Here is a 53154-nt window from a genome sequence, read left to right on the forward strand (position 1 = left end):
ATTTATGAGCAACTATTGGCTTTCCTTAGTCTGCAGCTGTATAACTCCAACCTCTGTCTTTGTCATCACATGGCATGCTCCCTGTGTGCCTCTGTGTCTCCACATGGCCAACTTCTAAGAACACCAGTTATTGGATTTGGAGCCCACCCTACTCCAGGAGGAGCTCATCTCAACTAAACTCTATCTATAACGACTCAATTTTCTGAGGTACTGGAGGTTAGGACTTCAACATACTTCTTTTCGGTTGTGGGGAGTGGATACACGATTCATCCAAAACTCCTAGTACGATTGGCCCTTGATCATTGCAGGGGTTAGGGGCGCTGTCCCCCTATGCAGTTGGGAATCGTTATATAACTTTTCACGCCCCCAAAACTTAACTACTAATAGCTTTCTATTGATTGGAAGCCTTACCAATAACAAACAGTCGATTAACACATATTTTATATGTTATATGTATTATATACTGTATTCTTACAATGAAGCTAGAGAAAAGAAAATGTTATTAAGAAAGTCATATAAGGGGGAATTCCCTGGCGGTCCAGTGGTTAGGACTCTGTGCTTTCGTTGCCGTGGGCCCAGGTTCAGTCCCTGGTCAGGGAACTAAGATCCTGCAAGCCACACAGCACGGCCAGAAAGCAAAGGCGTAGGGAAGAGAACATGCGTTTAAAGTACTACACTGTATTTATCAATACCATAAGTTTACATCATCTGTTTACAAGCTGAATCATCTGTCAGTACCTACATCAATATTATATGATACAAAACACTGTAGATGTCTCATGTATTACTGACACTAAGCGTCAAAAATGAAAAAGTAATGTGAAAAAAACCATTGATTTACAGGTATAACAACTCATACGTTGATAACGAAGAAGCAGCAATAATACTTTATCGTCTTGGGCACACTCTGTCCAACTGTGTTTTCCCTCACCTGTTATTTATCCTAGTGTTCATAGGCACACTTTCTTTTTTTTTTTTTGGTGGGGCGTATATCTAGGAGTGGATTTGTTGGGCCATAGAGTGATTTTTAAGACTTTAAAGTGGAAAATGTAAAAATATGCAAGAGTAGAAAGCTTCAAAAATTTTAAACCTTTTGTTGATTTCACTGCTTGCCTTTCCTCCCCCCCCAGGAATATCTTTAATCAAATGTCATATAGTATAATTTCCTCCTTAAATACTTTAATATGTATCTGTAACAGATAAGGATTTTAAAAAGACTATAGTCACCATTATACTCAACAAAATAGACAGTATTTCTTGAATATATTCGGGTTCTCCAGCAGTGTGTGTGTGTGTGTGTGTGTGTGTGTGTGTGTGTGATTTATTTTAAGGTATTGGCTCACATGATTATGGAAGCTGAGAGTTTGGAGGTGGAAAGGGTGAGGAAGACTTCTTTCTGAGAGATTAGTAATTCTGTTAACTGTTCCTGAGAAACTCACCTCATCGAAAGAACAAAATATTGACAGCTTAACTTGCCCACATCTGCCAATTCAAGACCAGAGTAGCCCCAGAGGGCCTTGAACAAGATATTGGGGACAACAGCCTTTCTGTCAAAGTTTATTTTGCTTGAAGAAGACCATTTGTTCTTGGGTGTGGTCTATAAAGATGTTTCTGTGTTTGCAAGACCTACCATTAATTCTTATTCTATTGTAAAGAGAACATTTATTCAACTGCTAATAATCGGAGGAATCTTGTTGCGTATTACAATTCCCAGGGAGTTTTGTGAATATATACATGTTCCTGGGACTTCCTTGGTGGCGCAGTGGTTAAGAATCTGCCTGCCAATGCAGGGGACACGGGTTCGAGCCCTGGTCTGGGAAGATCCCACATGCCGCGGAGCAACTAAGCCCGTGAGCCACAACGACTGAGCCTGTGCTCTAGAGCCTGCGAGCCACAACTACTGAGCCCGTGTGCCACAACTACTGAAGCCCGGGCGCCAAGAGCTCGTGCTCCACAACAAGAGAAGCCACCGCAATGAGAAGCCCGTGCACCACAGCGAAGAGTAGCCCCCGCTCGCCACAACCCGCCTACAGCAATGAAGAGCCAACACAGCCAAAAATAAAATAAATTTAAAAGAAAAATATAGGACTTCCCTGGTGGCACAGTGGTTAAAAATCCTCCTGCCAATGCAGGGGACACAGGTTCAAGACCTGGTCTGGGAAGATCCCACATGCCGCGGAGCAACTAAGCCTGTGTGCCACAACTACTGGGCCTGCACTCTAAAGCCCGCGAGCCACAACTATTGAAGCCTGTGCACCTAGAGCCCGTGCTCCGCAACAAGAGAAGCCACCGCAATAAGCCCGCTCACCGCAGCGAAGAGTAGCCCCCCGCTCGCCTCAACTAGAGAAAAAGCCCTCGCGCAGCAACGAAGACCCAACGCAGCCAAAAATAAATAAATTTATTTTAAAAAAACCAAACAAGTTCCTACATTAAGCACCAGACTTTATTAATCAGATGCCTTGATGCTGCAGTGACCTAACCCATACTTTATTTTATTTTTAATTGTTTAATTTAATTTTTTTATTGGAGGATAGTTGATTTACAATATTGTGGTCTAACCCATATTTTTAAAAAAATACCTCCCCAAGCGATTCTGTTGGAACAGTATCAGTTGTAGATCCAACATTTGGGAAACAGTTATCTAGATGGTATTTGGAGCTGGGAGAGGCATGAGATGGGAATGTGAGGGGAAAAACACAGTTGAGCAATCCGCAGCGTCCCAAGATTATGAAACATTTACACAGATTTTCTTTTATCTTGTAGCAGTGGTAACTCTTAGGGTGGGATGAAATACAGGAGAGATCTCCAGTCTCTGAAATGTATGTTGTGGAATGAAGGGGACTTCCTGGATTAAAAACAAAACAAAAAGCTTCCTTGGATAAAAACATCAAGGTCCTACTGGGACACACAGGGAGCTGTATTCAATATTCTGTGATTAAACCATAAAGGAAAAGAAAAAAAAGTTCCTCATTCAGATGGTCTTAGAAATTCGCTCTAGACGCTCCCAGGGAAAATAATCTAACTCTCCCAAAAGTCCTCTCCCAATGAGGGTCAGAGCTGAGGATGAGGCGACTCCCATTTCCTTGCTTTCTGTTTTAGGCAGCCGCGAGGTGGAGCTCGATTTCATTAGTTTTTCATTAGCAGTTGGGACAAACTGAACGATACCAAAGCCAGTCATGCCAGGATTGTTTACTGCTGCTGCTTTTTGACCCCTCGGCTCTGTCCTAATTATGTACTGATGCGATACGACCAGTTGCCTCTCATTGCTTAGAACTTACTCGCATCTAGCTGGAGGGATGGCTGCCAAAAGCATTGTTTTAGGCGGATGAATTTCCACTCACTTCTGGCCATGAAGGAGAGGAGTGCATATCGAGTAGGAAGCTGGAAGTTTCTACCACATCCTACTCATTTGTCTACACAGCATCCCTGTATACTCTTCTCCCCAAACAGAACTAGCCCTATCCTTCCCAAGGGAGACAGCTCCAAAGTTTTATTTTGGAGTTTTAGACTCAATCAGGTCTAGAAATATTTGTGGCGAGCAGTCCATAAACTTTAAAAGACTCCTCAGCGACCCAATATACAATAGAGCAATGCAAATGGTCATCCACAATGAAAACTTCCAGTGAAGAACAGAAAACTGGGGAGGTTATAGCAGGCACTATTCTATTGCAACCAAGGCCAATGGGCAGGAATAGTAAGAGTTCTCTGTCCTGGCAGTCAATCTGGAAGCACTCGTTCTCCTATCTAGAGGATGTACACCATCCTTCATGACTCCTGGCTTTGCCCTCTTGTCTTTATTAGTTGTTCCTTATTTTCTATGGTCACACTTTAGCTGGGCATTGAAGAGTATACCTTTCTTGGGAATTAAAAAGCATTTCTAGGAGTCAAGAATGCAAATGAGATGGGTAAACTTCTTTGCATTAAAAATGCAAAAAACCTTAGGGGAAGGGAGAAAAAAGGATGACTGAGTAAAAACAGTGGAGTGGGTGAAGGACTTCTGATAACAAGACCAGCTAATATTCATTTTGAGTTCTGTCTTTTGCCAACTCATCTGGAGTGGGTTATATGAGGAAGGGCAATTTGTGAGTGATTATTTGCAGAAAGCAAGGGAAAGGCTGAGTGCTATCGTAAACTGATTTATTTCAAAACAAAGTCATCAGGCAACAAGGGTACTTTACTTGAAGCTGAGATTTAAAACCAGAGGTGTTCATAAAAAGGTAAAGCACGTGGAAATTTGTATTTTGCTTTTTTAAAACTTTTTATTTTATTATATTTTTATTTTTGGCCGCACCACGCAGCATGTGAGATCTTAGTTCCTGGACCAGGGATCAGACCCACACCCCCTGCAATGCAAGTGCAGAGTCTTAACCACTGGACTGCCAGGGAGGTCCCTGGGAATTTGTAAAAATTGGTTGCCAAGGGGAGGGGTTTGGGGCGGGGGAGGGAAGGATTGGGAGCTTGGGGTTAGCAGATGCAAACTAGTATATATGGAATGGATAAACCACAAGGTCCTACTGTATAGCACAGGGAACTATATTCAATATCCTGTGATAAACCAGAATGGAAAAGAATATGAAAAAGAATATATATGTGTATAACTGAGTCACTTTTGTGTACAGAAATTAACACAACATTGTAAATCAACTATACTTTAATAAAAAAGTAAAATAAAATAAATGTGGTTTTGATGATATTATTCAGACATTATTTAGACTAACCTAGTACTAACCTAACCCATCTCCAGAATGCTTGTAAAGTAAACCACAAATGCTGTCTTGGTTTAAGCCATTGTTAGGTGTAATTGTAAATTGCAAATTACTGATAATTGAAAGCACCCTAATTGATACAAGACCTTGGGAATAATGTTTTTAGGAGGACTGCCCTTACCTCTGTCTCTATTTTCCCATATTCCCCCATATCACCGTGATACCCTTGGATGATACTTTCTTAAAATTTCAGAAAGACTGCCATGTCTTTAGTCTAGAAGCCTACTAATGAGCTTCCACAGGAGCAGAGGATTATGGCATTAATCTTGGTAGTGGTGAGTGCATGGGGACTGTTCTGTCTTGTCCCACTGTCAGCTTCTCTGCCTCCCACCTGTGAGAGCACTCTGTGTTTCTGGTTCTTGTCTCTCTCATCTTCATCTCTGCCTTTCATTATTATCTCTGATTCTTCTCACCTCAGTCCTTGCCTCTCTCTTTATCCCAATTCCTTGAGAGAGAAGGGACCTGGCTACCCAGATTCTTTGACTCTTGATGTTGAGAGGGTTGAATTCTGCATCCCACAGAGGATGGAGCTTGAGAAAAAGAGTCAGGTGTTTGAGTCTCTAAAAGGACCCAGTCTACTCCCCAAATGCTCTTAAAACAAGTACTGTATTGGTGTATTCTCGGGCCCATTGAGAAGCAGAAAGAGCCCTAGTTTTCTCTTACCCAACTGGTTTCAGTTCCCTTTCCCTGTTCCTTTGGTGTATCATTTTTTTTTGGAGGGTGGGGGTTCACCACACATGGCTTGCAGGATCTTTCCCAACCAGGGATTGATCGAGCCCGGGGCCCCTGCTGTGAAAGCGCTGAGTCCTAACCATTGGACCAACAGGGAATTCCCTGGTGTATCTTGTATGAAGACCTTTAGAACCAGAGTCACTCTCCTCAGCAGACCAGGGCTTAGAACTGTCCAGAGCAAGGACCACAGTTGGTGCAAAGTCCAGGTGAAAAAACCTATCCCTGGGGGCCGTGGAGCTAGACAAGGGCACGCTCAGTAGAATGGTGGGGACAAAAGACTCTTTGGAGAGAGTCATAGACAACTCTGAGGTGAAGAAATGAATACTGCAAACATACACAACTCTTTTGGGATGTTTGGCTGTGGAGAAGGAGAGCCAAGGAACTGGTTGGAAACTAAGGAAGAATGTGGAGTGGAAGGGTAAACTTGAAGAAAAAAAAAAAGAGGTTCTAGACCTTATTGGGTGCTGTTGGGAATGATGGAAGGGAAGGGAAAGATTTGATGCTGCAGGAGAGAGAGCAGATAAGTGAGGGAGGGAAGTTCTTGAGAAAATGAGATGAGTGGGATTCAGAGGACAAGTAGGACAGGTCTTGGGCAGGGATACTTGTTTTCAGATCGCGGAGGTGAAGACAGAGAACAGTGGTGCAGTGGTGCAGTGGTGCATCTTGTTTCTCCATTCATCCACTGATGGACCTTTGGTTGTTTCCACCTTCTGGCTATTGTAAGGAGTGATACTATGAACATCTGTGCACACGTTTTCGTTGGAGTGCCTGTTTTTTCTACGCACCGTTTGCCCAGTATGTCCTCTTGGAGGACAAGAAATTTATCTTCTTCAGCTAAGTAATCTGCCTGGGAGGTGTCTTGCCTATTAGCAATTGTGGGAGCTTCTGTGATACTGTAATGACAGTAAGGAATATATATTTGGTCCTCATCCCTGTTCCTGGCACAGAGCTCCCCAAGCCCTTGGAATTCCCCGTGAGGAGAGCAATAAGGGTGCCTTTTTGTTATGTTAATGAGGAGGCTTCTGAAGATCACCTAAGGATGGGGAGATGGTCACCAGAGGAACCAACCATATGAGTAGAGGGTTGGAACTTTCAGCCCCACCCCTGGACCTGTGAGTGGCTGGAGAATGAGTTCCATCAATCCCGATCAATGGCCAATGATTTAATCAATCTTGCCTATGTAATGAAGCTTCCATAAAAACTCAAAAGGACGGGGTTTGGAGAGCTTCCAGGTTGGGGAAAACCCAGAAGGCTTCCACGTGCCACCATGGCGAGCCCTAAACTCCACGGGTACTGTTAAAAAGGAGACAGTTGGGGCTTCCCTGGTGGCACAGTCGTTAAGAATCCGCTTGCCAGTGCAGGGGACACGGGTTCGAGCCCTGGTCGGGGAAGATCCCACATGCCACGGAGCAACTAAGCCAGTGTGCCACAACTACTGAGCCCGCGTGCCACAACTACTGAAGCCCGTGAGCCTAGAGCCTGTGCTCCACAACAAGAGAAACCACCGCAATGAGAAGCCCACGCACCCCAACGAAGAGTAGCCCCTGCTCGCCGCAAGTAAAGAAAGCCCGCGTACAGCAACGAAGACCCAACACAGCCAAAATAAATAAATAAAATAAATAAATTTAGTAAAGAAAAAGAAAGGAGACAGCTGGCCCCAAATGGAGTCACTTGTGCCAGCAAACCAAGACTTAATACCTAACCTAACTGCAGTTTCAACCCTCCCCCTTCCCCTCCCCCACCCCTCCCCCACCCCCTCCCCCTTCCCCTCCCCCACCCCCCTTCCCACAGAATGTGACCTTTAACCAGCCAACCTGGAATTTCCTGCCTAGTACCAGGAGGTAATCCACTGATAGACCCCTTTCTTTCCCCTTATGGGGGTTGACCTTGCCTGAAACAATGCATTCGCTGTTAATAATCCCCACCTTTCACCCCTACCTCTACCTTTACAAACCTTTCCTTTTCTTCAGCTCAATGAAGTTCCTTCCCATTTGCTTGATGGGATGCTGCCTGGTTCATGAATTGTTCAATAAAGCCAAGTTGATCTTTAAATTCATAGCCTTTAACATCCTTTGTAATAACCCAGTAATGCAGTGAGCAAATGGGTTTCCTGAGTTCTGTGAGCCACTCTAGCAAATTAATCACACCCAAAAAGGGGATGTCACAGGAACCTCTGATGGTCAGTCAGAAGCCCAGATGACAGCCTGGACTTGTGATTGGCATCTGAGTTGGAGGAGAGAGCAGTCTTGTGAGACTGAGCCCTTAACCTGTGGGATCTGATGTGATCTCTGGGTAGAGTGTCAGAATTGAATTGCAGTGATGCCCAAAACTTGACCTCTGTTGCACGGGTGACGAATTGAATCTTGGAGACAAAGTTTTGGGTGAAGTAGAAAAGGATAGCTTGGGACTTCCTTGGTGGTGCAGTGGTTAAGACTCTGCACTTCCAGTGCAGGGGGCACAGGTCTGATCCCTGGTTGGGGAACTTCTGCATGCCACGGGGTGTGGCCAAAAAAAAAAAAAAAAAACTATTTAAAAAAAAGAGAAAAGAACAGCTTTATTGCTTTGCCAGGCAAAGGGGGACACAGTGGGCTTGTGCCCTGAAAAACTGTGGGACCCAACCTGGGGGGATTCGGGGGGGAGTTTTATAGCAATGGTTCAAGGGCAGGGTTGCTGATAAAAATCAGGCCTCCACTCCTTTAATCTGGACTCAGGAACTCAGGGAAGGTCACGGAGGCTGGAGTCTATTCCCTACAAACAAGAAACGGGGTACACAGAAAGGCTTCCATGTCCAGGAGCCCCACAGGGTCCTGCTTGGTTTCACTAGGACACCCAGCTGGTGTTGGGGAATTGCTTGCTTTGGGAAGAAATCCATATATTGGAATTAGGATCAGAATCAGACCATCACACCTCCCAAAAGCCCCTTCCCACTTTCTTCCTCGTTGACCGAACTCTTTTTCATGGCAGCCATGCATCCCTCCCAGAGTCTAAATCTCCAGTGGAGGAACTAGATTATACATTTAATTTAATTTTAATCCATTTACGTCTAATAGCTGCATGTAGCTAGTGGCCACGGGCTTGGCCAGTGTGACTGAGGGCTGCCCGCTCTCCTCTCCCATCACGTCTGAGCTGATTAAGGCTGTTCTGGGTCCAGTTTGCCTGCGTGTTCTGGCCAGAGAGCTGGCTCACAGGCCCCAGGGAACATGAGGGAATAAGCACCCCTCACACTCTCCTGTTTGTCTTCGTATTCCCAGGTTTCTCTCTGCTTTCGACAACTGTGTTTGTGATACAGCCACTAACATTTCCTGATCACCTTTAAAACCTCCAAGAGGGACATCCCTGGTGGTCCAGTGGTTAGGACTCCTAGCTTCCACTGCATGGGGTGCAGGTTTGACCCCTGGTCGGGGAACTAAGGTCCCGCATTCTGTGTGTGTGGTGTGACCAAAAAAAAAAAAAAAAAAAAAAATCAGGGGTCAGCAATTTAAAAAAAAAAAAAAAAAACCTCCAAGAGACCTGTATGTCCTCAGCCCAGAAGTGCAGAGGGTCACAGGGCATCAGGAACATGGAGGTAAGTGAATTGGATGTTTAAATTCCAAGGAGGTTCCAGCGCACCCCCAAAAGGCATTAACACAGGCATTGTGACAGCATATCCTTAGCTGTTTGGGAACCAGGAGTGATCCCTCCCAGATCCTGTTACTCAGGCAGCCCCAGATCTACCTCCCCTTCTGGTCCCTCAGCTCTGCTCCTTCGGAAGTCGCTAAAGCTTGGGAAACTTTGCCCAGGTCAGAAAATAATCCATGAGGGGTAAAGAACTGAGAACTTCAGCTCTCAGGTGACTAAGAGGGAGTCCTGGGGACCCAGACTCCCAGCACTGAGGGCTTCCTCTCTTTGAGCCTCTGTCTTCTCACTTGTAAATTGGGTCTATTAACAATCCTTCCTGTGCAAGATTGTCCGCACAACGAAAAGAGACATTGTGTATTCGCACCACGAAATTCTCCTCCATGGGAATGCACAACTGTGGCTGAATCTCATGGACATAACATAGCGGGAAAGAAGCCAGGCACAAAAGATTCCATTTACATGACGTAGAGTGAGGACGCTGTTTATCCCCGAGTGTGTGTGTAGGATGTCTGGAAGAGGGGACATTCTGCTTCTTGATCCAGGTGCTTGTTATTCAGGTGTCTTAACATTGTGAATATTGGTTGGTGGGACATTTATGATATGTGCAATGGTTTGGGTGTATATTACGTTCCAGTGAAAATTTTACTGAGAGAGAAAAAGGAGGGAGGGATAGAGAGAGGTGAGCGATGGAGAGACAAGAGAAGGAGGGAGGGAGAGGAGATGGAGGGAAGGAGAAAGGAAGAGAGAGAAAAAAAAGGAAGGAGAGATCAGAGGGATGGAGAAACAAGGAAGGCAGGAAGGAACACTTTCCTGGAACAGCGAAGGTAAAGAAAGGGTGCGTCTTAGAATCTTCTGTAGCTGAACGGATGACGTGGGGTGAGCTGATACAGGGTTCAGTAGAGTCAGTGGAAATCATTTCTTATCCTTCCCCACCCCCCACCCCCGTCCCCACATCTGGAGGCTGGGAGAAACAGCAGCACCACAGACAGAAATAGCCTGGTTCCAAGCATAGTCGTCAGTGACCTGAAGCAGCTGGACAGTGCCTGAGCCAGAGAGGCCGCCATTGACAAGTGCCCTCTCTGGTCAATACTATTTCTGTGGGCTGGAGCTGGCCTCGGTCTCCCAAGCCTCAGAGTAGCCAGGGCCCGTGATTCCTGGGACCCTGACATGATGGAGGCCCCACGTCTGTCCCACCCAACCCCAACCCGTATATCAGAGGGTGTTGAGACGGCTCGTGCTAGCTCACAGAAATCTGTTAACATTTCAGGAATTTTTTGTTTATTGAAGGATAGTTGATTATAATACTTGCCTCAAATGGTTTTCAAGGGAGTTAATTAAGAGTAGGTGTGAAATAGGAGCCTGGGGGTGGGGGGGAATGTCACTTCAGGACCATTGGGAGATTTTGTCTTTTTTGGCCGTGCCACATGGGGCTTGTGGGATCTCAGTTCCCTGACCAGGGATTGAACCCAGGCCAAGGCAGTGAAAGCCGGAATCCTAACCATTAGGCCACCAGGGAACTCTGGGGGGCATGTGTTTAAGTCATTTGCGGGGCCCTGAGCTCACTGAGTCAGAATATATGGGAGTGGGACCCAGAAATCTCTATTTTCAGCAAATGCATACAGCTGATTCGGATGCACTGGTGCCCCCAGACCCTTTCGCAGGAGGCTTGGATAGGTGATAAGAGCAGATGATGGAGGAGGTTTCTGGCTGTGTGCCCTTGGGCACCTTCCCTCAATGGGTCTGGTCCCCAGGTCAGAGCTGAGGTCGAAGGTCAAGGATCCCCCTGTTGCCGCCTGAGTCAGTCATGCAGACCCTCAGCTGCTGCTGGTTCAGGAACAGCTAAAACTCACCTCAGATTCCAGTGTGCTGGGCAGACCCTCTCGCTTAACCTGAAGGGCTACCCTGTGAGGGACAATTGAGATGTTCCCATTTTACAGATGAGGAAACAGAGGCTCGGGAATCAATAACACGCAAGTAACCGGCTCCTACCTGGGGAACCCAGCCCATCCCTCCGGCCCCCCATCATCCTCTCCTCCATCTCCTGACTCAGACTGTTGCGTTTCTCCCACGAGAGGCTATTCAGGCCCTGGTCTGTTGTGGAGGCGGACCCAGGACTCAACGTGGACAACGGGAACTTTGGGAAGGGAGCCGGGGGTAGGGGTACAGAGCGAAAGCCATATATGCAAGAGTAACATGGGCCTCGAAAAATTTTCTGTCAGAGCTCTGAAGGTGATGGACCCGAGGGTCCAGGGCCCAGGCATCTTCTACAACACACAGGGGTACAGGTGCCCAGCCCCTCCCCCCTCAGACCCAGGGGTCCAGCTCCCAGCCTCCTCTTTCCCCAGTGACCTACTTACCTGGCTCTGCTGACTCCATGCTGTATCACTCTGGCCAGGAAACAGCTCTTCCCAGGCCTCAGTTTCCCTCTTTGGAAAATGAGACTCCTCTCTTGCTTCCCTGGCAGAAGATAGAGCTGCTGAAAAGGAAGTCCTTCTCTGGCTCTTGTCTCTGTTCCCCTCTGGGGAGAAGGGTAGGAGCAGAGAGGAAGCGGGGTGGCGGTGTCTTCAGCTGGAGGGATGGGGTTACAGCCAGACAGGGCTGTCCCTCTCCTCCTGGCCTTGAAGGTCCCCCAGCTTCTTCCCAGAGGCAGGTGGATGTACAGTCATCACCTCCCTCCCTCCCACCCAGGATTTCGGCAGAATTTGGAGACCTAGGTGTTTCCCAGAACATGGGTGTTTGGGAGGAATGGCCCTGTGTAACCAGCTGCAGCCTGTCCAGGGCTCTGCCAAGAGTGCTGGGACACAAGCCCTGGAATTCCTGGAAGTCCAGAGGCAATCTGCTCCCAGATTTGGGATCCTTGCTCTTCCTGGGAAGCCTTACCTAGGGTCCCACGTCCCTGGGAACTCCCCATCCTATCCCTCTCAGCTGCTGGGTAGTCGGTGGGGGAGGGCGGTAGAATCCCAGCTCTGGTCTTTCTCCCTCCCCCCTCTTCCCATCCTCCCCTCTCTCTCCCTCCCCCTTCCTCCTTCTTTCCCTCCTTCCCTCCCCTCCCCCCTTTTTCCTCCTCTTCTTCCTCTTTCCTGTCTCCATCGACCATTCTGACTCTCCATCCCAATCTCACTCATTCATTCACCGCGTATCTGTTGAGCACCTACTGTGTACCAGGCACGGGTCCAGACCCCAAGGAAACAGAGTCACCAACAGCACAGGCAAAGGCTGCTGCCTGTGTGGAGCTTGCATTCTAACAAGGGAGACACATATTATACAAAGAGAATCAACGGGCAAGTATACTTTATGTAGGAAGGTGACAAATGCTGTGGGGAAAAAACAATTAGAGGGTAGAGAGTGTCAGGAGTCCCAGGGTGGGGCCGGTTTCCATATTAAGCAGGGTGGTCAGGTAAGCCAGCCTCCCTCTTTCCTCCCCCCCTCCCTCCCATCTTCCCTCCTCCCCTTCCCCCCTCCCCCTTCTCCCTCCTCCCTCCCTCCTCCCCCCTCCCTTCTCCCCACCTCCTCCCCCTCTTCCTTTCTCCTCTGACTCTCAGTGTCTAGATTCTCCCAAAGCACTTCCCTCCCCCTCAGGACACCTTGCAGAGAAATCATACCCCTAGACTCAGGCATTTAACAGAACACAGACTTCTTCAAGTTGCTTCCCTAGAATCCTCACCCTCCCTAGCTCCAAAAGGAGGCAAAGGTAGTCAGAAGTAGCTCAGAGGAAAGGCTCAGTGGGTCTGCCCCCCACATCTGCTGCCCACCTCCCTGTCTCCTCCATCCTCAGGGTTTCCTCTCCAGCCTTTGTTCTCCCTCACTCTGCGGGTCCCCGAGCACTCCGCTGGTCCCACCGCTGCTGCCTGCATCCAAGCTCACACTCTGCTCTCTTTCTCCCAAAGAAGACCCTGGTATGAACCCGACACCCACACACCCTGGCCAAAAGCTCCTAGTCTCTGCACTCTGTGTGTCCCTCACAGGCACCCAGAGCTGACCCTGTCTCTCCCCTGCTCCCAGACCTCCCATGGCTCCCCAGCACCCAGGACAAAGTCCCAGCCGCTGAATCTGGCATTCAAAACCTGCGTGGGGTGGACCCTGCTATGCACCCACCCCTGTGCATCACCCTTTCAGCCTCCACAACATCAACTCCCAGGTACTTTCCGGACTGTCTAGGATATTCCTTGTCTTGGATGCCCTTCATGTTCCACCTTTCAACCCCCAGCCCCACCCCCACCGTCCTTACCCTGACTAAATTCTCAACATTCAGGGCTCACCGCCTCCAGGATATCGCCTTCTCCAGGAAGCCCTCCCTGACTCTCCTGCTGGGTTCATGCGTCCTTGTCCTCGAACTGGTCTGTGATCCTCTGTTTACACAGCTGTCTCCTCCACCAGACTGGCATCTCCTCAAGGGCAGGGCCCGGGTCTGAGTCATTTCTGTGTGCCCAGCATCGCCCAGCTGAGAGCTTGGCCCACGAGGGGCACAGGAGATGTCCCTATAGGGAACAAATGTTCCTTCCCTTGCCTTTTCTCCATTTCGGCCTTATTATCTCCCCACTTTCGCTCTTTGGTACTGTGTTCTGTAAACCACAGCCTGAGGTTTTGCGATGTTGATGGAAGTCTTGGGACGGCCACTGTGGACCCAGGGTAGGGACCTGAGATCAGCCACCATTGGAGTGGAGGATTCTGGGAGAGATGGCTGTTAGTGAGGGGAGCAGGAGGTGGTCCCGCCGCTACCAGTCCCTGCCTCCTGTGGGAGTGCCCACTTGGTATGTCCTTGTCTTTCAGCTCTTGTCGTGGCTGCTTCCAGCCTTGGTCATCTCTCCCTGCAAGGAATTCTGGGACAATGGACTTCTGGGTCTGAGGGAGGAGAGGATAGGTTTTTGAAATCCTGGTCTGAGGGGGGAGGGGCTGGGGGCCTGGATCCTGGGTCTGAGGGAGGAGGGGCCGGGGTCTGGACCCCTGGGTCTGAGGGAGGAGGGGATGGGGGTCTGGATCCTGGGTCTGAAGGGGGAGGGGCTGGGGGCCTGGGTCTTGGGTCTGAGGGAGGAGGGCCTGGGAGCCTGGACCCCTGGGTCTGAGGGAGGAAAGGCTGGGGGCTTGGACTCCTGGATCCTGGTGGAAGAAACTATTGGGGTTTAATGTCCTGGTTCCTCCTCCCTCATCCACACTCCGGTTTTGGAAACATTTGGTTTTATACAGCTGCTCCACCCGGGCAGGGCGGGGTGAGGGGCTGGGCAGCCAACTGCCCGGCTTCTGAGTGGAGCTCGGGCTGCCACCCCCCCCCCAATCCTGGGGTAGAGGAATCACCCTCCCCTCCTACTCTGGGCTGGGCTCCCACTGGAGGACCCATCATCCTGACATAGCCAGACACCAGGCGGTGGCCTAGGCTCCCGGCAACGGCGTCAGAGACTCAGAAATGGCCGGCCCTGCCCTGGCGAGGTGGGTGGGGTGCCCCTGACTGGGGCCCTGAACTAGCCTTCTTCTCCCTGACAGCCAGGTTCAGGCAGAGACCCAACCTGGTGTGGGCGCAGCACACCCTGCCTGTCCTGGGAAACCCAGGGAGTGAGGACTTGGCATCTTGCAGGGGAAAAGCTCCAGAACAGGCTGGAAGAGATAAAGCAGCAGGGAGACATGAGGACTTAGAGACAGAAAAACAGAGAGAAACAGTATGAGAGGGAGAGAGAGTCAGAGAGAGAGAAACACACACAGAGATAGAGCATCAGAGATACACTGAGATGCAGAGAGATGGAGGTAGGAGAGATTGAGAGAGAGAGACATACAGACAGATGCAGAGAAAGGAGAATCAGGCAGCCACTGAGAGATCAGGGAGAAACAGAGAAACAGAACGTGGGAGACAGGGAAAAATAAAAAGCTAAGGATACAGATAGAAACAGAAAGAAGGAGATAGAAGTATACAAAGAGAGACACAGGCAGAGGAACACAGAGGAAGGAAGAAGGAAAAAAGAGAAAAAGGATGAAAAAGTCGGAGAGAGAAAGAAAGAGGGACACAGAACAAGAAAGTCAGGAGACGGAGAGTCAGAAATTTAGAGACAGACACAAACCCAAAAGGAAGCAGGTAGAAATGGAAGCCAAGGAGAGAGACTGGAACACAGAGAGAAAGAACCAGACAGGGAGATGGACAGAGAAACGAAGCCAGGGAGACAGAGACAAAATGATAGACTCAGAGAAAGACAGAGACAAAGAGAGAGGAGATGGTCAGGTACAGAAATACATAATCAGAGTCACAGACACAGGGAGAGAGACAGAAGTTATCAGTTCATACTAAGAGGAGCAGAGAGAAAGAACTAGATACAGAGATTTTTTTTTTCTTTAAATCATGAAAGGAAGGGCATGGAAACAATGACATTTATCACTGAGTCTTCTAGTCCTGAGGAGCTGGGGACTCAGACACCCCAGCACCCCTGTCTCTTTGGTCTCTGAGCGAGGCCACTTCTTTTGCTCTGACTCAGTTTCCCAGGCTCCCTGGGGGCAGCTGACCAACAGCTCTGAGTTTACCCTGGAGGCTCTGAGGAGACAAATCCCAATGTCCCAGACCCTGGCACCTATGCACGCGCTCGTGCCACGGGCGCGCGCACGCGCGCGCGCACACACACACAAGCACACGCACGTGGACCCGAATCAATGAGGCACTGAACGTTCAGACGTTCACTCACAGCTCCAGTTCCAGACAGAAGGCCTCCCAGGCCAGCGCACACACAGTCACACCCGCAAGCACTCACGTGTATGCATCTGATTGCATCTGCCAGTGGCCGCCACCAGTCCCCGGGGAACCCAATCCCAGACGGATTCTGAGGATCCGACGGGAGGGGCAGTGTGTGCGGAGACTGAGGTGGAGGAGAACGGGGGAGGCGAGGAGGTCTGGGAGAGGGGGAAAGAGAGAGCCACGCGGGAGAGAGGAGGAAAGAGAGGTCGTGAGAGTAAGAGGGAGGTGGGGAGAAAGAAAGTGATGGAGAGAAATCCAGAAGTGGAGGGAGAGACGAGAGCAGAGAGAGAGGAGAAGAAATCGAGGGGAGAGACGGGGAAAGGAGGGGGTGCGATGGGGGTGCTCAGCGGGAGAGAGAAGGGCGGCGAGGATGGGGGCGCTGGGAAGGGAGGCCTGGCGCGGCGCGGGTGGTAGCGGGAAGCGGGTGGGGCTGCCTGACTCTCCGCCGTGACCTCAGGGCCCCTGGCCCAGCTCAGCCCTGACGTCAGCCCCTCCTCCCGCCCCCGCCCGCGCTTCTCTTCAAATCACCCCCAGCTCTCGGGCAGCAGAGAGACTCGGGGAGCAGCCATCAGGAGAGGAGAGAGGCCCGCCGGACCCACAGCGATGAGACAGGTGTGTGTGTGAGTGCGTGTGTGTGTGACTGCGGCTGTGCGGGCGGGGGACCACCAGCACGTGTGCGACCACGTGTGTGCGGGGAACCGCCAGTGCTGGGGAGCTCGCGTGTGCTCCGGTGCCGGACAGCGACCCTGTGAGTGTGTGCCATCCCGCCTGTACGCGTGTCAGATGGGGCCTGACGGTGTTGACCTGACTATGAATCCGTGCACGTCTGTGTGCCCAGGAAAGGGAGAGGAGAGCTGTCTTTGCTTGACACGGGGCTCTGGGTTTTACTTTCAGGTGTTCAGTATATATGAAGTGGAGCCAAATGAAGTCGCCAATCTCCCGTCTCTCTTGACTGGTGAAAATAGCAATTTCATATGGTTCAGTCTCAACGGTTACTATTTTTTTCTGAAATTTGCATCTGCCCCATTGCTCCAGACCCACGGGTGGGTGTCTGTGTGTTGGTTGCCGCCTGGGCATCTCTTCCTGGTGTTTCTCCTTCCTGCTGAAGGGCGTGTGTCCTGGAGTTCACCTGTGTGGCTGTCAGTGGTGGTGGAGGGGGGCTGATGTCGGTTAGTTTCAGGATCACTAAATTCTAAGGGCAGGTGTCTGGAGTCATCTTTCAGAACATGAGTGTTTTCCTATGGGGGCACGCTCTGTGTGTCTCTCATCACGTGTGAGTATACGTGTGGAGTTGTGCGTCCATAGCCGACACGTGTTATCATGACTGTTGTTGGGTTTAGAACCCTCCAGGTACCCAGCCGTCTCGCTGATGCCCAGCATGAATTGGGCCACCCCCAGAAACTCAGGCAGAGACAGAGAAGGAGGATTCCAGAAGAAATAATACTTGCTAATACTGACCGGTTACTAGAACCAGGCTAAAAGCTGTACCTTAGCTCCGCCCTAGAGAGAAACATAATATAAGCCACATACATAATTTAAAAATTTCTAGTAACCACACTAAAAAGAGAAAAAGAAACAGGTGCAATTAACTTTAATAATAACATTTTCTTTAACCCAAGCTATCAGGAGTCGGCAAACTTTTTCAGTACCAGGCCAGACAGTCAATATTTGGGGTTTTGAGGGCCATACCATTGAGTATTGGCATAGTGAGAAATCAAGCTGTGTACAATACGTAATCAGATGAGCGTGGTGTGCCAATAATACGATGTAAGGACGCTGACGTTGGAATTTCATATAATTCTCTTTATTTCTTTATTTTTATTGAAGTATAGTTGATTGACAATGTCCTCTTAGTTTCAGGTGCACAGCAGTGTAATTCAGTTATATATATATTTTTACAGATTCTTTTCCCATATAAGTTATTACAAAATATTGGGTATACTTCCCTGTGCTATACAGTAGGTCCTTGTTGTTTATTTTACACATAATAGTGTGTATATTCATAAAATCTTCGTGTGCCACAAAGTATTTTTCTTCTTTTCACTTTTTTCAACCTTCTAAAAACATAAAAACTAATCTTAGCTTGCGGGGCCGTAGTGAAAAAGGAGGCCATAGTATGCCGACCCTCACTATATATCAAAAATATTATCATTTCAGTATGTAATCAACGCAAAAATATGAATGGGATACTTTACTTTCTTTTTTTCCCCACGTTCAGGCTTCATAATCCAGATGTGTGGCCCATCTCATGAAGATGCTATATTTTCACTGGAGATACTTGATCTGTATTTTTAGATTTTGTAAAATTTAGTTGAAAAAGAAGCTTCACAGACCCTACTTGTTCCAAACAGGCATAGAAGCTTTCCAATAACTGAATTAAGGATCATTATCTAAATTTAAACATTTAAATCGAATAAAATGAAAAATCCAGTTCCTCAGTGGTACGGGTTACATTTCAAGCGTCCTGTAGCCACATGTGGCTGGTGGGTCCCTTATTGGACAGTGCAGCTCTACAGCTTAGTGATTCATTTAACTCATCATAAGCCCAAGAGATGGGAACTGGTGACAGAGGAGGCGGTTTAGCATAGAGGACGGTGGAGCCTAGGACCTTGGACGAGAGAATACACCTCCTGATGCCTCAGTTTCCTTACTTGTAACAGGAGGGGGTAACAGTACCTACCTCCCATGGAGCAGTGCTTGGCACATGGAAGGGGCTAAACCCCCATTTTACAGATGAGAAAACAGAGGCACCTCCTCCCCTTTGATTCTGAGCTGTACCAGCCACATGTACTGGACACCTGGCCCTGCCAGCCACTCCTCCTGGCTAATCAATCCTCAGTTTTGCCATCTGTATGGTGGCAGCAGGAAACACTATCTGTGCCCCGGGGCGCTCCTGAGGAGTAAAGCCAGTATGTAAGGTTGTGGTTTAGTGATTGGATTCTTAGGGTTCAAATCTTGGCTTCTCTGACAGACTTGTGGTTGCCAAGGGGGAGGAGGGAAGGATTGGGAGTTTGGGATTAGCAGATGCAAACTATTCTATATAGAATGGATAAACAACAAGGTCTTCCTGTATAGCACAGGGAACTATATTCAATATCCTGTGATAAATTATAATGGAAAAGCATATGAAAAAGAATATATACGTTTAACTGAATCACTGCTGTACAGCAGAAATTAACACAACACTGTTAGTCAACTATACTGCAATAACAATTTTCTTAAATGCAACAAACAAAAAACTTGGCTTCTCTGCTTTCCAGGCAGACCTTGGGCAGGTTGCTGCATCTCTGTGTGAGTCAGTTGCCTCATCTGTAAAATGGGGATGGTAATCATAGTACCTACCTTATAGGGCTGTTGCGAGGACTCAAATAAGTTAGTTCCTATGAAAGGTTTAGAGCACTGCCTGGCGCATATCACATTGCATTCTCTTCTTTTAGATGTATATTAGTATTACTAGTATTATCTTAACACTGAGAAACCTTTATGAGATGAACCATTATTTTCTGTGCCACTAAGAAGGAGGCGGGAAACCTTTGTTAATTAAACTGTGACACTCCACTGAGTGTAATCTTCGTGGATTTAAAAGCTGTTAAAAATGTGAAAAAAAATGTATTAGAATCAATTGAAGCAGGCATTCAGCCTCGATAACTGTTTGCCACATTTATTTTCGTTAATGAAAATAACTTTGCAGTACCCAGGGGATTTTCTTTACGAAAAGGGTATGTTATCACTGGCCTGGAAACAAAACCCAGGGAGGGGGTTCTTTCCCCTTGGAGGCATTTCAGGACCCTCTTCCCTTTCCTATCCCCTCTCTCCGCTCCCTGGCAGGACGTGCCCAAGCCCAGCCCTGCAGCCCGCCACTGCTCCGGCCTGGCCCGGAGGGTGCTGACCATCGCCTTCGCGCTGCTCATCCTGGGCCTCATGACCTGGGCTTACGCCGCCGGCGTGCCGCTGGCCTCGGATCGCTACGGCCTCCTGGCCTTCGGCCTCTACGGGGCCTTCCTCTCGGTGCACCTGGTGGCGCAGAGCCTCTTCGCGTACCTGGAGCACCGGCGGGTGGCGGCGGCGGCGCGGCGGGCGGCGGCGCGGGGCCCTCCGGACGCTGCCACGGCGCGCAGCGTGGCGCTGACCATCTCCGCATACCAGGAGGACCCCGCGTACCTGCGCCAGTGCCTGGTGTCCGCGCGCGCCCTCGTGTACCCGCGTGCGCGGCTGCACATCCTCATGGTGGTGGACGGCAACCGCGCCGAGGACCTCTACATGGTCGACATGTTCCGCGAGGTCTTCGCCGACGAGGACCCCGCCACCTACGTGTGGGACAGCAACTACCACCAGCCGTGGGAACCTGCGGCGGCGGGCGCGGCGGGCGAGGGCGCCTACCGGGAGGTGGAGGCCGAGGATCCCGGGCGGCTGGCGGTGGAGGCGCTGGTGAGGACGCGCAGGTGCGTGTGCGTGGCGCAGCGCTGGGGCGGCAAGCGCGAGGTCATGTACACCGCCTTCAAGGCGCTCGGCGACTCGGTGGACTACGTGCAGGTGAGTGGAAGGCACCCGAGGCACTCGGGTGGAAGGCACGCACCGCATGCGTGGCCCTAACACCCCGAATCCCACTTCCCTCGGATCCCTCATTCAATCTAGAGATTAGAATGAACCTCTTCTTTCCTTCCTTTATTCATCCACCCATTCCGTGGAGAGATTCTTTCCTTCCCTCAATCATTCATACGCCCATTTATCCACCTGTCCAATAGGGAGATCACGCATTTATTTTTGTTCATTCATTTATCCACTCAACGAAGAGATTTCTTCCTTCTTTCTCTCGTGTCTTCGCTCATTTATCCATTTGATGCGGAGACTTTCCTTAACTCAGTCATTCACTCATCCATCCGTTTACCCATCCATTCAACATAAAGATTCATTCATCCATTCTATACAGAATGTCTCCCTCCCTCTTCCCTTTCCTTCTTTCATTGTAGTCCTTTTTGTTCTTCACTCATTCATTCATCTAATCAGCCAATATAGAGCTCATTCATTCCTTTATTTACTCACTCATTCAATGCAGATTCCATCTTTTCTTCATCTAATGTAGAGATTCTTTCTTTTACTCATTCGTGCATCCATCTGTCCATCCAATACGGCGATCACGCATTCACGTATTCATTCACTTATCCACTAAATGTAGAGATTGGTGCATTGTGTTTCTTCCCTTCCTCGTTCGTTCAGCGTTGAGATTCTCTTGTCCATTCACCCATCCGTTTACCTATCTATTCAACATAGAGATTTATTTGTTCACCTTGGCGTTCATTCATCCATTCAATGTAGTGGTTCATTCATTAACGCACTGCCTTGTTTTTTTTTTAATTGCTGCACGACAAATTTCCGCACATGTGGCAGCTTGAAACAAAACACATTTATTGTCTCAGAGCTTCCACGGGTTAGGGGTCTGGGCAAAGCTTAACTGGATCCTCTGTTCGTGGTATCATCAGGCTGCAGTCATGACGTCAGCTGGAGCTGGGTTTTATCTAGCGCTCAGGGACCTCTTCCAGGCTCATGTGTTTGTTGGCAGAATTTGTTTCTTTGCCATCATAGAACTCATGGCAGCTCGCCTCCTCAAGACCAGGAAGAGAAGGACTTCCCTGGTGGCGTAGTGGTTGAGAGTCCGCCTGCCGATGCAGGGGACACGGGTTCGTGCCCCGGTCCGGGAAGATCCCACATGCCGCGGAGCGGCTGGGCCCGTGAGCCATGGCCGCTGAGCCTGCGCGTCCGGAGCCTGTGCTCCGCAACGGGAGAGGCCGCGACAGCGAGAGGCCCGCGTACTGAAAAAAAAAAAAAAAAAAAGAAAGAAAGAAAGAAAGTGACTAAAAAATTCAAAGTTGTGTTCAGATTGGCTGCAGAGTGTCCCAGCTGCTCCCCTTCCCTTGGTGCCCTCCCCTCAATTACCAACCCCATGCAGGGATCTCGGCTGACCCTGGTCCCTTCCACCTGACAGGTCTGTGACTCAGACACGAGGCTGGACCCTGTGGCACTGCTGGAGCTGGTGCAGGTGCTAGACGAGGACCCCCGGGTAGGGGCTGTTGGGGGCGACGTGCGGATCCTTAACCCTCTGGACTCCTGGGTCAGCTTCCTAAGCAGCCTGCGGTACTGGGTGGCCTTCAACGTGGAGCGGGCTTGCCAGAGCTACTTCCACTGCGTGTCCTGCATCAGTGGTCCCCTAGGTGAGCAGGGGTAGGGCTTGGGAGGGCCATGGATGGGGCAGAGAGGGAAGGGAGAAGGGGAGCCAGAATGGATGGAAGACGTGATTGAGATTGGGGACAAAGATGGGGCTGGGGCAGGAACTGGGGATAGGGATAAGATTGGAAGCTGGAGGTGGGGATGGCTTTTGGTGTTGGGAATGGGCTGGAGAAAGGCTGTGGTTGGGGATTGGGATTGGGGCAGGGGGAGGGTTTGGGGAAGGAGAAGAGATGGGTTTGGAGTCAAGGACAGTGTTGGTGCTAGGTTTAGGGTTGGAGATGGGTTTTTGGATGAGGATGGGTAGCAGATGGGGCTGAGAATGGATGTGAGATTGGGGATGGGTTTGCAGTCAAAGTGGGTGTGGGTCAGCAACAGGACTGGGGCAAGTTTGGGATGGGTGTGGGGGTGAGGAGGGATTTGAGGTTGAGAACAGGACTGGGGCTGGAGTTGTCACTGGAGATGGGTTGAGAATGGGATTAAGATGGTTAAGGATGGGGTTGGGATTGGAGACGAGTTGGTTTGGAGCTAGGGCTGGGGATGGTGTTGGCAACAGGAGAGGCTGACGCTCCTGTACTCCCCTTCTGCACCTAGGCCTATATAGGAACAACCTCCTCCAGCAGTTCCTTGAGGCCTGGTACAACCAGAAGTTCCTGGGCACCCACTGCACCTTTGGGGATGACCGTCACCTCACCAACCGCATGCTTAGCATGGGCTATGCCACCAAGTAAGCCGAGGGGACAGGGTGTTTGGGTGCGTGCAGAGGCCAATGAGTATCCACACGTGTGTGTGTGTGTGTGCCTGTGCTGGAAACTCTCCAAACCTAAAGTAAATTTCAAGTGAGCTTTTAGGGGAGAGGAAAAGAAGCCATATGGAGCACAAGTGGCATTTGTGTTGGATCAGGGAGCAACACCCAGTGAGACTTTAGGGGAGAGTGGAAGATACCATAGGGGCATTTGCATTGAACCGTGTGACCCAGTGGACCCTTCTAAGTAGGGCAAGGTGAGGGTGGGAATTCCACCTAGAAGGTACAACCTCAGATGGGGCAAGATGGCTCTACCACAGAGAGCACAGATTACCCCAATCTGTGGGGAGAGAAAGAGATCGATGGAGTGGGATCTCACTAGTGAGAGAGTGAGTGAGAAGATTCAAGTGGGAGAGGAGGGGAGTGCCTCAACTCTAGTAAGTGCTTCAGGAAGAAGAGGTGTGATTCAATGAGGCTCGGTGGGTGTATGGGCTAGACCAGTGAAGTTCAGGGGAAAGGGATTTCTATGAAGTTCGACTCAGTGACAGCACCAGAGACAACTCGGGGTATACCAAGGGAACCCGGGCATTCATTCACTTGACAAATATTCTTTAAGTGCTGCCGAGGTTTTCAGCTCTGGGGATGCAGCAGCAAACAAAAGAGATGCAAATTCATGCTTACATTGACTGGGGAGACAGACAATAAATAAAATACGCAAGTAGAACATACGGTGTATTAGATAACGATCACGTGAAGGTGACACATAAAGCCAGGAAGTTTCTAGATAGGGAGTGAAATGTTAAATTAGGGTAAGATAAGGATGGGTGGGAAAATAGTGCAGCAAGGGAGAGAGTGTCAGGAGAGGACAGAGAGTCCACGGGGGTGGGGCTGGAGGTGTCCACGCATGAAAGGCTTGTGCGCCACAGTAAGAACTGTGAACTAAGATGAGGGAGCCACGAGGAGGGGGTTTGAGCAGAGGGGTGGCATGTTGCTCTAACAGGATCCCTCCAGCTGTTTTGAGTACAGACTGCAGGGAGGAAGAGGATTAGCAGGGAGGCCACTGAGGATGCCAAGTGACACAGGGGAAGGAGACTGGACACCGTCAAACAGTGCCCGCGGGGATAGACTAGTTTGACCCCTCCTAACAAACTGACTGCTGGAGGCCACCTAAGGTCATGCTCCGTACAAGCGATTCTAGCTTTGCGTGGGCTGGGCTGGAAACCGGGGAGGGATTGATTAGTAATGTCTGGCAGAGCCACTGGAAGGGAGCTTGATGGTTCCATGGAGAAGCTCTAACGCATGGGTTACCCTAGGTAGGAACCATGCCTGGCTTGTTCCTCACCATGGTGCCTGCCAAGAATAGTATTCGTAATAGATTAGTGATAGCATTAGTAATACCACAGTGATAATAGTAATGCCAGTAGTTAGATTAGTCATAATAAAAATAGTAGTAGTCGTTATCATCTATTGAGCAAGTACTATGTACTGGTCCTAAGCACTTAGCGTTTAATCCTCATCTATTAGGTAGGAACCATTATTGACCCCATTTCACACAGGAGAATGAGACAGGCTGGGACCTGGGACCTGGGGCCCTTTACTGCAGTGCTTGCGCCTAAACAACACCTCTCCTCCAGCAACAAAATACAAAGAAACTATAAGAGACTAAAAATAACTGCACACATACGCGGTTGGGGCAAATTATGAACAACAAGATACAAAAAGGCCCAAACTCAACCGCCACTTCTGAGGTGTGGGGAGCAAAAGCAGGGTCCTGCGCATGCGCACGATCCCTGCCTACGGCACCACCAAGGCGCTGGGCAGACCACCTAAGCTACCCCCTCCAGCCCACCCACAGATCCGCCCCGACCCTCACCCCGTGGAAGGGACCAGCTCGTCCCCGTGTCCCCTCCCCCTTCCCCCAGCGAGCCAGGGAACCTGTTACTTGCAGCAGGAGTCCCAGTAAAGCCTTACTGGAATTTCTCCTCTGGCCTTTTATCAATTTCTACTGATTAAAGAGTCCAAGGACGCAGGTGGGCATCAAGAACCCCGAGGCCCACAGAGGTCGAGAAAACTTGCCCCATGGCCATTTCTGGCTCCCGCTCTCTGTCCGGGGGCCCCAAGGAGAGCCGCGCTGACGGCCCTGCCTCCTCCCACCCGCCCAGGTACACCTCGCGGTCCCGCTGCTACTCGGAGACGCCCTCATCCTTCCTGCGCTGGCTGAGCCAGCAGACGCGCTGGTCCAAGTCGTACTTCCGCGAGTGGCTGTACAACGCGCTCTGGTGGCACCGGCACCACGCGTGGATGACCTACGAGGCGGTGGTCTCGGGCCTCTTCCCCTTCTTCGTGGCGGCCACGGTGCTCCGGCTCTTCTACGCGGGCCGCCCGTGGGCGCTGCTCTGGGTGCTGCTGTGCGTGCAGGGCGTGGCGCTGGCCAAGGCGGCCTTCGCGGCCTGGCTGCGGGGCTGCCTGCGGATGCTTCTGCTCTCGCTCTACGCGCCCCTCTACATGGGCGGCCTCCTGCCCGCCAAGTTCCTGGCGCTGGCGACCATGAACCAGAGCGGCTGGGGCACGTCGGGCCGCCGCCAGCTGGCCGCCAACTACGTCCCGGTGCTGCCGCTGGCCCTCTGGGCGCTGCTGCTGCTCGGGGGGCTGGTCCGCAGCGTGGTGCGCGAGGCCCGGGCCGACTGGAGCGGCCCCTCCCGCGCGGCCGAGGCCCGCCACCTGGCCGCGGGGGCCGGCGCCTACGTGGGCTACTGGGCCATCATGCTGACCTTCTACTGGGTGCGGGTGCGGAGGCTCTGCCGGAGGCGAGCGGAGGGCTACCGCGTCCAGGTGTGAGTCCAGGTGCGCGGGGCGCCCGCTCAGGGGGGTCCGGGGGCGGCCAGAGGAGACCTACCAGGGTCCCCGGAACCACGAACTTGCCGGGTGACCCTCTGGGCCTCAGTTGCCCTCCTCTGTGAAGTGAGGGGCTTGACCCAAGACTCTTCAGCCTGGACTCTTTGGGGGCTGGCAACTCTGGGTCTCTTGGGAGGGGTATTTATTGAACAGGGTGTGGGTTTTTAGGGGTGGGGGGGAATGGGCCCCCACATGCTGTCCTGTGGTCCCCGATTTCTCCCTGTTATTTAACCTCCATTTGTACTGTGTGATTAGGATATAATAATTTTATTTTCTTCCGAGCCTACCTCCTCCGTTCGTCTTCTTTTTATTTTTTTTTTTGAGAATTAAGGGGGCTGAATGGTTGAGAACTGGGAATTCGTGGCTCCATCTGGGGTGCCAGCTGTTTGAAACTAGACAGGATACCCTCCTTCCTCGGAGCCTGGACTCCCTCTTTGGAACGTAGTGATAGGGGTCCCATGGATCAGGGTTGTTTTGAGGGTGGAATTTCTCAACTCTTCATTCAGATACTTACAGAGCACCTACTATGTACCCGACACTATCATCTCATTTCATTCATTCTTTGATTCAATCGGCCACAAAAACATTTATCAATTTCCTGTTGAATTCCACACACTTTGCCAGGTTTGCAAATACAGAAGCAATTAAGAGGCAGAATTTGCCTTCCAGGAGCTCCTAGTCAATTAAGCAAAGAGACTGTGATCCCTAGTGAAGGATACCCAGACACATGCCTCTATGACTTCTGGTGTCACAGAGGTGGGACGATTTAAATTATGAAAACTATTAAAGATTAGAAATTCAGTTCCTCAGTTGCACTGGCCACAATTCTGGTGCTTCATGGCCACATGTGGCTGGTGGCTGCCATACTGGACAGGGCAGGTCTAGAACGTTTCCATCAGGGCAGAGTTCTACTGGACATTGCTGCTGTCCTGACCATTGATCCTGACCCCTGTCTTTTCTTTCATATCCGACATGCTGACCCGTCAGCAGATCCCACTGGTTCTACCTACATGACAGATCTAGGACCACCGCTCCTCAGCTTCACTGTCACTGCTTTGTCCCCGAGCTGCATCTCTTCCCTGCTACCTCATGCCTGGACTACCACCTAACAGTGACCTCTGCTTCCACCCTTGCCCCCTACGGTCTGTTAGCCATGCAGGAGCTATGTAAATCAAATCAAATCATGACATTCCTTGGCTCAAAAACCACCATGATCTCATACGGAGGAAAATCAAGAGCTTAGGGTGGCCAAGGTCCTGCATGAACTGGTCCCCTGTGTTCTCTCTGACCTCACTGCATACTCATTTCCTAAAGCCCTGCTCCCAGTGGATTGAACTCCTGGCTGTTCTTCCACACACCAGAAACACCCCTGCCTCAGGGCTTTTGCTCCTGCTGTTTCTTTTGCCTGGAGCGCTCTTAACACATTTATCCACATAGGTCATACCTCATCCCCTTCAAGTCTTTATTCTAGGGGCACCTTCTTGGGTGGGGCCTTGTCCAAAGATCCTATTGCTACCCTCCTCCCCCTGACATCCCCTATCTGTTTCCCTGCTTTATTTTCTTCATCACATATATTATCATATGCCTTGGTGCACATTTTTACATAATTTTCTTGTTTATTTTTTGACCATCGATGAGAATCTAAACTCCATGAGGGTGCAGATTTTTTTTAAATTAAAGTACAGCTGATGTACAATATTATATAAGTTTCAGGCATACAACAGATTCAATAATTTGTAGATTATACTCCACTTAAAGTTATTATAAAATATTGGCTATATTCCTTGTGCCGTACATTATATCCTTGTAGCGTATTTATTTTATACATAATAGTTTGTATCTCTTAATCCCCTCCGCCTATCTTGAGGGTGCAGATTTTTGTCTGTTCTGATTTCTTCATTGCTGTGTCTACGGTGCCTTGAAAATGCCTGGCACATAGTAAACGCTCAGTAAATATTTGCTGATTGAATGAATCAGTGAAGGGGAACACATCGGTGAATAAGAATATAAAGGAGCTTACCTTTTAAGTGGGGAAGACACAAAACCAAATTAAAAAATAAGTTTACATTAGGTCTGAACACGTATAATGCACAAGCTAAAATAGGGGGATGTTGGGAACTCCCTGGTGATCCAGTGGTTAGGGCTCAGTGCTTTCATTGTTGAGGGCCCGGGTTCGATCCCTGGTCAGGAACCAAGATCCACCAAACCTCGTGGCACAGCCAAAAAAAATAAAAAAATAAAAAATAAAATAAAATAGGGGGATGTCATGTGGGAGGAGGGGAGTCGTCAGAGGTGACATTTGAGCTGGGACCTGTGCAATGAGAGGGAGGTGGCTTTGTGAGGTTCAGAGTAAAGTCATTTCAAGTAGGAAGAACAGCATGTGCAAAGGCCCAGGGACAGGACTGAACTTTGCATGTTCAAGGGACAAAATAAAGAAGGCCAGTGGGGCTAGAGAGTAAAGAGGGGGAGGAGAGGGAGGTGGAGTCAGGCACATAAACACAGTGTCCGCCCACACAGCCTTGTCCTGGAGATTAAATGGGTCAATGCATGTAAAGGCCATTCAGGGGAAATCATAACTGAGTTAACTAGACAAAAAAGGGAACATTATTCTAGGCAGAAACTAGTATGTACCCAGGTCCTGGAGAGAATGAGAAGAATCATGATGAATACAACGAATGAGCAAAGGCCAGAGGAACTGCAAGATAGAAAGATCAAGGGGGAAGAGTGGGCTGGGACAAAGTTAACCAGAACCTTGGGGGCCTTTGGAGGCCTTCGCAAGGAACTGGATTTTGTTCCAATGGCAATGGGGAGCCACTGAAGGGTTCTGAGCAGAGGAGTGACCTGATCTGACAGACTTCAGAATATCACTCTAGAGATTGGGATTGACATATACACACTACTATATATAAAATAGATAACTAATAAGGACCTACTGTAGAGCACAGGGAACTCTACTCAATACTCTGTTAATGATCTGTATGGGAAAAGAATCTAAAAAGGAGTAGATATGTGTATATGTATAACTGATTCACTTTGCTGTACAGTATTGTAAATCAACTACAGTCTAGTAAAAATTAAAAAAAATAAAACCTTAGGGCTTCCCTGGTGGCGCAGTGGTTGAGAGTCCGCCTGCCGGTGCAGGGGACACGGGTTCGTGCCCCGGTCCGGGAAGATCCCACATGCCGTGGAGCGGCTGGGCCCATGAGCCATGGCCGCTGAGCCTGCGCGTCCGGAGCCTGTGCTCCGCAACGGGAGAGGCCACAGCAGTGAGAGGCCCGCGTACCGCAAAATAAATAAATAAATAAATAAATAAATAAATAAATAAATAAATAAATAAATAAAACCTTAGCCAAAGTAGCAAAAAAAAAAAAAAAAAAAAAAATCACTCTGGCTGCTTTGTGGAGAATGCACTGCACTGACACAAGCCTGAGCAGAGGCAGGGAGGCCAGTGGGGACTGGCTGCTGCAGTGATCCACACAAGAGACGGTGGCGGACCACAGAGAGAGAGCATCTCCATGAGATATTTAGGAATTGAAAAGGCTGAGATCTGGAACTAGATTGGAAGTGGAGGAGGAATTAAACGCAGCTTCGATCTCTGGTTGAGCAGCTGGGTGGATGATGGTGCCCTTTATGACAGCAAGAAAGTCTGGGGGGAAGAACAGGCTTTCAGGGCGATATCAAGGACTCTTTAAGGGTGACTGCTGCAGGTGGAAATGTCCAGGATGCTGCCAGAAATCCGGGGAGGGGTCTGGGCTTGCACCTAAAGCCTCATTACAGGACGTGCACTGCGACAGCTGCGCCTATTACCGTCGTTATGGGGGCATGGGCACCTGGGCATCTTTGGGGTGTGCCACTCTTCCTCCTAAGTTAGTAGTGACCACCTTCGAAGATGAAAGAATCTAGAGAGCTGAAATAGATTCTTTATTTTAGGGATGGAAATAGGATAAAAAAGATACCTTTGTTAGTCGCCGCTGCAGTACCATCGAAAGAACATCCTGGGGAAAAAAGGAGATGTTCGTGTGTGTGTGTGGGAGAGGCTGGGGACCAGAAATCTGGGTCCAGGAGCCTAGGTCCCAAAGGTGGGTGATAGGGCTTGGACTCTTAGATCTGAGAAAATAGGGGTTGGGGGTTATGACTCCTGGTCTGAGGAAGGACAGGGTGGGGGCCTGGACTCCTAAGAGGGTCTGGCGACTCAGACTTCTGGATCTGAGGGAGGAGGGGCTGGGAACGGAGAGCCAGATGCTGGGATTCTGGGGTCCCAGGGACTCACCACGCCAGCACGGTCGCACTGGCTGAGGCTAAGGCCATAGCGGCCGCGAGCAGGCACTGATTGCCCGGCGTTAGAGCCTCGGGCCTGGCCAGCAGCTCGCCCAGGCTGGGCGTCCAGGGTTCGATCATCTCCCCCTCCCGTGGCGTCCAGCGCAACACTTCCCGAAAAGAGACCTGGAGCTCAGTCTCCCCGCGCGGTGGCGGACCTGTCACTGCGGGGACGCGCACGTCAGCCGGGCACGAGCCCCACCCCTCACGTAGCCCCGCCCCTGCCGCGCAGCTCCGCCCCGCCCGCACCATTCAGAAAGAAGTAGAGCCGCGCCAGGGGGCGCTGGTCGTGTGTGATCACGCAAGAGAAGGTCCCGCGGTGCGTGGGCTGCACCGGCCGGATCCGTGCCAGGTATCCTCGGGCCCGCGGAATCTCTCGGAAGTAGGACAGGTCCTGAGTCCGGAGCTGCGGGACGCTTGGGCTGGAGCGGCGAGAGGAGGAGGGCCCCCAGCCCCGGGCCCAGAAGAGATTCTCTCCGCCCCGACTCGCCAAACCACAACGTAAAGCCCCGCCCCCGAGCTAGACCGCGACTTTCTGAGCCCTGGCCCCACCCTCAGCTCTTATTCGCCGATCTTTCACGCATAGGCCCGCCTCCTAAGTCTTGACTCCGCCTCTTGGGCCTAGTATTTGCTCTCCCGCCGAAAACTACGGATAACCCACCCCTGAGCTCTGGTTCTGCATTGTGAGCTTGCCCCTTACCCTTAAATGCCGAGACCCTCCCCTTACACGAAGTCTGAATCTAGACCGAGTCCCACCCTCTGCATCCTGACTCCCCATCCTCTAGTAAAGCATAACCCGCCTCCCGTCTTCATGCTGGACCCTCCCCGACTCACACCTCCTCCTGCGAACTTCCAGGAATAGGTGATCTCTTCCTTAGGCAGCTGGAAGTTCACAGTGCAAAAGAACATAGCCTGATGACCCCGAGTCACCGTCAAGTCCTGAACTGAAGACAAGTCCTCATCACCGCCTCGGCCCGCCCACGTCCGGCCCCGCCCCAGACCACGCCCCCTCCGCACTCAGCTCCCTTTTCCAGTTTTTCAGGTTTCTTGCCCTTCAAGGCCACGCCCCTCACCTGGGCAGTCTAACGGGAGGTCGCAGACCGTAGAGTAGCATCCTCGGCAGCGGAAACGCCGGGCGACCTCCTGGAGTCCTATGGGACGGGAACGCTGGATCTGGGCGCCATCTGCCTCCCCTAGTCCGGGTCCCTTCGGCCACCTTAAGGTCTATTTAACCTTGGATTCTACCTGCCAGACAGAATCTGGGCCCCGCCTTCCCTGTGCTCATTGGCCAGCTCTCACCACGCTCCAGCCTCTAGGATCCCTATTGGTTTGCTTTGGTTTTCGGACCCGCCTTTTATGAGGTTTGTGAACAATACCTGGTTTACTTACTTTTCCCCGGGGCTCGTATTGGCCCCCTTCGGATCAGAGGCTCACCCGTCCTCTCCCATTTGTCCCAGGTTTCGACCCCTACCACCCCGCTTCCCCCGCAATTCTGAGCTCTGAATGATGTGCTTACCGCAGGGACGGATGCAGGCCTGGACTGCGGAGACAAAGCAAGCGTTACTACCCTGGAAGTCGCGGCAGGTGCCCACCTGAAGTTCCCCTAGAGGAAACGTTTCTGGGCCGGATGCATTCCTCCAAGAGGACAGAGCCAGGCCTGACGCGGTCCACCTAGGGGGCGGGACCAAGCCTGCAGCATTCCACCTGTAGGCGGGGCCAGGCCTGCAGCATTCCACTAAGAGGTCAGGCACAGGCCTGCTGTTAGCGTCTAGGACGGGGTGGGGGGAAAAGGGCGGCAGGCCTGCTGCTCTCACCAAGGAAGCAGGGCCAGTTCCGGTGTATTCCGTCAAACGGGGCGGGCTTAGATCCTGGGCGATGCTCGGAGGGGACAAAGTCTAACTAGGGGGCCCGGTTAGAGGTGTGATCAGGCTGGAAGTAGCCCCTAAGGCGGCCCGGTTGGAAAGGAAACCTTTCAGAGTGCACAGGGCCAGACACAGAGATACAGGGAGAGGCCCGGGCTAATCTGGGACAGGACCGTCCTAAGAAGCGTCCCAGCTAGAGATAACCTTCCGTCGGAGGGGCGGGGCCGGACCCAGAGTGGTCCAAGCAGAGGAAGAGGCTGTGTCCCGAGTGACCCACCAAGGGAAGCTCGGCTCAGAGAGCGGGCCAGGGGTTTGCGCTGAAGGGAGCAGATGGGGGTCTCGGGAGTGGGGTTTTCTAATTGTCTGTGCCTAGGGGAAGGAGATGGTCTATTTTACCTTCTTTAAGCTGTGATATAACCTTCTGCATTTTCTCCGCGGCATGAGGAAAGGCAACCCGAAAGGACCCTGGAGGGTAGAGGGAGTCCTTGTAGTAAAGACTCTTCCCGAAGACTGGCCGAGCTTGACAGGACTCGCTGTCATCGTGCCTGTGCCCCTCCCCCAGCCCCTGTCTACCCCAAAGGCTGACAAATCCCCAAATCTCCTTCCTTCTGCTGACTCTGGACTAACCTCTCTGATGGAACCCCTCAGCATCATCTGTGTTATCTTGTTGAGGGGAAAGGGGAGGATAAAGATCACATTTCTTCCAAGGCCTATGAGGCTCTATGGTCTGGCTTACTCTCCCTCTCTACTCCATCCCTAATACCCACCTTTCATTTCCCCTAATATGAAAAGAGCCATATTCTCTAGCACTTCAGGGCCTTTGCACGTGCCACCTTCAGTTTCCAGCACATCTCTACCCCTACTCCTACTCATCCTTCATGTCACACATTGTGCCACCTCCTTAGAGGTTTTCCCTGACAAGTATAATCTAATCCAGTCCCCTATTTTTGTCTCTAATAGTGCTGCATTCATTCCATTATAGCTCTCACCAGTTTGCAAATACATTTTTTTTTTTCCGGTACGCGGGCCTCTCACTGCTGTGGCCTCTCCCGTCGCAGAGCACAGGCTCCGGACGCGCAGGCTCAGCGGCCATGGCTCACGGACCCAGCCGCTCCGCGGCATGTGGGATCTTCCCGGACCGGGGCACGAACCCGTGTCCCCTGCATCGGCAGGTGGATTCTCAACCACTGCGCCACCAGGGAAGCCCGCAAATACATATTTTATATATACATAGTGATCATTTAAGTCTGTCTCTTAGTGCTATGTCCTCAGAACCCAGGAGAGGGCCCTGAGTCTTAGAAATAAGTAGGTATAGAATGAATTCCAGGATCCAACTGGAATGGAGACCACAGCTGGAGGCAGTGACCCCAATCCATCCTTTGGATGTGTTATATTTGGCCTGGAAAGTGTTTTTTAAAATGAACCAGTTGCCATCATATAAAATTTGGGAAAAGTCACATAAAATGTTTGGCATCCCTTTAAGAAACTTGGAAGAGCTGTAAGAGAGACTGTATTTCCATGAGGCAGCCTCCCCCTTCAGACAGGGCACACACCCACTTTTACAGAGCTCCCAGCCTCTTCATTTCTATCCCTCTTTCACTCCTCTTTTCCCCCTTTCTTTTCTTTCTCTTCTTTAATTTTTTTTTTTTTTTTTTTGGCATGCTACATGGCACCATGTGGGATCTTAGTTCCCCGACCAGGTATCGAACCTGTGCCCCCTGCAGTGGAAGCGTGGAGTCCTAACCACCAGGGAAGTCCCTCACTCTTTTTATGTTCTCTGTCCTTATGGATGTTTGAGTTTTGACCACTGAAATGGCCTCCAAGCTATAATGTTTTGGGGCTTTTTCAAAGTGGATGGGTGGAATGATTTACCCATCATTTCAAAGTGGATGGGTGGTTTTGGAAATCAAGAAACGTGGCAGTATCCTATGGGCTGAATTGTCTCCCTCCCAAATTCATATGTTGAAGTCCTAACCCCCAGTCCTTCAGAATGTAACTGTACTTGGAGATAGAGTCTTAAGGAGGTAATTAGGTTAAAATGAGGTCTTTAGGGTGGGCCTTAATCCAATATGACTGATGTCCTTAGAAGAATAGGAAATTTGGACACAGACACAGAGGGAAGCCAGTCATCTACAAGCCAAGGAGAGAGGCCTCAGAAGAAACCAACCCTGCTGACACTGACTCCTTGATTTTGGACTTCTAGCCTCCAAAATTGTGAACAAATAAATTTCTGTTATTTAAGCCACCCAGTTTGTGGTATTTTGTTACAGCAGCCCTAGCAAACAAATACACAGGGATTGCCAGTTGCCTCAAAATATCTATTTTCTCTTTAGTAACATAATACTGCATTTTAGCTGAGAAAGCACCCTTCCTGGCTTCAGCTAAAAGACTGCATTTCCCAACCTCCCTTGCAGCTAGTTGTGGTCATGTGACTTAGCTGTGATCATATGACCAACTTCTGCTCCTTGAGATTAAGTGCAAATGTCATGTGTGAGTTACAGAAAGCAGGCTTAAGAGAGAAATGGTGACATATTATTGACCCCTTCCCCTTCCTCCATCCTGTTGCCTGAAACTTAGATTTGATGGCTGGCGCTCTAGCAGTTATAAAGGACCATGAGGATAAGGGGGTATACCCTAAGATGGTAAGGCAGAAAGCTGGAAGGGGCTTGGGTTCCCAGGAAAATGGAGCTGCCATACTAGCCTTAAGTGCCTACCTCAAGACTTATTTTTTATGGGAGAAATAAACTTCTAGCTTACTTAAGCCATTGCAGGTTTCTCTGCAATTTAAAACCATACAAAACAGAAGGGAATTGAGAAAATTGGCAAGAGAATGGCTGAAGTGATGATCATTGGGTAGAAGCTGGAGGGGGTGCTGAAGCCAGGAAGCAGGTTCAAAATGAGGGGTCAAGGACTTAGTGGTCTCTCCTTGGCCACAAGGCAGGCATGTGGTCTGGAGATGGCAGGATGGTCGGGAGGATGTGGTCCGAGTCGGGTGCTCAAATGAGAGGCCAGGATGTTGGAGGAGGCATCTAAGGAATATCTGTGGACCAAACCAAATGACTCACGGGGAAGGGATACACCAAGTCAGCCATGGGGCAGGGGAGAAGCATGGGAGTAAAGTAGGGATGGAGTGAAATAACCGGAGACGCCAAGGGGCAGGGGCTATATCAACTGAACCACAAGGGGGCGCGGGTGGATGTTATAAAGTCTCCCCCCAAAGAGGTGCTTCATTAGGAACTTCAACTGTTTCTGATCATCTGGGTTTGAGTCCTGTCTCTTCCAATGATAAACACACCTGTCACACACCTGAGCTAGCCATCACACATCCTCCTCCCTATGTGACCTCGGCCAAGTATTTAACCTTCCTGATCCTCAGTTTCCTCGTTCATAAAACGGGGACAATATTGGTGTCTACCTCACAGGGTTGGCGGGGAGGATTTAATGTCATACAACATAAAAGCATTCCCCTTCCAAACTATGTGCCAGGTACCATTTAATGACCATGTGGGATAATGTCTCTAAGTGCTTGGAATGGTGCCTGGCACACCGTGTCATAGAAGGGTCAACTACTGGTATTACCATCCCCAAGTTTGAGATGGGGAAACCAAGGCACAGAGAGGTTAGGAAGGCAGCCCAAGGTCACATAGCTAGATTTGAACCCAGGTGGTCCAACTCCAGAGCCTCCACATGCGACTACTACCTGTGGTACATACACTGCCCTCCTTGACACCATATTATCCATTCCATGGTTTATATACACTAACAGTGTCACCTGCCACCACCGGGAGCCACTCTGAGTCAGCACGTCCATCTCTCAGGTCCTCCATTTGGGAGAGACCCGGGAGTCATCCTCGATTCTCCCCATACCCCTCACCCCATATATGTCTGGTCCAGACATCTCCTGGGTCCATCCTCCCTGTCTAGCTGAGCCCCAACTTGCCCATCTGGAAAATGGGGCTATAAAACTCCACCTCATAGGGCTGATACAAGGATATCCTTTAGGAAGATAATTAACAAGTAACTCTGCCAGGACGTCACTGGTGGTCCAGTGGTTTAGACTCTGAGCTTCCACTGCAGGGGGCATGGGTTCGATCCCTGTTCAGGGAACTAAGATCCCGCATGCCACACTGAGTGGCCAGCAAAAAAATATATAAACAAAACACAGCATTTTCCATATAAGGGGCAGGTTGGTCTGGGCCCACCTGAACCACCACATCTGGTCCGAGCCACCACTGACCTCACTGGTCTCTCTGCTTCTGCCCTTGACCCATGTGGCCTTAGTCAGACCCCCTCCTTCCTTAAAAATCTTCCAGTGGCTTCCCCATATCAAGAGCAAAAGCCGAAGAGACTGGCTAAAGTGATGGTCACTGAGTATAAGCTGGAAAGAGGAGCCACCTTGGCTAAAGTCAGACCAAGGGCCCACCATAGTGGTTCTCAAAGTGTGTCCCTAGAACAGCAGCAGCAGCTCCTGGGAACTTGTTAGCAATGTCCATTTCTGGGCCCCACCTCAGACCTACTGCTCAGAAACAGAGAGAGGGGCCCAGGAGTCTGCACTTTAATAAGCTCCCAGGAGAGTCTGACATACACCGTGGGGCTAGAGAACCACTGGCCCCAGGGCCTTTGCACTGGCTCTCCCCTCTGCCTGGAAGCTCTCTTCCCAGGTTATCTGCATGGCTCTCACTGTCCCCTCGTTCCAGTCTTTGCTCAATTGGACCTTCTCATTTGCAACTCTCCTGATCACCCCAATGGCCACCCCGTTCTGTTCCCCTTCTGTTTTCCTCCACAGCACAGATCACCAACTGACATCAACGGCATTTCACTTGTTATGTTTAATAATCAACATAAGCAACCTGAGGGCAGGTGGCTTGCGGTTTCGGTCACAGCTGTGTCCCTGGTGGTGTTCCTGGCACATTCAATAAATATCTGTGGAGTAACAGCTTCTCCCAGCCTCCAGTCTCCCTCCAGTCCGTCCTCCATGTGGCCCCAGAGGATCTTTCTACATGCAGAGCTGACCCTGCCCTTCCCCGGCTCACAGCCCTGCTCCTTCAGGACAGAGTGTCAAGTCTCCCTGACTCCCAGCTGAACCCTGGATGTCCCCCAGGCCCCTCGCAGTCATTACATCCTCGCCCAGCTGGCCATCTGCCCCCACCCCTGCTCTTCCTCCCAGGCTCCCGGTCTCAGGGATGACCCACTGCCCCCTCAGGCACGGAGGCAGACCACGGACACGGTCCCTAATCCTCCTCTTCCCCTTTTCCTGAACAGCTCATCAGATCCAAGCCCCATCCCTCCTGCCCTTGACTCTCTCTACCCGATTCCCTCTTCTCCACCTTCACAATCCCCACCCCAGCTCTGGCTTCCTTCACAGCAGCCTCCACCCAGGCCTCCCAGCCTCCACTCTCTCCCCTGCTCCAGTCGGTCCCACACACAGCCCTCGCCAGGGTCTTCTACACTCAGAGCTGGACTTGTTTCTGCTCTTTTCAAAACCTTGTGTGACAAGTTGGCCTAAACCAGGGAGAACAGGCATCTCCTGGAATCTTCCTCCCTCCTCCCCAGTCAGCTCTGAGTTCCTCAGCTCTCCCTTTGGGGGTAGGGGATCCGCAGCTGAAGTCTTCTCCATGCTGGACCCCCCGGGCGCCCCCTGGATAGATGGGAACCTCCTCATGCTTAGGGATCTTTGTCAAAGAAGCTCCGTGGCAAGAGCAGGAAGCGAAAGAAGTAACAGCTAAGATGTAGAAATGAGTGCAGAGCCCCCAGACCACTGACGTGGCCAGTTAATGCTGCAAAGCAGTGAGCGCTCCCACCCCCAGTCTCCAGCACACTGCGGGCGTGGGGGTGGGGGGGGATCCTGTGTCACGTGACCACGGTGGCCTGCTGCGATCACTGCTCATGCTGTCCCTCGGTCGCAAGGGTCGCCCCAGCCCTGAGGTCCCTCCCCACCGGCACATGCATGTGTTTCTCTGGAGTGTGTGTCTCACCCACCCCAAGGCTGTCACGTGTGCCTGTCTCCCTTCACAGCTGTCACCTGAATCATCCTCTCTCTCCCTGCTCCTACCTGTCTTCCGGCCCCCTAATAGCCTCACATGTCAAAAATGTGGAATTATTTTGTTAACTGTAGGGAATATGTGTGTTTTATCCTAGAGGACGATCTCTTCCCTGAAGTCTGTCTCACTGGAGGAGCCCTGCCTCTCACTGAGCTCTGAGGCCACCCTGGGAGGCAAGGAGATTGTCCCATCTCTCAGATGGGTAAGTTGAGGCCCGGGGGGGCGGCGGGGCCGTGATGCATCCAGAATCTCATAGCCAGGAAGAGGGCAAGCCACACAGTGAGGTCAGAACGCACATCTCCCTGATCCCAGCTGGCTTGAGACTCTAAGTTACTTCTGCACTGTCTCCACCAGCCCCTGCCCATCTCCTCTCCCCGACAAGGCTGCCCAGCTCCCTCAGCTTCCAAGCGTCACCTCCTCCGAGATCACTGTCAAGTTCTGGGCTTTCCCCCCGCACAAACATCCATCTCCTGGGGGCTCCAAGCCCACATCTCCCACCGCTGCCGGCCCCGCCCCACTCACCCTGGGCAGCGGCCACCTCCTGCAGGGAGTGGGTCATCTGGGTGAAGGCGTCGTGCAGGTGGCTCCTTTCATCGTAGTCTGGGGGTCGGAGGCAGGAGCTGGGGCGAAGCGGTTCCCCCAACACCACATCCCCAAAGTGGACCTTCCTCTGCCTCTCTCTGAGTCTCTGGCCCCCGCAAAGCCTCTGTCCTCCCGTCTCTGAGCCTCTGGCCCCTGCAAAGTCTCTGTCCTCCCGTCTCTGAGTCTCTGGCCCCCGCAAAGTCTCTGTTCTCCTGTCTCTGGCCCCCGCAAAGCCTCTGTCCTCCCGTCTCTGAGTCTCTGGTCCCCGCAAAGCCTCTGTCCTCCCGTCTCTGGCCCCCGCAAAGCCTCTGTCCTCCCGTCTCTGAGTCTTTGGCCCCCGCAAAGTCTCTGTCCTCCTGTCTCTGAGTCTCTGGCCCCCGCAAAACATCTGTCCTCCTGTCTCTGAGTCTCTGGCCCCCGCAAAGTCTCTGTCCTCCCGTCTCTGGCCCCCGCAAAGCCTCTGTCCTCCTGTCTCTGAGTCTCTGGCCCCCGCAAAGTCTCTGTCCTCCCGTCTCTGAGTCTCTGGCCCCCGCAAAGCCTCTGTCCTCCTGTCTCTGAGTCTCTGGCCCCCGCAAAGCCTCTGTCCTCCCGTCTCTGAGTCTCTGGCCCCCGCAAAGCCTCTGTCCTCCTGTCTCTGAGTCTCTGGCCCCCGCAAAGCCTTTGTCCTCCTGTCTGAGTCTCTGGCCCCCGCAAAGTCTCTGTCCTCCCGTCTCTGGCCCCAGCAAAGTCTCTGTCCTCCCGTCTCTGAGTCTCTGGCCCCCGCAAAGCCTCTGTCCTCCTGTCTCTGAGTCTCTGGCCCCCGCAAAGTCTCCATCCTCCCGTCTCTGAGCCTTTGTTCCCCTCAGTCTCTCCAGGCCTCTCTGGTCCCTCCCTCCACATGCCCCCCTCGGGGCCCTGGAGGATGTGGGGTGTCTCCTCACTGATTTCAGTGTCCTGGAGGCCCTTAAAGGCATCTGTTAAGGCCTCCTCACACTTCCCGAGGTCGGGGCTCTCCAGGCCGGCGAAGATCTGGCAGATTTGGAGGCGCTCATTGTAAGACGTGAAGCAGAGGAGACAGGCCCAGGCGGAGGCCCGGAAGACCATGAGGGCCACCAGGGCGGACGGCACAGCGCTCCCTGCGGCCAGAAGGGCCATAGCGGATGGTCTCAGCCTGTGGAGAAGCTGGAGACTTTTGTGAGGTCACAGTGGTGTGGGGGAGGGGCTCAAGATACAGGGTCAGAGGTCGGGTTTCAGTCTCCAGTCCAATGTCAGGCTCCAGGGTTTTCAGGGAGGAAGGGTGTGTCCGGTCAGGGGTCAGGGGTCGGACCCCAGGCTGATGGCTGGGCCGGATGCCAGGCTCCCAAGAACCTCACCTGTGACCCTGGACGTCCTCACAGGTTAAAGGGTCTCAGGGACCCAGAGGCCGGCAGTACGGTGTGCGGGGGCCCGCCAAGCCCTGGGGTGTGGTAGTGGGGTGCAGCAGAAATGGACATGGCACAGAGACACCGTGAGGGCCCGAAAGACAGAAACCAAGCCATGGAGAGACAGCGGGAGCGTCAGAGACCCAGAAAGCACCATAAGAGACAGATGGAGACAGGGTCTCAGAGGTCACTGTGCAGAGACCCAGCGGAGATGGAGAGACAGAGAGGAAGCAAAGCAGAGATATCTTGATGGGAGAGAAACTCTTTGAGGGAAGGGGCAGGAAGGAATGTAGGGACGAGGACACGAGGAACAGCCCAGCCTCTCCTCCCACGATCCCTGCGGCAGCCCCTCTCCCCAGCCTGGCGGGGTGGGGCAGGGGACCGGGGTCAGAGGTCCCCGCCGGGCCGTCCCGTGCAGGGCGCAGCCTGGGGAAAGCTAGGAGGCCGTATAGTGATCTCCGTGGGTGTCCTCCTCAACTATACAACCTCCTACCTCAGCCCGGGGGGCGCGGCAGGTGGACAGACAGACGGATGGACTGGACGGACAGACGGGGGCCAGGGAGGGCGGGGAGGGCCGGGGAGGCCCCAGCCGCGATGGTGAGCCCCCGACACGGACCCACAGACACGAGCTTGTGTGCGGCGAAGGCCCCGCAAGGTCGGTTCTACGGGTGGGTGCCAGGACCCAGGAATGCGAGCCCCCGGCCCCCTCCTCCCCAAGGAACCCAGGAGTCAGCCCCTCGGCCCCTTCCTCACCAGGGACCCAAGAATTCAGGCCCCAGGCCCCTTCCTCCCCACGGGTCCCCGCAATCCAGGCCCCCTAGCCTCCTCTCCTCCCCCAGATTCAGAAGCCCAAGTCCACAGCCCCCTTCTCCACTGGGGACCCAGGAAGCCAGGCCCCCCAGCCCCCTCACTCAGACCTGGGAGTCCGGCCAGGCCTGCCTCCTTGGAGAAGACACAGCCTGGCTTCCTGGATCCCGGGTCAGAGGGAACCTCCCCTGTTTTGGAGTTTGGTCCCTTGGACAAGACAGTTCCCTACCTACCTGTCAGATTCAGAAATCCAGGACCGGTGTGGAGACCGCCCACGGGATACAAAACCGTCAAAGCCTTTCTGGGTATTTTTTCCCCTCTCTCTTCCCTTCTTTTGGCCTCTCAACATGCACAACACTGACAGCTACGATCCCTGAGCGCTGATACCGCCCCAGGCCTCTGTCATGTGGCAGGCAGGGGCTCAAGGTGCCATCAGCACCCCCATTTTGCAGGTGGGAAGGCTGAGCCCCAGTCAGCTGGTGAGTGGGAGGGGCCAGGCCTGCAAGGTGGCGGGACCAGCACCCACGCTTCCCCACCCCTGGGCTGAGTCTGCACCTGAGAGCCTCCGCCTCTGTCCAGCGCTCGTCTGTCTTGCTCTCACTGTCTCCGGCTCCATCTCCATCTTTCTGGTTCTCTCTCCCCGTCCTGCCGTGTTGCCGCTGGCTCAGTCTCCGTCTTACCTGGTCTCCATTTCCTCCAGCCTCTGCACGCTTCTCCCCGCTCTGCGCTGCCCACCCTCCCCCTCAGCTCGGCCTTCTCCTTGCTCAGTCCTCTCTCTCTCCTCTCCCCGCCTCCTGGTTCTCTCTCCTTTCTCTTTTCTCTTTCTTTTCCTTTCCCTTCTGTCTTTCACCCTCCTCTTCTCCCTGCCACCCCGTCTTTGTCCCTCTCCTTCTCTCTCTCCCTCAATTTCCCTGTCTCACTCTCCTCTCCCCCTTTTTCCTGTTTGCCTCCCTCTCGCTGCCCGCCTTCTCTCCATCCCTCTGTCTCCTTCGCTCCCCTCTGTCTCTGTCTCTCTCCTTTTCTCTCTCCCTTTCTCCCTCCCTCCCTCCTAGGTCTCTCTCCTTCCTTCCCTCCCTCCCCTTCTCTCTCTCTCTCTCTCTCTCTCTCTCTCTCTCTCTCTCTCCCTTTCTCCTTCCCTCTCTCCCTCCCCCTCGCAGCAGCTCGGAGCCAGGTCTGGAGCTGGGGTGGCTGGAGAAGGGGCCCAGGGCCGGGGTAGCGACCTACTGAGGAGGGGGAGGAGAGGCGGGAAGGGGGCGGAGGCGGCAAGGGGGGAGGAAGGGGCCAGAGACGGGTCTACGGTCCCCGCTCTCGTTCCCCTTCCCTCCTTCCCAACCTCCCAGACCCTCAGGCGGGGGCGAGAGTCAGGCCAAGGTGGGGAGGAAGGGGAAGGGAGGAGGCTGCCCCCGCCGCCCCCCCACCCAACAACCTGGCCCAGAGCCCAGGCCTGGGTTCCCAGCATGCCCCGGGGCTGCCTGGGGCCTGAGGAGGGGGGTGAGAGCAGAGGGGAAGCTGAGAATCTTAAAGATTTGCAGGACCTGAGCATCTCCCCACTCCTCCCACACATTTCTCCTCGGGAAAACTGAGGCCCAGAGAGAAGGGTCAGGACTTGTTCAAGGTCACTGGACAAGGCCTTGGTGGAGGCCCGAACTCCCTGGGCCCATAGGCCAGATTTGGGGAAAAGGTTGGCGCTGGACTTCCCCCAGGTCTGGGTCCCCCTCCCCCTCTCTGCAGACCCTGGGGAGCCCCCAAGGGTCAGAGAGCAGACCCAAACAGTCTGGCACCATGGCAACCAGTTGGCCCCGCCCCTTTAACCCCCAGAGGGCTGGACTCCAGCTGGGGCTAAAGAGGAGGTGGGGACTCCTGGGTTCTGGGCAGGAAGGGGCTGGGGGCCCGAACACCGGGCTTTCGTGGAGAGCGGGGGATGGAACGTGGAGCCCCAGGTCCGAGGGGAGGAGAGGTTGGAGGCCCAGACTCCTGGATCTTGGGGTAAAGGGGGCTAGGGGTTCGCATTCTGGAATTCTGAGGGAGGGGGCTGGGTCGCGGACTCCCAGGTCTAAGGGAGGAGGGGGCTGGGGCCTGGAATCCCGGGTCCCCAGGGAAGCCTGGATGCTGGGCCTCTCCTCCGCCAGACATCCCCTGCCCCCGCCGCTGACCCTGGCCTGTCTGGCAGCCCAGACAGCCTCCCCCACTCCTCTGCAGCCCCCTCCCACTTGCACGGTTCACCCTTGACCCCTCAAAGCCCCGCAGCCCCTTCCCTGCCCCTCCCCCTCCCCTCCAGCCAGACGTTAACCCTTCCGTTGCCACAGGCACCTCCAAAGCCAGACTCTCTCCCTCCACCTCCCCTGAGGGCGCGGGAGGGCATCTCGCCCTAGTCGGCTCCAGCTCCGAACCCAGCTACCCCAGCCCCATCTCTCTCCTCCCAATGGAAACCAGGAGGTGTTCCTCGCCCGCTCCTCCTCCTGGATCCCGGAATCCAGGCCCCCAGTCCCCTCCTCCAAGGATTCGGCAGTCTGGGTTCCCAGCCCCCTCCTCCTCCAAGAACCCAGAAATCCAGGCCCCCCGGCTGCCTCCTCCCCCTAGGGACCCTGGAGTTCGGGTCCCGGGCCCCATCCCCCTCCCTCTACGCAGACTCACGGCTCCGCAGCTCCAGCGTCGGGGGGAAGGGGTCTCGGTGGGCAGCGCCCGGGCCGGGCTGAGCCGGGCCCCGCCGCCGCCGACAGCTCTCCATCCTCTCCCCGCCTCCGCCGCCCGACGGCCTCTCCTCTTCCTCCCGGCGTCCCCGCCATCCTCCTTCCCTCCTCCCCGATTCCCTCCGGCCTGCGCCTCCTCCCGGCTCTGCGGGCCCGGCTCCCCCGCCCGGGACCCCGCCGGACCAGCCCCCTCCCCAGGGGGCCCCCGCCCCGGCCCCTCCCCATCGCCAGGCCCAGTCCGGCTTGGCTTCCCCCACCCCCGCCACCCCCCCGCCCCGGAGCTGGCCCCGGTCCAGGGGAAAAAATTCCATCCAGCCCCGGGGAGGAGGAGCGGGGCGGGGGAGGGAGCAGGGAGGAGAGGCCGGGCCGGGGAGCGTGACGCAGGGAGGAGGGAAGGGACAAAAGGGGCCGGGAGGCTGCAGAGCCGGCAGCGCTCGCACTCCTTACTCCTCCCTCCTCCCTCGGCCGGGGCCGGTTCTCTCCTCTCTCTCCGCTTTCTCTCGTCCCCTCCACCTCTCCTCCCTTTCCTTCTCTTTGCCCGCCTGCCTCCTCCTGGCCCTGTGCGTTCCCCTCTGTCTCTTGTTTCCGCGTCTCTCTCTTTCTCCTTACATCAACCCCCCCCCAATATGGGTCTGCTCCTCTCCCCCCTCTTCTCTCTCCCCCTTCCTGCTCTCCCAGCCTCCTTCCCCTCCCTCGGCTTCGGGCTCTCCACCCACCCACCCACCCACTGGGGAGAGAAGGGTGAATCAGACCCAGATCTGCCCTTGCAGACGGAGCTCACAGTCTTACGGAGGAGACAGACCCAGACGGAGACAGTTCCAATTCAGGGCGGTCGGGGTTTGACAGAGGGAGGACCCAGCGTCTGTGGGAGGAAAGGACCTCCAGGGAAGGCCGTGGTTGTGACCTCCAAGACCTGGGAGAAGTTAGATCTGAATTGTTGAGAGAGAGAGGGAGAGAGAGACAGCAGTAAGGGCGTTCCAGGCAGAGGGCACAGCTCAAGCGGAGACCCAAAGGCAGGAAACCAGGGGCCATTCTGGGGGAAGGGCAGGCAGTCAGGTCTGACGGGAGCCCAGGAGCCTGGAAGAGGAGGCCGAGGTGGTGGGCGGGGCCAGGTTCCTCCTCGCTCGGAAGGCCGGGCTGGGAACTTTCCCGTGAGGGTGACGCGGATCCTTGGAGGGCTGTGAGCAAGGGGAGGGACAGGGTCAGAGCTGGGTGTCAGAAAGACCCCTCTGAGGGCCGTGGGGGACGAGATGAGGGGAGAGACTACTGGAGGCTGGGAGGCTGGGGAGGAGGACGCTTGATCAGGGGCTGGGACCCTGGGGACCCAGAGGAGGTGGTGGGGCAGAGAATGTGAGGGGCGTGATGGAAGAGGTGAAGAAGATACAACAACCGGAAGTCTGGCCCTGAAACTGAGGGGACAGGAGTTGTTCCAGATGGGGAGCCAAGAGGAAGGAGGGAGGACAGGAGAGGGAAGATGCTGTGTGCAGCTTGGGACCTTGTCGACATTAAAGGCCAGAGGACATTTAGGGAAGACATGTGGTGGGTATAGCGTTCTGGAGCTCAGACAGTGAAAAATGCAGGTTCCTCCCGCCCTGTCCCTGGCCACCCACTTCTCTCTGGGGACAGCTCATGCTTACCAGTTTCTTGTGTATCTTTCCAGAGAAAGTCTATACATTTACACACATATATTATACCACCCCGCCTTGTCCCCAGGTGCGATCATATTATTCTATACTTTGCTTTTTTTTTTTAACACTATATCCTGAAGGTCCTCCTATATCTACACAGCTTATAGAGGTACCTCGTTCATTTTAGCGGCTGTATAGTATTCCATTGTATAAATTTATTCAGCCCTACTTATTCAATCAATTAGGAGAGGTTTTTTTTTTACATAAAGAAACTAATGCTTATGAATATTCAAATTACTGGGCTTTTTAAAGAACTGATTTCTTACAATGCTCGTAAGCTGCTGAACCCAGATATTTGATAAATACTTCTAGGGCCTTTAAGTTTTGTCATTAATTACTAATGATAGGAATAATAATGATGCAACCATACCTTTTATTGAATGTCTACTTAGGGACAAGCCCTGGGCTGGGTATTTGTTATACGTTATGTCATTCAGTTAACACAGCAGTCTTATTTTTAGGAACTGTTTTATCTTCATGTAAGGATGAGGGAACTGAGTTCTGAATAGTGAGTTACCCAAGCTCACAAAGTGAATGGCAGAGCTAGGATTCGAACCCACGCCTCTCTGGCTCCAAGTTCTATGCCCTTTCTTTGGAGATGGGCTGCCTCTGGGAAAATGTGCAGCTCACCTGGGATTGCTCTCCAGCACAGGTTGGACTTGTCAAGCACACAAATTCACGTTTGATAAAAGGACCTTTTGTCACACCCTGTACCTTGATTTGGTATCCAGAATTACTGTTAGTCTACACTCACCCCAGATACCCTGCAGTCAGGTCAGGATAGTAACCACGTCACCCTACTGTCTCCTGGTACTGGCCCTGATCCCATTGTATTTTTTTTTTTTTCTCTCTCTCTCTCTCTTTTTTTTTTTTTTTTTTGGCTGCACCATGTAGCATGTGGGATCTTAGTTCCCCTGCCAGGAATCGAACCCCCGCCCCCTGCAATGGAAATGCAGTGTCTTCACCACTGGACTGCCAGGGAAGTGGTCCCCCCACCCCGCCCTCCGCCATTTTGCTGTAATTCTCGATGTCTGGGTCTGTTTCTGAGAATTCAATGAGGGCACCATTGAGGTCTGAGTCATCTCTGTTCTCAGTATCACTCAGCATAGGATGTGGCTCAGAGCAGAGACTCAGGAAAATGTTTGCTAAATGAATGAATGGATGGCTCGATGAAAAGCAAATGGTTTATGGATTAGTCTGGGACCTGCTTAAGCCTCTGGGATGAAAGAACATAATTCCCATTAGTTCCTGAAACATAAGGCCTCCATTACCATTGGTTAGTGACTCACAGGAACCACTGTTTCCATCATTCTTTGATATACAGGGTTCACAAATCCCTTGGCACCTAAGACTTAGCGACTGCAATTCCCACAAATCCCTGAGACTCAGGATCCATCTTTCCCATCAGCCCCTGAGACTCAGGATCCACTATTCCCATCAGCCCCTGAGACTCAGGATCACTATTCCCATAAACCCCTGGGACTCAGGATTCACCATTCCTTCCCATCAGCCCCTGAGCCTCGGGATCCACCACTCCCATCTGACATTTGCACACAAGTACTACAGTTCTTGTCAGACCTTGGTACCCAACATCCATAATTTCCATCCCCTTAAGATACAGGTAGACCACCATTCCCATCAACTCCTGAGACACAAGTTCCACCTTTCCTATTATCCTTCAGAACAGCAAGCCAATGGAAAATAGAAACACCCCACCCTTCATAAGGCCATCCCCAAATTCCTGGAACAGGAACTGTTAGCCAAAAAGACATTTCAACCTGCCCTGAAGTAGGTCTGGATCAAGGACTCATTTATTAATGCTGTAGAAAAGGGGGCACCAGGTTATGAAGAACTTCCAAGTAGCAGAGTATCCTTCCGCGGGAGGAATCAACCCCCAACCGGACATCATCCTACAGCACTGTCAGAGAGTGCTGCCATGTGAGGGTTAAACTCCAAACTCAAGACAATCCCCTGCAGCACCACTTAATCCCCGCAGGTGCAGGTGCGGTAATCCTCAGACTGGCAGAGCACAAAAATACCAGAGGATCCAAACGCAACAGATACTCCCATCGTGCCATTAAATAATCCCAAGTGGCAGTTTGCCCTGGTGGACTTGCAGGAATTGGGGACAGGGCCACCTTTCCTTAGTGTGTGTGGTGGTGGTGGGTGGGACGAAGATGACAGATCTTACTCCTGCTATTAACCCTTTCCTGGATTGGGGGGTTGGTGTGATTTTTGAGGGAGGGTTTCTGCACAGCCTAACTCTTTCCGCTTAGGGCCGTGCCTTCTAGTCATCTGGTGAAAGCCTTCAGCCGCTCCACTCTACACATCTCAGCAAAACGGAGCGAAGGTGGTTCTGAGGTTCAAGGAGACTGGAGTGGGAGTGGGTACCGTTTTTTCAAGCCATCCACTTCCCCTTCCTCTGGTAATAGAGCCTGTCTTTCCTGTGAGACACCCACTCCAGGTGACTCTAACAAGAATATTCTAGCAAAACGCCCTTCCTCCCTCCCCCAAAACACATAGCTTGGGCATGTGACCCAATACGGGCTGAACAGAACATTCATTCATCTGTGATCCCCCAACAGAGCTGATTAGAATCTAAGATTTTATTTTTCATCTTTTGAAAAAGTTTTATTTTCATTTTTATTTTATTTTATTTTTAAAATTTGTTTAAATTTACTTTATTTTATTTCATTTTTTTGGCTGTGCCATGCGGCATGTGGAGTCTTAGTTCCCTGACCAGGGATTTGAACCTGTGTCCCCTGCACTGGGAATGCGGAGTCTTAAGCACTGGACCGCCAGGGAAGTCCCTATTTTTTATTTTTATTATTATATATTTTTCTGCGGTACGCGGGCTTCTCACCGTTGTGGCCTGTCCCATTGCGGAGCACAGGCTCACGACGTGCAGGCTCAGCGGCCATGGCTCACGGGCCCAGCCGCTCCGCGGCATGTGGGATCCTCCCGGACCGGGGCAAGAACCTGTGTCCCCTGCATCGGCAGGCGCACTCTCAACCACTGCGCCACCAGGGAAGCCCCTATTTTTATTTTTTAAATTTTATTGAAGTATAGTCAATTTACAATGTCGTGTTAGTTTCAGGTATACAGCACAGTGATTCAATTATATCTTTTCCCTCGTAGGTTATTACAAAATATTGAATTCAGTTCCCCGTGCTATACAGTAGGTCCCTGTTGTTTATCAAGTTTATATGTAGGGGTGTGTATGTGTTAATCCCAACCCCCTAATTTATCCCTCCCCTTTCCCCTTTGGTAACTATGAGTTTGTTTTCTATGTCTATGGGTCTCTTTCCGTTTTATAAATAAATCTATTTGTATCACTTTTTTAGATTCCACCTGTAAGTGATATTATATAATGTTTGTCTCTGTCTGACTTATTTCACTTAGTATGATAATCTCTAGGTCCATCCATGTTGCTGCAAATGGCATTATTTCATTCTTTTTTATGCCTGAGTAGTATTCCATTGTGTGTGTGTGTGTGTGTGTGTGTGTGTGTGTGTGTACCACATCTTTGTCCATTTATCTGTCGATGGACACTTATGTTGCTTCCACGTGTTGGCTATTGTAAATAGTGCTACTAGGAACACTGGGGCAGAGTCTCTCTATTAACACAATTATAATTGCTCCTGAAGTACCAGGGAAGGAAGCTAGACAGGAAATTGAAAAAAGCAGTGTAAAAGTGAGAAATGAAAATACAAGATTGTCATCTTTTACAGATGATAGGATCCCCTACGTAGAAAACCCAAGAGAATTTACAGAAAAACAGAACTCATTATCAAGTTCTTTGACTTGGCAAGATATAAGCTATATACACTAATCAAGATCTGATAAAGAAACAACAAGTAAAATTAGATCCCTATCTCACACCATACACAATGTCACTCCAGATAGAACAAAAATAATTTTCCATTGGTCCTTTCTTAATGGATGAAAGTTATTGACTTTTATAAATTCATTAATTGGATGCAAATGGGAGTGATTTTGTTCTCCCTCCGGGGGCGTTTGTCAAAGTCTGGAGACATTTTTGCTTGTCCTTACTGAGTGGGGGAGAGGGATGCTACTGGCATCTAGTGAGTGGAGGACAGAGATGCTGCAAAATATCCTACAGGACATTTTCCCTCTCCCCCCCACTAGAACAAGGGATTGTCCAGTTTCAAATATCAATAGTGTTAAAGTTGAAAAACTGTGGTATAACTTGACACCTTAATGTGTCATCATATGCTTCTAATAGATTTCCAGTTACTTTTTGAATGTTCTAGGTATATAATCACACTAATTGCAAATAAGGATACATCCTTCCCAGTATTTAAACCTCTTATTTGCTTCTGTTTTATAATTGCATTTAGCTAGCTCTCTCAGAACAACGAAGGTGTGCAAATATAGTTTGCACTGAGCAGTGAACTATATTTCTCTGTTTGGGAATTCCATCGTTGGGGGAGGTTCTACTTCCCACCACCAAGAACTTGAAGGCTAGATACTTGCTTTCCCTGAAACCTAGTGTACACGTGTCTGAATGAACTGAGAGTTTATAGAGACGTCATGAAGGGTCCTGTGCTCCCTCTGACGGCCTTGGCACTGAACGAGGCTGTCCCTCGGCAAACTTGGCGATGATTCTCCTTCCATCGTTTCCTTGGGTTTTGACCCATTTTCTAAACTTGGAACTAAAGCTTTCTCATCCTATCTGTCAGCTGCCCAATGTCCTATGAATGAATTCCCTTTTTGCTTAAGTTAACCCAAATTGGTTTCCTTCACAACCAAGAACCCCACGGTTAGAATGTTAAATAATAATTGTGACAGTCAGTGGGAGCTTATTGTCTCGTTCCTGACTTAGTTGGAAATAGTCTCTCGTCTGCACACATTCATTAATCTATTCATAAAACACATATTGAAATTCATGAGTTCACTCCTTTATCTCTAGTTCCAACCCAATACCACTTGGGTCATTCTGGTTTTCTGCCTTCCCATATGTGTAAATCCCTTCTCTGAGAAAGAGAAATCTGTTCCCCTTAGCCATAATGTGTTTACTTATTTGATTAGTTCCTCTTTTTTTTTTTTTTCTTTTTCTCTTTTTGGCTGCCGCATGGCATGTGGGATCTTAGTTCCCCGACCAGGGGTTGAACCTGTGCTCCCTGCAGTGAAAGCTTGGAGTCCTAACCACTGGACCACCAGGGAATTCCCTTGATTAGTTCCTCTGAGTGTAACTAGTTCCGCATCTCAGCCACTATTCCTTCCCAGTGCGGTGGTCCTTATCCTGCTTGGCTTCCCTTCCCCTACTGGGATGTCCCCACCCAACCCTGACGCTCTCAACGCAAATGCTCTCCTCGCCTAGGTGAGGTTCTGACATTTCTCTCTGACGTTCTTGGGTAGACACTCTCCTCACTCTGCTTGAGACACTGCATTTCAGGTCACCTCTCTGCACAGGTATCTACCTTGCTCTGCCACACCTGAGCTCTACTGATCAGAAGAGGAAGAGAAGTGGGGGGAGAATCAAGATGACACAGTAGTAGGATGTAGAGCTCACCTCCCTCCACAAATACATCAGAAATACATCTACAGGAACTTCCCTGGAGGTCCAGTGGTTAAGAATCCGCCTGCCAAAGGGCTTCCCTGGTGGCGCAGTGGTTGAGAGTCCGCCTGCCGATGCAGGGGACACGGGTTCGTGCCCCGGTCCGGGAAGATCCCACATGCCGCGGAGCGGCTGGGCCCGTGAGCCATGGCCGCTGAGCCTGCGCGTCCGGAGCCTGTGCTCCACAACGAGAGAGGCCACAACAGTGAGAGGCCCGTATACCGCCAAAAAAGAATCCACCTGCCAATTCAGGGGACACGGGTTCGAGCCCTGGTCTGGGAAGATTCCACATGCCGTGGACCAACTAATCCTGTGAGCCGCAACTACTGAGCCTGCGCTCTAGAGCCTGCGAACCACAACTACTGAAGCCCATGTGCCTAGAGCCTGTGCTCTGCAACAAAGAGAAGCCACCGCAATGAGAGGTCCGTGCACCACATAGCTCCCACTCGCTGCAGCTAGAGAAAGCCCGCATGTAGCAATGAAGACCCGACATAGCCCCCCAAAAAAAAAAAAAAAAATTATGAGTCTGGAGTTCTGCAAAGAGGGCTAGGATGAAGATATACCTAGATATACATTTGGGAGTTGTCAATATTTGATAGTATTTAAAGCCTTCGGACTAGATGAGGTTGCTTTGGAAATGAGTAAAGACTGAAAAGAGAAATCCCAGGGTAGGTCAATACAGTGTTTTACATAGAAGCATTTAGCTTGTTTTTGGTTTTATGTGACTTGATAGGTAGGTAGGTAAATAGAATTCTAGATTAAGAAAATAATTCCATATAAGGGGATTTTTGTTGTAAATGATACCTGAGTTTTAATAGCTCCCTTTCAGCATGTAACACAGTGATATGCATAGTCTTCTTTGATCTATTTAAATGAAAATTTATTTTAATAGATATTCGAATATTCAGTCATGTCAGTATTCCTAGGTAATATCCATTTGGCCATGATTTATATATATATATATATATATATATATATATATATATATATGTGTGTGTGTGTGTGTGATCCCACGGCTTGCGGGATTTCAGTTCCCTGACCAGGCACTGAACCTGGGCCTCTGCAGTGAAAGCCTGGAATTCTAACCACTAGGCCACCAGGGAACTCCCCATGGTATATATATATATATATATATATATATATATTTTTTTTTTTTTTTTTAATTAACTTTTGGCTGCACTGGGTCTTTGTTGCTGTGCACAGGCCTTCTCTAGTTGTGGGAATAGGGGGCTACTCTTCACTGTGGTGCGCAGGCCCCTCACTGCGGCGGCCTCTCCCGTTGCAGAGCACGGGCTCCAGGCACGTGGGCTTCAGCAGTTGTGGCACGTGGACTCAGTAGTTGTGGCTCGCGGGCTCTAGAGCGCAGGCTCAGTAGTTGTGGCGCACGGGCCCAGTGGCTCCGCGGCACGTGGGATCCTCCCGGACCAGGGCCCGAACCCGTGTCCCCTGCATTGGCAGGCGGACTCTCAACCACTGCGCCACCAGGGAAGCCCTATATTTTTAATTTACTGGAGTTTTCTATTGCTAGTTATCTATTTTGGAATTTCCCCATCAATCTTCAAAAGGGAGATTCATCTGTAGTTAACGCTTTCCATGTTACCATATTAGGTTTTTATATTTCATGATGCTGGCTCTATACAGATCATTGGGAAACCTTTCTTTCTTTTTTCTTTCTTCCTCCCTCCCTCCCTCCCTCCCTCGCTCTTGCTCTCTTTCTTTCTCTCTTTTTTCTTTCTTTCTTCCTTCCTTCCTCCCTCCCTCTCGCCCTCTCTCTCTCTCACTCTCTCTCTGTCTCATTCTCTCTTTCTTTCTTTCTTTCATCCTTTCTTTCTTTCTTTTCTTGGCTGTGCCTTGCAGCATGTGGGAGCTTAGTTCCCCGACCAGGGCTGGAATTGGCGCCCTCTGCAGTGGAAGCACAGGCTCTTAAGCACTGGACCGCCCGGGAAGTCCCCAACTTTTCATTTTTATCTTTAGTTTACCTTGAATCAGCATTGCCTGTTTGTAGATAGTTTGAAATAATCTAATGATTCTGTCAGTTCATCTTATAGTTACTAATTTATTTAATATGTTCATCTCTTCTGGAGAATCTTTGAAATTTACATGTTCCTGAAAAATCATCCATTTATCCCCAATTTTCTAGTTATTAACAATGAATTGAACAAAGAGTTCTCCGAGTAATTATGTTCCTCCAGAGCTAGCCCCTGTCTTCTCATCATTTTCACGCTTGGCCCGTTCCCCCGCATCCTGTGTGATTGTCCCAACCCTGGAGTCTACGCCACTGGTTTTTATTTTCTGTGTGCCAAATATTGTATTTTATTCTCCTAAGTCCATTTTAATTTTTAATTGTCATTGTTTTTCCTTAATTATTTCCCCTAGGTTTTCTGGTTCTGTTTTTTTTTTCTCTAGTTCTCTTTTGATTTTGGTGTCTTATCATTGCTTATATCTAAAAAGAAAATTTTCTTTAATTTCCAATAAGTGGGAAGCTGTTACAGCCTACCA

At 51.4% G+C, this 53154-nt stretch overlaps 2 protein-coding genes across 13 annotated transcripts; one reads left to right on the forward strand and one right to left on the reverse strand.

Moving 5' to 3' along the window:
• Positions 1 to 16376: 16376 nt before the first annotated feature.
• Positions 16377 to 27457, forward strand: HAS1 (hyaluronan synthase 1). Its single transcript, XM_032612729.1, has 5 exons — positions 16377 to 16437; positions 19654 to 20358; positions 21809 to 22034; positions 22642 to 22774; positions 24955 to 27457. The coding sequence occupies exons 1-5, from the start codon at positions 16429 to 16431 to the stop codon at positions 25628 to 25630; spliced, it is 1749 nt and encodes a 582-aa protein (XP_032468620.1). The 5' UTR covers positions 16377 to 16428; the 3' UTR covers positions 25631 to 27457.
• SPACA6 (sperm acrosome associated 6) lies at positions 21189 to 41093 on the reverse strand. 12 transcript variants are annotated; one of them, XM_032612798.1, is made up of 9 exons: positions 38430 to 39422; positions 32263 to 32331; positions 31521 to 31544; positions 31078 to 31155; positions 30839 to 30948; positions 30254 to 30410; positions 29958 to 30168; positions 29644 to 29682; positions 21943 to 22050 (listed from the first exon to the last, which is right to left on the reverse strand). In XM_032612798.1, the coding sequence occupies exons 1-8, from the start codon at positions 39301 to 39303 to the stop codon at positions 29649 to 29651; spliced, it is 1557 nt and encodes a 518-aa protein (XP_032468689.1). In that variant the 5' UTR covers positions 39304 to 39422; the 3' UTR covers positions 21943 to 22050; positions 29644 to 29648. The 12 variants fall into 12 exon arrangements, 7 of the variants coding, with proteins under 7 accessions (XP_032468691.1, XP_032468689.1, XP_032468687.1 ...); XM_032612796.1 differs by lacking the exon at positions 21943 to 22050 and adding an exon at positions 27544 to 27907; XM_032612802.1 differs by lacking the exon at positions 21943 to 22050 and having other exon boundaries at positions 29591 to 29682; positions 38430 to 38507; positions 39410 to 41093.
• Between the last annotated feature and the right edge of the window lie 12061 nt (positions 41094 to 53154).

The sequence above is a fragment of the Phocoena sinus genome, chromosome 19 (assembly GCF_008692025.1).
Source record: "Phocoena sinus isolate mPhoSin1 chromosome 19, mPhoSin1.pri, whole genome shotgun sequence".
Taxonomy (NCBI): domain Eukaryota; kingdom Metazoa; phylum Chordata; class Mammalia; order Artiodactyla; family Phocoenidae; genus Phocoena; species Phocoena sinus.

Bases quoted from the DNA above. Each gene is read 5' to 3' on its own strand.
- HAS1 (XM_032612729.1), top strand. The intron at 22,035-22,641 runs GTGAGCAGGGGT...TTCTGCACCTAG, and splicing joins CTGCATCAGTGGTCCCCTAG to GCCTATATAGGAACAACCTC. The intron at 22,775-24,954 runs GTAAGCCGAGGG...CCACCCGCCCAG, and splicing joins AGCATGGGCTATGCCACCAA to GTACACCTCGCGGTCCCGCT.
- SPACA6 (XM_032612798.1), bottom strand. From the start codon at position 39,303: ATGGAGACTTTGCGGGGGCCAGAGACTCAGAGACAGGAGGACAGAGGC. The intron at 31,545-32,262 runs GTAAAATAGACC...TTGTCTCCGCAG, and splicing joins TATATCACAGCTTAAAGAAG to TCCAGGCCTGCATCCGTCCC. The intron at 30,169-30,253 runs GTGCGGGCGGGG...GCGTCCCCGCAG, and splicing joins GCTCTACTTCTTTCTGAATG to TGACAGGTCCGCCACCGCGC.